Here is a 72,089-nt window from a genome sequence, read left to right on the forward strand (position 1 = left end):
ATAGTTCTGCAGCTCATAGTTCGATTCCCACTGTACGTGAGACCTGCCAATTTTCTCAATTTCAACTATGATATCTTTAACCTTGGTTCGTTTCTTGATTCACCCTGCTTTCCTCTCTAAAGGTTACACATATCATTTTCCTTTCCATCACTCACTGCGTCGTCCTCAGCTGATGGTGAACCTTCTTTGTAAGCCTCCAGATTTCCGCTGTGTAGTTAAGTGTCGGCAAGGTGCTGCTGTTATATAACTTGCACTTGAGGACTAGTGGCAGATCACCATTGATTTTTTGAGAATGCTAGCCGAGTGTGATCCAACCACTTCTAATTCTTCTCGTTATTTTGCTCCACGGTTACTACCTCTTCGAAGTAAGCGTATTATTTTACAACTTTCAGCATCTCACCACCTATTGCAAAGTGCTGTTTTCAGCCGAGACTGGTTCATATAACTCAAGTTTCGTGCATAGTATTTTAAGACCTTCTCTTCTGCTTTTCGCATTCAGTTCAGTAATCATAAACTGTATTTCGTCCCCTGAGTTACTCACAAGGTAATAACATCGGCAATTCGCAGGTTACTAAGATGCTTTCTACGAATTGCTAATCCCAACTCTTCCCGATCTAGGGCCCTGAGAACATATAATAAACACGTGGGGAATGGCATTACAGAGATTTTGTCTCCCTGCCTCATGCCGTTCTTTATTCGGATCCTGTCGTTTTCTTTATGGAGAGCTGTAGTGCCTGTGGACCCACTGCATATTTCTTCCAGTATGTTTATGTATGGCTCGTCCACACGCTGATTCTGTGGTGCCTACATTATAGCTGATACCTGACTGAGTCGAATACGTTCTCGTAATGTATGAAAGCTTTAGAGTGCATTATAGTGCATATGTACATTTAAATGCGGAAGCTTTCATCATCGCCGCCCTTTGTCATTTTGGTGAGTGACACTCTCTCTTCTCTGTTGGCGTCTTGCATCACGTTCTCTTATACGAGCTGCCAGCTGACCAACAATCTCTAGCATACTACCTGAAGGTATCAAGCCTTCTATTCACATCACGTGATACTAAATTCAGTCAATGTGGAGCTAGCGAAACAGCTGCGACAACGCTATAAACGTGGTATGTAGTCATGTTCAACATGACAGCGTGTCAGGATTATCATGTTTGCACCAGTCAAATATTTCTTCATACATTGAAGTCACGTAACGCCCAATTTGGTATATGTGGAGCTAAAAAACCGGACGCGAGCGCATCATAAAGGGCCCAATATACTCCAATGTAGCGTTGACGCGCGCGCACGCTGGGCACAACGGCGCTGCGTTAGCAAAACGCGAGCACTCTACAGTCCGAAGGCAGGCGTGAACAGCGCCCGTCGGCGCGCCCCAATGGCAACCGGCGTGAAAAGCGACATGCTGCATTTTGCACCGATGCCTTACCCAGACAACACTGCGTCTCCCTCTTTTCATGACGGAGTGACGCCGGACGTGCGGAAACGCTCAAGCAACGCAGCACGGCGAGCACTGCAAGTATATGACAGGACCGGCACCTGGCGTGGCGACGCCAGGTGCCCGTCTTTGTGAAAAAACGTTTTTGCGAAGAAGCTTGCGAAGAAACTTTTTTTGTGCTTCATCGTCACTAATGTTATTACTATATAGCACATACGTCCGTCCTCAAATGGAATACGCTTCATCTGTTCGGGATTCCGGTCAGGTAACAGTATCACACATTTTGGAATCCATTCAAAATCGTGCAGCTCGTTTCATTTTGGCAAACTACCATCGTTCAGATAGTGTCACTCAAATGAAGGCATCTGTTAACCTCATCCCACTAGTTCCCCGCCGAAAGCGCACTCGCATTTGCCTGTTTCATAAAATATTTTATCATAATTCAAAACTCCGTTCCCGTTTAATCCAAGCTGCTCCCTTCATTTCTCTTCGCCGTAATCACCAACAAAGAGTCACAGTCCCCCACTGCAACACAGTAACATATGCCCAATCATATCTCCCAAGAACTTGTAATGAATGCGATTCCCTGCCTGCATCAATAACAAGCATCAATGAACCCATTCAATTTAAGAATATCCTTAAAACAATGACTACCTAATTACCCCCTGTATCTTTGTTGAACAGTTTATATGTATTGCTTTGTGCCTTCACCATGTAATAAAAATAAAATTAGTGTTATCATTTGCTTTATTATGATGTGAGTTGTTAGGAGTAATGGTCTTTGTACCCCAATTAGTGACAACATTTTTATGCCATTTGCTTTGTACTCCTTGTTTTTTTTTCATTGTTGTGCATGCGCCTCCCCTCTGAAATGTACTGTGTACCCTGAGGGTGAAATAAAAAAATAAACGCTGGCGTGACGCGACGAAATGAACCCCGGCGGTCACGTGCACCGCGTCACGTCGAAATGTATTGGCGCCTTGACTGTGGCATGTTGTCATGTTCTCACATGACACGCATCTCAAGATTATCATGTTTGCACCAGTATCATACCTTCGTCATCCATTTACGTCACGTAATACCGAATTCGGCATATGAGAAGCTGGTGAAACGGCCGCGATCGCATCATCAGTGAGGCATGTAGTCATGTTGTTACATGGCACGCATGTCGTGATTATCTTGTGTGGATGTGTGATTTACTTATGTCATCCGTTCGCGTCGCGTAATACCGAGTCTGGTAGGTGTAAAACTTGCGAAATGGTGGCGAGCACATCATGAGCGTATCATGTAGACATGTTGGTACATGACACGCATCTCATGTTCATCATGTTCGCACTTGAATCATACCTTCGTCATTCATTGACGTTGCATAATACAAAATTTGGTAAAACTGAAGCTAGCGAAACGGCCACTAGCGCATCATGAGCGTGGCATGTAGTCATGTTGTTACACGACACGCATGTCACAATTTTCATGTTAGGGTCTGTCACTTGCGTTCACCATGCAATCATGTGATACCATACTAGTTTTGCAACATGCCATGTGAACAAAACCACCGCAAGAGCTGCAGGACCATAAAAAGTAAAGCATGACGTTCATCACATACGTGTCATGATTTTTCTGTTATGACTAGTCTTTCTTCATACTGTTATGTTTTGCCGTACTAAGTTTGGTATTGATACCATTATCAAAACGGCCAGGAGAGCTAAAAATCATAGGTGGCTAGATAGATAGATAGATAGATAGATAGATAGATAGATAGATAGATAGATAGATAGATAGATAGATAGATAGATAGATAGATAGATAGATAGATAGATATGTGGGGTTTAATGTCCCAAAACCACCATATGATTATGAGAGACGCAGATAGATAGATAGATAGATAGATAGATAGATAGATAGATAGATAGATAGATAGATAGATAGATAGATAGATAGATAGATAGATAGATAGATAGATAGGCTTAAAATCGCTGAAATTTGCCAAGAAATGCTTGGCGTTACTGGTAAAAGTTTGCAACGTCATACGCTAACTTCTCTGGTGGTTCTAAACTTGCGCGAGCAAGATGTGAGCTTGTCTTTAATATAGTTACTACTTGTCGAGAATAAGTTGCATGCCCTGTTGACTTCCAGAAGTTTCCGTTTCGGCCACGACGCAAAAATGCCAAGAAATGTAGAGCTACGTTCTTGTGTTTGAAAAGCATGATTCAGTTGAGAAGTGGCAGTTGTTTGCCACGCTCATCCTGTGTATGCTCATTTTGTTGATACTTTCTGTTTGTACTGCCTGCCGTTCTTCGCCTTACAGTACAATTTCCTTCTGCAGCATTCATTCCTTCGCCCTTCTTGTGAAACAATGCACAATAAACACGCAACTACTTCAGCGAAAACTCGTTTCTTTTTTGGGCTATACCGAACTCTGGTCTGAGGGATGAGGCTCATTTTTTTATTACCGTTTGCATGCGACACTTTCTTTGTGAATATGGAACCTATGTGACTGCGTGTTTTATTTTGCGTTGATGGTGTTATTGATAAGCTAATCACGAGTTATTATTTGCTCAAAAAAAGAATGTCCTTGCGGGTAGATGTTAATTTGATTTTTTAACAGGTTTCTCTAATGATGCAGTGAAGGATGTGGTAGCATGTTTTTGAGTTTTCCCTGTTGTTTCACCTGATGGTTTTGTTTTGAATTGCTCTAAAGAGAAAAACGGGCCGTTGATCCAGTCTTTTTTTTTTCTGTAAGTAGTAACTGTAAGGAGTGTTATTTTTACAAAACAGTAAGGTTACCATTACAATCAAGAGTTTCTTCTGTAAATAAGCATCGATGTTGTTACAAACATTTACTACCTCAAAACGTTTAAGATTTAGAGAGGCAGACAAACAAAAAAACTGGAGAAATATTTCATCCTCTTTATTTTAGAACAGTCAATGTTCATTGAACCTTCTACTTCTTTCATGGTTTGGGTTTTCGCATGTATCTTACTTGTACCACTCCCGCAAATTTACGTGACCTGTTTTTTAGAGCAGACAGCTACTGATTTCGTATGTTCAGTATCGCCTGGATCCTTGCGCCTTTATGTACCTATCGCTGTAGAGTATTTTCGCTTCAGGCCTTCCTCGACTGCCTGCTCCAGGACTTAAATAAGACAACAGGCGACGTCAGGAGGTGTGGGCAGCTCGTAAAAACAATTCGGCTCGTGTCAGCGTGGGTGAGCTGACAATAAAGCCTTCGAGGTTCTCACAGCTCTCCTGGGCACTGACCGTTTCTCGATGGAAGGAGAGGTAAATTAAAGGGAGTATGACACGTAGAGAAAAAGGAAATAAAAAGTTAGTAGTTTGTTCGATGTAGGTCGCACATACATCGGAACATAAACACTTCTCAGCAACGATGAAGGAAAGCGATTTGTCACCGTGATGTGTAGGTAGAAGCTATCGATCGTAAGCTACTAAGCTACAGTGCTTGGAGTCAGGCTAAATGTTTATTTAGGAAGGCGCTCTAGATGGTCAACAGCTTCAGGTCGTGGCGTATGTGATGTGTGGGCTACTTTGTGGAGAGTTGTTGAAATATAGTCAACGCATTTATTTGTGTATGTAGTGGGGAAAGAAATTGACTTCTAGTATATTTGTGGAAAATGCCATCTCAGATTAGAAGCCAGGAAGCAAGAGCGACTAAATCTCACTACTAACACTTTTCGATTTGTATTCAAACCCCTCTTCAGCGTAGCTTTTTTGATGTAAAATCGTTCCATGACTTCTTGAAGGCATGGCTCTAGGAAAATATATTATTCATTGTCGTTAATTAACAGTGATCAATTCATCCAAGAGCAAAAATACCAATAATTCTCTCTTACAACAAACAATCCCACGTGAGTGGAATTGTTTGCTGCCTGCCTCAGGAAATGAAATTTGGTAACAAAAAACATAGCTCAGTCATTGGAAGCTCCCGTTGTTAGTAGGTATTATGGTTGTATCAGTGCCGTGCACATTAATGTTATGATGCCCTAGAATAATTTTGCACCAAATAGCACCACCTTTATTTGTCCCTACATATGAAAACATTTTGCACCTTAACTCGTTCAAGATTGCTGCAGTTATGGCAATCGACTAATAATGGACCGTAACGTTAAACAATGGAAAATAAATCAGCACCTAGTTAGAGTGTGTAAAAAAGCAGTTATATAAAGGTACATAATGTTCAAGCTCGAACTGTCAGCATTATATATTGGCACCATACCTGAAAGTCAGTACGCGTTTAGGCAACAGATAATTAGGCTTCCAAAGTTTAGGAGAAATTACGGGAAATAATTTTTATCCTATCAAGCTATACCTGCTTTGAACGACCAGAAAGACATAATAAATTGGACAGATAAACTTGGTAAGATAAAAAGAATGTATAAAACATTACTCGTGACGTGACGACAGCATGCATGTTGTGAAAATGTCATTTTTTGTTTCACCTTGCTTTTAAAGGTTATCTTCCTGCCATAGTGCTGCATGCTTCACATTCATTCAGGGTCCTTCGTGTGTCTCCGTGTCCCTCAGCTGGCGGAGAAACATGAGATTGCGACACTGATAGAGTAACACGAGACTGTTAGACGAGGAATAAAATTGCTAATAGCATTGTATGAGCAAAATAACTGCGTAAGACGGGTCAGCCAAAGTTTAGTCGCACTGTTTGCAAAATACTCGCTCTTATACGTATTGTAAACATCATACGATTCCGTTGGGGTAATACTTCCCCGGATCACTGTGAATATCTCTGTTGTAGCAGCATGAATTATGCCTGAGTGAACGACGATGTGCCGCTTCATGTGACGCTATAACTGGCGTTAAGATTCTTCGATAACAAGCGTGACGCACATTCATTATTTTATATATCACGACGAGCACAAGAATTTTTTCGTGTGGGCTGCACAACTTTTTTGTCTGCTGATGTAGCGAAACCACCTGCTTACAGTTTTAAAACTCAGGTGCCCTTCGCGGCCTTTGCAGCACGGGCTAGCACGTCTATCATTGCGTGTCGCACGAGAATCACGAAAATGTGCCCTTGCTATATTTCACAATTCAAACGAAAAATATGCCAAGTTTTTTTGTCAAGTCTTTATTATTTTGCAAATTCATTTACTATAAAGTCTAGTAACCCTCGTATTCACAAACGCTCCTCTACTCGACTTTCACCCTTCATATGACTGAGTTAAGCACTGCACTGCTGCTCGGCTGAAAATGGCGATGTATGACTCAAGAATGGCCGCGGAATATCGCTAAATGCAGTGATTTGCTCTGCCTAAAGACAGCGCTCGCATCAGCTTTCTCGAGTTAATGTGAAGAGTTGAGTGAAGGAACGTTCTAGAATACTTTGGTGAGCCCTCCAACGCTTGACTTTTCAGTAGCTTGAATCCACCTAAACAATAATTTATAACAATCAAGCCCTGTAATGCACACAAGCAACTATATCTCAGATAAACTGCGAAAAAGTAGTTACCATTTCACTTTACACTCTTCCTGTATAGTCATTTAAGCAAAATTGTGAGCGAAATTTTATTTGAGGTACAAAAAAAAATGGCAGCATATCCACGGAGTGAATAATGGGGAGTGGGGCGAAGCATTCGTTCGTCCATTCGTTCTTGCTTCCATCCGTCTATGCGTACGTCTGTGTAACCGTCCATGCATCCATCCACCCGTCCGTGCGTGCGTCTGTTCGTGCATCCGTCCCTGCGTTCGTCCATGCATCCGCGCCTGCGTCCGTTCATGCGTCCAACCATGCATCTGTCTGTGTGTCCGTTCGTCCATCTATTCAGCACTCCAAGTACCACCATCTCGCATATTTTCATCATATATTCTCCATATAGAAGCACCGCCATCCAGCGGACATTTCAAGGACTAAACGAGAGGTGGCACATGCACACTTTCTTACGGCTTGCGCTTCGGGTTTACTTCCCACCTTTAACCACCTCGAGTTCATGGTATATACTAGTTCACTCTATTCATGGCTATGCGGCCCAACGCTCGCTAAACCTATCTAAAACCAAGGAGGTTACAACCAGCGAGTATAACGTAGCAACCCTTTCTTGTCAGATCGTGCTCAATGGACATGCCAATAGCTGCTAATGGGGATCGAAGCGTGCGTGTTACCTAAAGGCCGAATGCTCCTGTCTCTCATTCCCCCTTAGCAGCCATTAACATGTGCATTGAGCACTATCTTTTATTGTTCAACAACGCACAGAAGAAATCTCTCACCGGAACCACCTTGGAGGTCAAAATCGTAAGGAGCGCTATTCGGGTAAATGCCACTGGTGGTTACGTACTACGAGGGACGCACAAGCCACGCCATAAGGAGCTTCGCCCCTAAAAGATATATTTACATTAATTCATTCCGTAATTTAGTATGACTCCACTATGACATACGCCGTAACTGCTTTTTCATGAAGCCTGGACTCGTTTATTATGTTGGCGGAGGCATTATATTCACTGAAACCAATGTGATGCAGCTTGCAATGCATACGTTATTGTTCCTCATCATATGCACTTGATCTAATATTGTTAAATATATTTTGAGTTAGACTTTTTTTCTACCTTTCGTACACAACAGCACTAAGCTCATGTTTTTTTTTTTAATTCTTCATCTATTGGGTCGTAAAAGAGCAATAAAATTTTGGTTAGGCAGCAGTTCTCACTCTTGCCAGTGAAGGTTTCTAGAATAAAAGTTTTCAACACTGGTTGGAGGGCTTTATAAAAAATGGCCCCCATGCTTTTATAGGCTTTGAATAACAAGGGTTATGTGAGAAGTTTGAATCAATTCATTCAATCATTTCCTTTTTTGTACTGTCTTTTGTCAAAATTTTGGGTGAGAAGCTTAGGCAATATCGAGACCTTGCAGTGAATGTTTTCTTATGTTTTTGTGTATTTGTGCTCTAATGAGGAGGCTGTTGCCCTTGATATACTTTTTTGCACTTTTTTATAGGCAACCAGTAAGCTGCAGTTCTTTTTTTGTGTGTGTCAGTGCAAGAACAGAAGTGCAGCCTTAGGGTGTACTATGAACTACCTTTTGTCCCGCTGCCTGAGCTACAGTTCTCATGTGGTCAAGGGGACCTTGTACTAAAAAAAAAAAAACTCCTAAGCGCTATGTCTCATGATGTATAAACTGCCTAGAAATTTAAACATCATGGAGATGTTCTTGTTGACTTCTTGTTTCGCTTGCAGACCTTCAGCACATGAACAACAGCGCTGAAAGAACACTACCGAGAAATACTTTCACGCTGTTCTCGTATTTAAAACGTAAGCGCTTAAAGTTTCTTTTGTTTAACTGCGAGCTCTTAATTTTGTCATCAGCAATACCTTTGACCTTGGGACAGATTAGTAGATTGGGTTTGGGAAAAAGCTTTATTGAAATAATTGCTTACTATAACCGCATCCACGTTTATTTTTCACTGCACAAATGCCTATACTTTTTTTTAAATTACTCATCTTCTATAGACGCACGCAGAGTGGTCGAAAGAAACGTGTGCAGGCTTACCCGTGAGCGTCCTGTCACATAAAAGATGCAAAGAGTCTGCTAGCAGAGGTGTAACTCTACCTGTGTTTGTCACGGCTTTTCAATTGTTGATACAAATTCATATAAAGAAACCTGCTCAACGCTGCATGAATATTAGAATAAAACTGTAGAACATTCTTCATGAGTTGAGCACAAAATAACTGGATTTTAATAGCGCTGTAGGTTTTGTACGCACTTCAAGTAATATCGTAATCACTAAGCATGTGCATGAGATAGCTTTCAAAATACTGGTTGTTTCGCATGTGCCATTTGATGACGTAGTTATAAAAGTTTTATCAGTCATGTATACGTCACTTTTTTAACTCTTGAAGCTACGAATATTGATTTTTCTGCTCATACTTTGTGTTAATGCACAGCACATTTCTTGTGGCTACATTTATACACAAAACTTTCATGATTTTGACCAATAATACAAATGTTTTTCATGACGATGCTGTTGTGGACCTCATAAACGGCACCATGGTGAGAAGACGATGATAAAACTCGAATAGGTTCGCCTGTCTCTGAGGAGACCACACAAGCCTCTCATCCGTAGTTTTATGTTCTTGCTACGCTATTTATTGCACCTGCAATTCACATTCCCGGCCAGCCTTCTCACACTACGTACCTGAAGTTCAATGCATAATTATGCAAACGAGGATTGCATTGAGCTTAAGCCTTGAAATGTTTTTTTTTTATAATTCTTCAGGATAAAAGGAATTTTCTATTACAGCGTTACAATACTGCAATGCTTAAATGCCCTAGCACTCCTTAGTCACAAACACAGGCTGGTTAGCGCTCGTCAATGTTTAGCACTAGGAGAATAATGTAGTCCTTCGTTCCATTTCTTTCACGCGTTATAGGTGACATAGCGCTGCACTCTGCAAGTGAAAAGAGAAAGTGTCTCCGCAGGTAAAGAAACCAAGCTGATGGCAGAGTGCAAACGGAACCGACACGGGGATGTCTGTTATGAGACTTTGGTGAAAACAAATCACGAAGCTTACCTCCGCGTCCTACATCTCCTACGCTGCTACTGTTTCTTGCCGTTCTGTCCCGGAGAACGCCGCAAATTGTCCCATTAGTTGCAGATGGTGGGACCATGGGCGATCAAAATCTGAAGCCCAACCGAGGAGTGTCACAAGAGTCTTCGTATCGCCGCTACAGATATGATTGGGCAGCTTCTGTTGAACCCACTTGACGTGCCTCTAACCGCAAAAGTAATGGCAGTGGCTTACACTGCCCCTCTTCTAATGTACGCGACATAGACTTCCAGATTATCTTTCCTAAACTAAGGCTATGATACATACAACGTCTGAGAATGTTATATGGACATGCCAAGCGTTACAGTCGGAATGCTCCCGTCACCTCCTGCAAGATGACCTTCGCAACAGCGACACAACCAGTTACGACCACTGGATACATGACAACACATTACACAAGACGCTACTTCATTTCATACACAACACTGACCTAACGGCGCACGTTTGATAAACATATATAGACACAAGTTATTATTCCTTAAGGGCAAGTTTATCTCACAATAAGAAAGAGAACACATTTGGGGAAAGTTTCAGACTATTCTTTAGAGGGTTGCGATTTGTCTATGTCAGAAGGATTAACGCATTGGAACATTTTATTTAACACAGTAATCTCGGGTTGAATGAGCGTTTACTGGAGTTTCGGTACAGATGCTCTTTCTAGGTGCTGTGTGTGTGTGTGTGTGTGTGTGTGTGTGTGTGTGCGCGCGTGTGCGTGTGTGTGTGCGTGCGTGCGTGTGTGTGTGTGTGTGTGTGTGTGTGTTTGTGTGTGTGTGTGCCCGCCAATCTGCCGCTTGCCCGTGTACTTGTGGGCAAGGGTTGTTCACTACAATGACAAAGTGAGATGCGGCTTCCATTGTTACGATTATGGAATAACTCATGGGTATTGCTTGTCAGCCTAAAAAGATTATGACACCCTCGCTAAAAAATCTTATCAGTATCAGCCATTCCTACTGCGAAAGCGTCCACTTTCATGGTGTTTGCTTTGCAAGCCGATGATCTAACCTCTCTTTGCGTGATTGTCGACAAGGTTAATTGTCTTGCAGGTGTTTCTTTTACTATTATTTTATGTGATATTGCATCTTCTTGTGAAATTTGAACAATTGTGGTGGTTTACATGCTCCTCGTAGTGCCTGCAATCTGACTCGTAATGTTTATAGCGCAGGTTTCTGAATGAATAGATCGATGGATGGAAAGTGCTTTATTGAAAAAGAGGGAGGTGCTTGTCCTCTGTGGCGAAAAGTGGGACTGTCAAACTGTGTCAATATATTACAGTGTCATAGGGTTGGCACACTAGTCGCATTCACCTCTACTGAGGTGGTATGTGGCCAGTACAGTGGTTTGTCGGGCCCCTAAACAACTCTGATCTGGTCACGCCCACTTCAATATTGCGTAAGTAATAACTGCGTGTCCCCATCCGCAAACATCGCAACACAACTTGTTCACTGCAAAGTGTGTGTGCCCATTTGCCCTTTTTTTCTTCAGTTCTGTTTTCTTTTTTTTCGCGGTGGTAGTACCTGCATGAAGCTACATTCAACTAGCAGGGCATAGTTTATTGCAAAAAAAAAATTGTTTTAACACAGTGAGGCACACATAAAACGATCTTTGTAATTGAGTGGGTAACTGAAAGAAGTGCCCCTCCGGGTCAATATGTCACCGGCGCAAATTTACTAAAACCTAAAGGAGCATTCAAATGGGACGCTTTATTGCTGTTTTCGATCAGTTTCTCTGAATAACCGAAAAAAGCCGAGCTTGCGGCTGAAGTGGCAGTGCAATATTCAAGAGTTTCTGACACAAGGAGATAATCTCTTGTAACTAGAGATGTTAACCATACCTCTTGGAACTCTGAAAGTAAGCCAAGATCAGCACCACAAAAAAAAAAACAAACGGCAAACAAAAACGCTGCCAGTGAAAGCAAAATGTCGAAGCCCGACTGTTCGTTCAGCAACTGCAATCAACTACGGCACTCGGCTGCTGACCAGCCGGTCGCGGAATCGAATTCAGGCTGCGGCGGTTGCATTATCGATAGAGGCGCTAATCGTCTACGCTCGTTTGCTCAGATTTGGGTACACGTCAAAGAACCCCAGGTGGTCGAAATTTCCGAAGCCCTCCACTACGGCGTCCTTCATAAACATATATTGGTTTTGGGACGTTAAACTCCACATATCAACTGCAGTCATGCTCTCATATTTCGCAATCATTCCTTAATAAACGTGAGTACATTTGTTTCTCCCAGTTAAGGGTAAAGAAAATGCAATGCTCTAAAATAACAGAGGTACCTCTTTACTGTTGGCATTCTTGAATCCGACAACAGAAGTCAAATTAGGAAAAGAAAAAAATGCTGACTATAAAGCCTTGTCTTCACTGAGACATGGCTTAACGCTGACATCATTGACAATGAGATTTTTACGCGTGCTAACAGATACAACGTCTATCGAAGCAATCGTCCAGACAGAAGGGGTGGTGGTGTTCTTATAGCTGTTAAAAAAACCATCACGTCCTATGTCGTCGCTTCCCATTATAAGATTGAAATTTTATGGGTAGTTTGCTCAATTCATTCCACAAGGATGTTGCTCGGCAGCTGTTATCGTCCTCCCAATTGTCATCATTCTTTCTTAGAAGAGTTGCGCAGCAGCATTAATTCTGCCATCGAAATCTGTGAGGCTCGCATCGTTTATCTATTCGGTACTTTAATGTACCATTTATTGACTGGGAGCAGCTGTCATCTTCTTGTAAGTACTCAACTGATTTTATTAACTTAACTTCAGACTTTGATTTGGCTCAGGTTGTCACTCACCATCTCGCGGTTCAAATACACTTGACCTCATTCTTACAACTGCACCTGAAACTATAGACCACATAAACTACTTGAATGGCTTTTGTGACCACAAACTGCTGCAAGTTGATTTTTTTATCTTGCCATCTTTTGCAGGAACCGAATCAAAGAAAATTAGAGATTATAATAGAGCCGATTATGAAGCCATTAACAGGAAACTTGAGTCTTTCGTTGACAATGTGCTGCTGCCTCCTTTTTACAGTCGCTCGGTTGAGGAAAACTGGGTTCTTTTCAAGAATGAGACTTCAGCCCTAATAGAAAAACAAGTGCCGTTGATAACGATTACGAATGATAAAACTAATCCATGGTTCACCATGTCTTTGCGCAGACTTAGAAACAAAAAGAAGCGGCTTTATCGGTCTGCGAAAAATTCGCGTTCACACACGTCTTGGGATAGATACGAGGAATGCCTAAAGAAATATTGCCACGAAATTACAACTGTGAAAACCAAATACTATTCCCAGGATTCGCCTTCACTCCGAAAATCTAATCCGAAAATATTCTGGAAAGAAATAAGTCCTGATCGGGACGATAACTTCAGTTCATTACACGATGCAAATAGCACTCCTTTTGCCGACACTGATTGTCCTCATGTCTTTAATTCATTCTTTTCATCCGTGTTTACTAGCGAGCATGCTCATCTTCCAGAAATTGTTGAACGCGATTACTCATTCATGTCACCTATAGATATCACAATTGAAGGCACAGTTAAAATTATTGAAAATCTGAAGTTGTCATCATCTTCTGGTATTGACGACATCAATTCAAAAATATTGAAAAACACTGTTTATGTGTATGGCACTATCCTGTTTCACTATTTTCAGCAGTCGCTCACTACAGGAATGTTGCCTTCGGACTGCAAGATAGCGAAGGTAGTGCCAGTCCATAAAAGTGGTAGTAAAAGTTCACCTGGAAATAATCGCCCCATTTACTTCACGTGCATATGTTGCAAGATGCTTGAGCATATCACTGCTCCTAGCATTTATGCGCATATAGAATCTAACAATTTCTTTTTCTCTAATCAGCACGGGTTTTGAAAGGGTTGTTCTTGCGAGACTCAAGTCTTTGAGTTCACCACCGACCTACATTCTAACATGAACAGTAATTTACAGACAGATTGTTTATTTCTTGATTTTGCAAAGGCATTCGATCGTGTTGCTCATTGTCGCTTGATATTAAAACTGTCATCACTAAAACTTGATTCACTCACGCTAACATGGCTGAGAAACTTTCTAACTAACCGCCAACAATTCACTATCGCCAACAATCACTCTTCATCACTTTGTTACGTTTCCTCTGGTGTACCACAGGGCAGTGTTCTTGGTTCCTTACTTTTCCTAATCTACATTAACGACCTTTCTGACAACTTATCCTCATGTATGCGTATATTTGCCGATGACAGCAATATCTATCGTCCCATCCGCAACAATAGCGATCATCTAACTTTTCAAAAAGATCTCGAGCATATAATTGAGTGGTGCAAAACATGGCCGATGACACTTAATGTTTCCAAATGCAAACTAATCACCTTTAGTCGAAAACGTGATAACTTTATTAGCCAATACATAATTGATAATAGCATTGTAGAATGCATTGATCATTACAAATACATCGGCATAAACTTAACTTCTACACTTTCGTGGTCCACACATATCACTTCCATCTCTGCCAACACATCAAGATTATTAGGTTTCCTGCGCCGGAATCTAAAAGTGCTCCCTCTGATGTGCGCAAACTGGCTCATCTTGCTCTGATCCGTCCAAAACTGGAGTTCGCATCCTCCATTTGGTCACCATATCAACAATCACTCATAGATAAGTTAGAATGTATACAGAACAGAGCTAGTCGATTCATAGCGCGTAATAACAGCTACCCGTCCAACGTAACACAGATTAAACATAGCCTTGCACTCGAGCCACTGAAAATTCGCCGCGACATCTCCCTTTTATCACTATTTCACAAACTCATCCACACCAGCATGATGCCATTTGTTCACCCTAATCTAGCCCATAGAACTTCGAGCAGACTACATAACACCTTTAGCTTATCACGCATGTACGGCAATATTAACGCTTTCAACCAGTCGGCTCTTCCACAAGCTATTCGTTTGTGGAATGATTTGCCAGATGATCTTGCGTCAGAACAAGACCACACAAAGTTCTATCATACTATTAAAAAATACTTATGCACCAAAAACTGCTCTACCGCATCTTCGTAATCATCCGTGTTTATAGGACTGTTGCCGATGTTTTTGCACTATTGCTAGGTTGTAGTTACTGTCATAATATTTTTTTGTATTTCACTTTCACATACTGTAACTCACTTTTCTAGTATATATTTTGCTTACATGTTCATAAGTTGAACTGCAATTTCTATTATATTCAATATTTGCCTATGTATGTGCAGATATATATGCATATATATATATACATATATATATATATATATATATATATATATATATATATATATATTTATATATGTATATATATATATATATATATATATATATATATATATATATATATATATATATATATATATATATATATATATATATATATATATATATATTTCTAACACATTATCTGTACCGCCCCCCTTACCCAATGCCCCTCGAGGGCTCTGTAAAATACTGTAAATAAATAAAAAACAAATACAAAAAATAAATAAAATAATCAAAATAAGGAGAACAAGGCATGTACCATCAGCGGAGAAGCTCATGTACTTTCCTATTTTACGATTTTCTCTCGTTCCTAAGTTTTGTTGGACGCTGCTCACATTGAAACTAATGAAGAAAGATAGACGTGCCGTGTTTACGTGCTGGCACAACATGCAAGAATCAGAGAGACAAGTATTCGTGCTGTGTTTTGGAAACCGCTTGGCCCCATTGGCAATATATTTTACAACAAGCGTTTCTCTTCTGACTCACATCCGGGTTTCATTTGGCTTTCCTGTCATTTGAAATGAAAGACGAAGGATGTGTCAATTCAACAGCGTTTCCTTCTCTATACATTTCCTTCTGTGTGCAAGTGAGTACGCGCTATAAAAATGCGGAAACTTTATGTCGCATTCTCATCTGACGCCGGCTTGCCGTTTGTTGCGAAGAGACAAAGCGGCCATACAGGCTGAACATAGATTGGAAAATATCACACAAAACTGATGACAATCAAACAGCGGGGATCCTGCAACGTATTTGAAAAAAAAGCAAAAGAAGGATATCTGAAAAAACAGTCACATTATACACACGTAAAACTCAGAAGGCATCTTGAGACCACGCTTTTTAAGGGGACACGTTCGATTCCCAGCCGCAGCACAAGAGCAGGAAATGAAATCTTTTATTTTCGGCACTGGGATTACTTTTTTATTTTGAAAGTGATTTAATAAAATTTATTACACTTTAAAGATGCAAAAATGCAACCTCTTCATACACAGGTTTTGAAAGAGTACAATAATTGTTATTAATAACAGTTCGAAGAAAAGAAAGAACAAAAAAATATAGCTAGGGTGCACAATTATTACTCAACACATTATAGTAGGCGCCTATTGTTAGGTGAAATTGCAGGTTATGTCGTCGCGAAACTTCTTACCGTGTGATTAGGAAAGAATTGTGTTAGGCAGAATGATCCACAAGGTCACTGCATGTGGAAAAAAGAAATTAATCACCACTACTGCGCGACCTCTCATGTGTGCTATGGAACTTCTGTAAGCTAACCTCGATGATGTTTTTACAGTTGTAATAAGTTTATTGCAAGCAATTATCAAACCTTTCTCTTTTGTCTTATTGAGAGAAGTCATCCCACACTCACTTCGATCTTTTTTTAACGTCTTAGTTATTTTCGGTTTTATCTTTTATAATTTCGATGACGAGGTCACAAACGACACGAGAAATATTGCGTGAAATTATGTCCGCAGATTTCATGTTATGTTAATCTTTGCGCTTCTTTGGAGCAATAATTAATTGCTGAAATGGTTTCCGAGTTATATACAGATAATTGATTGATATGCAAGGTTCAACTCTTCAAACCCATGACATGATTGTGAGGGACTCAGTAGTGGAGGGTTATGGAAATTATTTTTAACGTGCACTCAAATCTGAGAAGACGACCTGCAACACCTTCGTCTCCACCAAAAATGCAGCCGCCGCAGCCAGGATTCAATCCCGCGACCGCCGGGTCTATAGCCGAGTACCACAGTTAAACTGTAAAATGCCGCGGTGGGGCGTGTTTCATATAGTAGACACACGCAATGGTGCGTCGCAGTGTTTGCTAGTTACAGAAAGCAGTAAAAAATATTGCCATTCTCGAAATGCGTGGGCGCTTTTGTACAATTGCAGTAATAAAAGCACTAAGACAAGCGGCTTTTACTTATCTAGAGTAACGTCGCAGTCGCACTCCCAATAATTTGTGGAATGTATTATGCGCTAAGTATTCTGTATTTGCACTATTTACGGTCATTTCATTTTTTTTCAATATGAAGGTTTGCCCTAAATAATATGGTATGCTGGTGGAGGTAATAAAAAGACAGACGTTCTAGAAAAGATGGAAGCTACAAGGGATGAAACATACTTCAAAAAAATTGTTGTGGCTGGAACCATTACCTTGGCAAGTTGTCTTCGAGAGGCCAAGGCTATTGTGAATTTCTTCTGGGTTTGTTAAATAACTAGAAGTTGAATTACGCAACTATTATTACCAGGAGCAGAGCTCACACAAAGCATTCCAACACAATAACATGATGTTCATACCAGAATGCTGTTTTCAAGGATCATGGTGCGATGATTCTAGTTTCTTACACGTCCCGTGAAATAAATCACTACAGTGCTAATGACAGCTGTGCATCAATGTTGTGGAACGCGCGTTGCTGTATTACCCTAAATCGCAGTACATTAGCCTCGCGTGAGGTACAATGCAAGCCCGGTCCCCTATCGCAAAAGCCAGTGTCACTGGCCCAGCGCCATACCTGATTACTGGGCCAGTGTGGCGCTGACACTGGAACGTGCCACGCTGCACGAGGCACGCTGGCGTTCGACACTGGGACACCCACTATCAGCTGAAATCTGGTTTTTAAATTGTTTTTGAAAGTTTTGGTCATGCGCACATTGTTCTTAAAGCTGAAACACGTGCGCAGTAAAAAAGAAAAAAAAATAAAGTCACTGAGCCGGAGTCGAACCTACTACCGTAACACATTACACATTCTGAGTTTGACGCGCTGCCCACTACTCCACATCTGAAAGACGAGATTGAGTATATTTTTCTTCTTGTTAAAAGAAATTCAGCTATCCAATAATTTGATTTTGTCGTTTACATACGCAGTGTTTCGTCTCTTCGTACTGGCTCTAAACAGGGGATTCTAAGCTTATTTTTGCGGGTTGCCTTCGATCACATTCCTCTAGCACGTTCTGCCGCAAAGCTTGTTAGCGTAGCTGCAAATGTGTGCCCCCGCAGGGGTGCCTGCGCAAGTAGGCGTTTGGTGTGTAGCGACACCACGGACCCGAGCTAACGGGGTAGTTTCGGCTCCCTCCCACGCCTAGACGTGTGTGGCTTTGCCGTGGCCGGGGAAAACGGGATCCTGGGGGTTGAGCCAATGCTGGGTGATTGGACCTTTAAGGCCCCCCGGCAGAGGCAACACACCCCTTTGGCCCTGGCTTCACGTAGACGGCACCCCTGGGCTGACCCACCCAGGGAAAATCGGTAGTCGCCTTTTCCCATTTCTCTCTCTCTCTACATCTTAGTCTTTTCTCGTCTTGAAATTTATCCTGTCTTCTTCTCTCTTCCATTTACTTCCGATTTTTCCTGGCGGCAAGGGTTAACCTTGTGTATGTGCTCTGTTTTGGGCACAATATATTTGGTTATAGCGGCTGTGTACAGCTGACGTTGATATGCCTTATATAAATTTAGGACTTGTCACGTCCCCGTGTTGGGCTCCATGATGGGCGGCTGGCATGGCTGCCGAACTCATATTTAGTTTATGGCTTTTTCATCTCTCCCTTCATTGCACGATCGTCCTCTCTCGAAGAGAGGGCGCACCGAAGACTTTTGCAATTATTTCAGCAAACCGAAAGAAACCTTTCCCCGCTACCATGTAGTCCATTGTGAAACCACTGAAAAGAACGCCAGAACTAATGCGCCTTTTGTTGTTTCCAAACGCCTCACCACTACACTTGGACCAGGTTACCAGGCTACAAGAATGGCCATTGGGGATCTCCTCCTCGAGGTAAAATGTCAGAGCCAGTATGAAAACCTCTCAAAACTAGAATCGTTTGGAAACATACCTATCTCAATTACACCACACCGCTCACTCAACACTTCCCGAGGCGTTGTATCTGATCAAGACTTGCTCGACCTGACTGAAGGTGAGCTCCTCGAGGGCTGGAAAGACCAGCAGGTGACACAAGTACAAAGAATCAAAATTAGGCGTGATAAGAAGGAAATCCCAACAAAACACATAAGTGTGACATTTTGCACCAGCACCCTGCCTGAACATCTCGAAACAGGATACTTGAAGTTGAATGTGAGACCCTACATTTCCAACCCACGACGTTGCTTCAAATGCCAGCGTTTTGGTCACGGCTCTCAGAGTTGCCGCGGCCAACTCACCTGCGGAAAGTGTGCCACCACAGGACACGCTACGGACGAGTGTAAGGTGGAGGATGGGGCCCACTGCGCAAACTGCGATGGTGCCCATCCCGCATACTCCCGAACCTGTCCAACATGGAAAAAGGAAAAAGAAATTGTTACAATCAAAATCACACAAAACATTACTTTCCGAGAAGCCCGTCAACAAGTATCTGGTCTTTTCACAAACAAACCATCGTTCGCCGATGTAGTGCAACAGGGGGCAGCACTACAACGGCCTGCGGCAACTGCCCATGCCAGGCACAGTGTGCCCAGGTGGTCGCCAATGCCCCCACCCACGGCGGGAACAGCCAAGGCTGCCCTGCCACTCGTCCCCACGGCGACAACCACGGCCGCTGCAAGCTCTTGCAGCGGCCAGGGTATCCAAGCAACAAAGGAGGTTCCTTCGACCTCTAGCCCAAGAGGACCGAAGGTTTTGCCCCCCTAGGTGAAGGAGAACCCAGGGTCGGCCGATATGAAGGCCTCGTCTCACCAGGCGAGGTCCCAAGCCCAAAACATCAGCTCGCAAATGCGGGCACGCAGTGCCTCTGAGGAGGCAATGGACACCATGGCACCCCTGGTGCAGGAAGATCGGCGTAGCTCCCTGGAGCGCGCCAAAAGAAATGAAAAGCCAATAATGGGGCCCGGCGACGGCCCTGTTCTTTGAGTCTTAACGCTTAGCTTAAGAAGCAGACACACCCATTGTTCCTTACACACAGCACTACGTTACCTCCAATATGGCAACACAAATAATACATTGGAACGTCAGAGGACTCCTTAGAAACCTCGATGATGTTCAAGAGCTCTTTTGCAAACATTCGCCGAAAATGCTGTGTGTACAGGAAACTCATTTAAAATCTAAAAACACGAATTTTTGGCGTCGGTATGTTCTCTTCTGAAAGGACAGAGATGATGCTGCGGCATCATCCGGTGGTGTAGCCATTATTGTTAATCAAAAAGTAGCATGCACACATTTACCACTGCAAACAACAGTAGAGGCAGTGGCTGTTCGAGCAGTTCTTTTCAACAAGCTCGTCACCATCTGCTGACTGTACATACCCCAACACCACCGTGTTGGAAAACTAGAATTCGAGTCCTTAATAGACCAACTACCTGAACCTTATCTGGTCCTTGGTGACCTGAATGCTCATAGCAGTCTATGGGGTGATTCTCGCTGCGATGCACGAGGCCGTCTCATTGAACAGTTCCTTTTTTCCTCCGGCGCCTCTCTGTTGAATAGGAAAGAGGCAGCATATTATAACCTTGCCAACAAAACCTACTTTTCCATAGATCTCAGCATCGCATCTCCTTCACTTGTACCATTACTTCAATGGAAAGTTCTAAATAATCCCTACGGAAGTGACCATTTTCCTGTTGCTTTGAGTACACAAACATCATACGAATGTCCTCCACGAGTTCCCAAATGGCTTATACACAAAGCCGACTGGGAACAGTTTCATAACAATGCTCAGTTATGTTGGACTGACATATGTGGACTAAGCATAGATGAAGCTGTGCAGTACTTCACAGCTCTCCTTATTAACGCAACAGCCAAATGCATCCCACAAACATCTGGACAGCCCGGCAAGCGACACGTCCCATTGTGGAACACAGAGTGTCGTAATGCGCGAAAGGAAGAGAACAGGGCATGGAGGTTGCTGCGCAACTCGCCGACAGCGGAAAACCTTGAGAGCTTTAGGAAAATAAAGTCTCAAGGCAGCAGAACGCGTCGGCAGGCCAGAAGAGAAAGCTGGCAGAAGTTTTTGTCAGGGATCAATTCATACACACAGGAGGCTAAAGTCTGGAACATGGTCGGTAGGATAGCAGGAAAACAAGTACACACACTTCCACTCGTAAACACTCAGGGTGATACCTTGGAAGATCAGGCAAACTTCCTAGGTGCACACTTTGAACGGCTATCCAGCTCGTCCCACTATACTGACACTTTCCAAAAATACAGAACAAGAATAGAAAAGCAGAAACTAGAACATAAATCCACTAGATACAAGGCATATAACCAGGGTTTCTGTCTAGCTGAGCTCCGAACATCTCTAAACTCCTGCAGTACTTCTGCCCCAGGTTCTGACCGTGTGGTGTATGAAATGTTAAAAAACCTACCAGCCGAAACACAAAAAACCTTACTTTATTTATACAATGCTATCTGGTTTTCTGGCACTATTCCTACCTCCTGGAAAGAGGCTATTATTATTCCCATTTTGAAAGAGGGCAAGGACCCTTCTTTAGCTTCAAGCTATAGACCTATTGCACTTACAAGCTGCTTGTGCAAAGTCTTCGAAAAAATGATAAACTGCCGACTTCTACATATCCTTGACACAAACAATTTGCTCGACTCATTTCAGTGCGGGTTTCGAGAAAGTATATCACCACAGACCACCTCGTTCGTATCGAGGCACAGATCAGAGACGCCTTCGTTCATAAACAATATTTTCTCCCTGTGTTCCTCGATATCGAAAAGGCTTATGATACAAATGGCGTTTTGGAATTCTAAGAGACCTGTCCCACCTTGGCGTGCGCGGAAGAATGTTTCAAATAATTGAAAGTTACCTGTCAAACCGGACATTCCGTGTCCGAGTGGGCACGGTTCTTTCCCAATTATTTGTCCAGAAAACAGGCGTGTCACAAGGTGGTGTACTTAGCTGCACACTTTTTCTCATCAAAATGAATTCCTTGCACTTGTCCATCCCCCGCAATATGTTCTATTGTACATATGTCGACGATGTCCAGCTTGGCTTCAAGTCGTGCAACTTGGCAATGTGTGAGCGGCAGGTTCAGCTGGGTTTAAACAAGGTCTCCAAATGGGCAGATGAAAACGGATTTCAACTTAACCCACAAAAAAGCACGTGTGTCTTGTTCTCTCGAAAGAGAGGCATGCACTTGGAACCTGACATTCGACTGAACGGGCAACGTCTGTCCGTCAAAGCCGAGCATAAATTCTTAGGCTTAATCTTGGACAACAAGTTGACCTTGGTGCCACACATAAAGTATAAAAAACAAAATGTTTAAAAGCCATGAATGTTATAAAAGTATTGTCACGAACTACTTGGGGTAGTGACACGCAATGCCTCATGAATCTGCATCGAAGCCTCGTTCGCACCCGCTTAGATTATGGGGCCGTTGTTTATCAGTCTGCAACTCAAAGTGCTTTTAAGATGCTGGACCCCATGCACCATTTGGGCATCCGCCTTTCCACGGGTGCTTTTCGCACCAGCCCCATAGAAAGCCTTTATGTTGAGTCAAATGAGTGGTCGCTTCATCTGGAGAGAACTTACATGTCCTTTGTTTATTTCCTTAAGGTGAAAGCGGATAAGAAGCACCCCTAATACTCTACTCTTAATGATTTGTCGAGCTCAATTCTGTTTCGAAACAGGCCTTCGATGAGGCAGCCCTTCTAAGTTCGCCTGAAAAGTCTAGCTGAGGAAACTGGAGTCTCACTTGAACACAGCTTAATGGCTCCTGTAGCATATCCGCCACCGTGGCAATGGCAGACTATAGACTGTGATGTGTCCTTTCTGGAAGTTACAAAACATGCGCCTATTGGCCATATCCGAACATACTTTCTGGAACTTCAACACAAATACACACGTCCTGAGTTCTTTACAGATGCCTCCAAATCCAACTCCTCTGTGTCCTACGCTGCTTTCGGCCCATTCTTTTCGGATGCTGGCCCTCTACATCCAGGCACAAGTATCTTCACAGCAGAAGCTTACGCGATACTTGTGGCAGCTAAACACATCAAACAATTACAAATACCAAAAACAGTAATTTACACAGACTCCCTCAGCGTGGTAACGGCTCTGCACAGTCTTAAAAAACAAAAAAAACTCGGTCCTTGTCTCACTTTACTCCATTTTGTGCACACTATACACACTCAAACAACATGATGTAGTGTGCTGGGTGCCAGGGCACCGTGAGATTCAAGGCAACGTGAGGGCGGATCAACTCGCTGCGTCCGTCCACAAAAGCACTGCCCCTACACCCTTATCAATCCCGGCCCTTGATCTTAAGCCGTCTCTCAAACGAAACCTCAGGGTATACTGGCAGAGCAAGTGGGATACACACACACAAAACAAACTACACGTTATTAAGCCACACCTTGGTCATTGGCTGCCCGTAGCGAAATCGCGTCATACAGATATAATACTAACGAGACTCAGGATAGGACACACATACGCGACACACACTTATCTTTTGTCTGGTGACGATCCACCCTTGTGTGACAAATGTGGTGAAACATTAACAGTCCTTCACATACTAATCCAGTGAAAACACTTAGAAACTCTCAGAAAACAACATTTTCCTTAACCCTACCGACAACATATACCTTTACACCCTACAATGTTCGTTCGTAGGGAACCGCTTTTTAGTCATAAATCATTGTGAGTGAGCGTTTTTAAAAGAACTTCATAATTTTCATATCATATACCCGGGCATCCCGTAGCATGACCTCTCCAGGGAGGTTTTTGCTGCGGTGGCTACACAGGAAAGCACTTGCCTCACGGCCCTTGGACGCAAGGGTATGAACCAGTGAGGTACTTGTGCTAATGCCATACATGTCCACCATCGTTTTACAAGATCACCAACTTTTGTCATCTATTCACACCACACACACATTTCACGGCATGGTCATGACTTTATTACTTGTATGTTTTTACCGGCCTTACCGCGAGGAATTTTATGGCCCTTATACAGCCGCTAATCACAATCATTGTCCACATTCGTTGTTCCATGAACTGGCGCTCTTTGGCCATCAAATGGCCCTTGCGCCAAAAAACACCATATATCATCATCATTAGCTGCAGATGTGTCACGGCAATCGTAGTGACTCGCTATGCGGCTAGTAATACGTACGTAGAAAACAGCGTTCATCTTTACTGCTCACTGGACACTGTAGATTTTGTCCCTGGATAGTTTGGAAGTATTTTCTGTCCTCCTCGTTTACGTTACGCGTACGACAGGCCCAGAACTTCATTCTAACCTAAACGATCTTTAGGCTTAGGGCCGTACTTCTTGTGCCACGGTTGCTGTGAAGATTGTAGATATTCAGTTAAAAAAAGTCTAATAATCATTAAATCATAGTTTCAATCAAAACTGAACCATGAGTGGTCACATTTTCACCTTCGACTACACAAATAAAAAGCTAAAGACACCGAGATTGGGCATTGCAGCAGATAACTGCTGCCGTGTATGTGCGGCTTCCTACGGTACGAGCCGCAACGACTCACTGCTGGAGCAAATTGGTCTCGATTATCAGGCTGATACTGCTGTCATACTGTGTTACCATCATCAGTTCTATTGATGCCGTTTATGAAATACGTTGACGAAATTCGATCAAACTTCAAGGAAAGCGCACCCGGCCAGGGGGGGGGGGGGCTTCGTGGGTGAGCTGGAGCCTTTTTTCCCGAAATTCTCGCATGCCCTCTTCAACCCTCCCCCCCCCCCCCGGAGCAAGCATAGTTAAAACACGACGCATCCGTTCTGTGCCTTCCTGCCCCCCTGCAGTAACACAATTGTCGTTGGTCCCCCCAGAAAAATCCTGGTGGTGCCCCTCACCCATGCACTCGACATATGACTGCTCCGGCGTACTCGCATCCATTGCCTAACTAAAACAAAGCTATATATGTGTAGCACATAGATGAGAGAACCATCATATTCGGTAAGTTTTACGCTCCACATTTCGCGATTCAATAAGAAGTCTTATAGAAAGTACGCTGATCGCGCCTACTATAGTTTCTTCTAAAGTGCCGCTAACGTTTCAGTGTGCGGTAGAGACTGTGCAGCGTGACCAATTTCTCCCACCGCGCTATATGACGCTGGGCTACGCTGTACAGCGTGGCCTTGTGCGTTTCAGTGCACTGGGCGACGCTGGCCTCGCTGCACACTTTGTTCCAGTGCCTCGCAGCGTGCTATAGTACACTGGGACACACTGAACGGCGTTTTCAGTGTCACCCAGCGCGCTGAAACGCACTGGGGGATACTGAAAACGCTGTTTTTTCGATAGGGTCAGCTTCCTGATAGAATTCCTATTGCTTTTGTGGTCAGCTAGACCACTGATGAAACTCGGAAACTTCGGAGTAACTGCTAAGAATACGATTCTTATAAAAATACCGACGCACAAGTCGACAAACATGGGCTGCGCATTCTGATGCCATGCTCTCTCATTTAAAACACTTTAAGCTTTGTCAGACATCAGTAGCATGATAAGCCGGCAATAGTAAAAATAAGATGAATTTTAACGTTGCCTAAACACTAGAGGTAATATTTTCCCAATTTACTTACGTTATTGGGTGCGTTATTCAGCATTCACAAGACTGCAACGACACAGAAAAGAACGCCGTTTAAAACATGGAAGGTATATTGCTATTTTGACAATCAACAAGGCTTTCTCGCATATATTTCTGACTTTCAATTGTGGAACGTATTTTATTTAATCTAAAAAGAGGCATCTATGATAGTCTGGTTCCAACAGCATGAATGGAAAATGTCATAGAGTTTTTTTGACGTCGTTTACAGCTTTTCTCACGCCTCTATTGGTTTGTTTTCAACCTGCAAATACCCGATCATTGGCATATTGTAGTTATGCTGATTTGCCTCCACTAATAAACATTTTTGTTCATACAGAATTTATTTTTTCTCGTAAATGCTAGCTTCTTTCAAAACACACCATTTCCACGACAGTATGCATGACATCCTAAACACTTTACTTTATTCGATTTTCTGTGTTGGCCACCAGGTTATTTGTGTTGTTCTATTTAGTCTGCAGCCTTACATGCGGTGTTCTAACAGCTTCTTTGAAACCAGTTTCAGTAAGGAAAGTACAATTTATAATAAAAAACCACCTATTACGATGTCTACACTGACTCCTTGAATATTTTCTTGCCAGTTGGACTTCTTGAACAGCTAAAAGAGACTCTTAGTGCTCCCGCCTTCAATAATGATTCGGAAGTAACGCTATAATGTTCTTTCTAGTTGCTAAGCAGCCGGTCATTCACTTTGTCCCACGCACTCATTCAGCGTTTACTCGCATGGTCCTTAATTACCTAATGCTTTTTGTGAATTGTTGCTATTTTTTATGCCGTCATTGCTGTGATTCTCGACAAATCCGTTTCTAGAAGCGCACTCAAAAACGTTCCACAGATTTCATCTAGGGACAAAACTAATTATGAGGCAAATTTTATGTTCACTTTTCGCCCTCTTGCTCCATTTCTTGATAAGAAAATTGGTAACTAGATCAGGAGGAGGTTCGTTCCGAGCAAACAACTTAATAGACAGCGTCTGCGTTACCCTGGGTGGCCCTGTAATTATGTTGGAAGACCAATCATTACTTCTCCGCATCAAATCCATGTTTGACGAGGTTTCTCGCTGCTCATTTAGTCATGTTCTCTTTTTTTTCGTTTTTCCTTTGTACAACCTCGTGAATCACCCGCTATTCGCTTCACTGTTTTCTTCTTCTTTGTGCAATTGGAAGCAACCTTCTTAAACTTCCAGTCCAAAGGCCGGAAGAGAAAGAATCTTCTCATAAAGTTGCTCGCATTAGCTGGAAACGTTCAACATTTGGTGACATATTGAGCAACATTTGTATATGAACGGTGGTAATGTTTTCGTAATGTACTTAAACTGTACCATTTATAACTCATACTTTGGCACTCAATCAACACACACATTCTCGTAAACACAAAAGTTCGAACAGGAACTCCGCACATTGATTTAAAATGTATGTATTAAACCATGCCAGTGGTGATATACATATATATATATATATATATATATATATATATAGGCCACACTAACTGGGAAACCATACTTCTATTCATGAACCTTGCGTACAATAGCGCTACGCAACGCACCACGGGCTAGTTCCCATTGTTTATCGTCTATGACAGTCAATCGTCATCTCCACTTGACGTCTCCTTTTTTGGTGTCCCTGCGAACTCTTCAGTGTCATAGAGCAAGCACCTAATCTCTCGCGCAGCCACTTGTCGTCAACGCGCCCGCCTCTCTGCGATGAGATTCACCGCGTCATTGACTTGGATACCGAAGGCAAGGTAGGGTTGTGGACACCAAGACGAGTTCCTAGCCTGTGTGATACGTTTCAGTCAGGTTTTATCAGCCCATACGATATAGTTGAGCACATGTCTCCTGTGCACTATCGGGTAACTCCAGTTTTCATGTCTTCCGACAGTCGTTTTTGTGGCACGGACGTTGTCCACGTGTCACCCTTAAGACCATTCGCAGGACGTACGCCAGCGCCAGAAACAGCGTCCAGGTTGGCCGCTTCCACGCGAGGAAGAAATTAGTATAGGCACAGTATTCACCGAATTTGAGCTTCATCTTCTTCACCTGCATGTATTCATCTACACTGTGAGCGTAATCTTCGTTCGAAGGGTTGGTCGGGTGACTCTGCATAATAAACGTCGTCATGACCCCAGTGCTCCTACTGTCTCAAATATAGTGCTATGAGTTAGGAAATATCTGCTACGGTAATTTTGGTTGCCTATATGCTATATACAGAACATGCCAGTGAGGGAAACGGCGACTACAAAATCAGCCAATATTATTCATATATTTGTTATCGCAATAGAAAATGCGCACGCGTGAAAGATATCTTTCGCTGTTTCGGAAGTTTGGGCTTTTTCTTAAAGACGATGTGCTCTAATCTTATGATTGGCGCCTCTTTGCACAGTACAAAAAAAACCTTTACTTTTACGAATGTCTCTGCAGCCAATTTATTGTCCACTACTTTCCTGCTTGTGTAATATTGCCCCCAAGCGAGGAACTCAATAAACTATCGAAATTTCGGTAGCCGCAAAAATAAAACCATTTTTCTTAACTGTAAGCAAAGAAATAAATGATGCACGATGTTCAGATCAATAGAATCTCCGCGATCATTTTAGTCCCGTTTTAGCGAACACCTTAAGCACCCCCGTAGTTCCTCTTTCCGAATGGTTCGATACAGCATTTAGCTTTCATTTCTAGCTCTCTTACTTCACCCAATTGAGCCCTGGAGACCGAGTGGAAATCTCCGCGATCTTTGTGCTAACGGCCGTCTTTCGAAAGAACTGCGCTGCGCTCTACTCAAACCATCACCAGCAGTGGTGGTGCTTTGGCAAGGCGTTTCCTGTGTGTATCTAATTTTCTCATTCAGTTGCTTCACACGTGGCATTGTTGTTCTCATATATAGCCCTCCTTATTCGAAAGTTTTTTTTATCATAAATGCACTTTTCTATCTCAGAGCGGCAGACTTAATTGTCGAAAGGTGTTTGTTGTAGGCAGCTACGATCAGCAGCACTTGAACATATTTTTTCAAAATTCGGCCATAAAAACTATTGACATTCGTGAACTGTAACATGTTTCGTTCTGACAAACTATTTAATTTCTAAATTTCGCGTGATATTTTTATTGTGTTTTTTCTTCAATGTGATGGCCATAACCAGAAGAGCATTTGTTTGATGAACCCGTGTCTTCATAATTGTGGCCTTGTTTGCCGTGCTTAGAATACGGTCTATGTTTCAATAGTACAACATTCACGACACTCATGTCCTCATTACCCCCATAACTAATTTTCACCATGAACACCGATCAGGTTGCAGGTTTGTAGCACCAGTATGGTTTCGCTCAGGAATGCTAATGTCTCCGAAGGGTAAGTGTAGCAATACATCGCACTTATAGCTTTTGCATTCGTTTTTGATGAAGTAGTGCGCTCTCCCTCTTACACCCATCCTCCTCACTTACCTCCACGCCACCCTCACGTCATGCCTACCGGCATTCCCTTTTCTTTGCTTGCTACTCTATACCATACACAGCAGTACTATGCTTTATTCTTCTCTTGACCTTCCCCTCTTTCGCACCCTCACATTTCTCTACATCACCGTCACTTCACTTCTGCACCTTCTGCTATCCAATACTGCAGATGGGCGCGTCATACTTAGTTCTTTTTATCCATGCTCTTTAACCGCATCTTCATTTTCCTACCTCTTGTTGTGTTACTCTACACGTGGCTATGCTATACATTGGGTTGCCTCAAAGGTATTCGGCACATATCAGATCAGAGTAATAGAAACTCAGGTTATTTTAAAATACCCGATGCAACAATCACTCACAGGCTTCTTCTTCAAACGTTAGAATGTCGGGGGTTCACGGATACACATTTTTCACGTGCGTATGTGGTTTGCGCAGACTTGTCCAAAGTCTTGACAGTCGATAAATGACAGTGTTTCTATGGTACGCTTGATGTTTCCTGCTGTCCACTTTGAGTGAGGGTCCCCGGACGAGCAGCCCGTCATATGTTTCTTTTATTTCTTACAAAAACACAACACCACAGAGAATAATCGAACGATCAAACTGCACAGTGTTAAACTGCACAGTGTTTTGCCGCTGCGCTCCGTTCAGTTTTTTTTATTCACGGACAACGCCCCTGTGCTATGCCGATTTCCGCATGTTCTTTAGCACTGCCATCTTCGACTGATGATGTTACAGCTTTGTATACATTGTGAGCGGATGAGATGGGCCGGAAGGCAGGAAAAGTTTTTAAGCGTTAGAAAGAAGTCTGCATACAAGCTAACAGCTCGTTCGATGCTATCTGTTCTTCACCGGGAAGAACAGAGCAAATCCCATGGTTGCTTGTCCTCCTTCTTAAAACCACTATCTCTGGATCTGGAGCTCACATCCCACCCCACCTAGAAATTCAATCTCACTTGAAAAAAGAAAAAAAAACTACTGTGGCATCCCACCTCCCTTTAGAAGTCCAAGTCCACTTGGAAACAAAAAAACTAATCTTGAGTCGATAGGTTGCAGTTCTGCAGATGTCAAGGTTGCGTATGTAATAATGCTGGAGTTGTCAATTCGGAGGTTAGGCTGAGGCTTAACCTGCGCATGAAGTTAAGGTGTATGCGTCTACAAGATCAGTGGGGTCATGAGCTGGGACGTGGTCCTCTGAAGGCGACTCATCCGAGTTGGGAGTAGAAATTTCTTCTCCCACTATAGACTAGGCCACTATTGGGCCAAATTATGGCGTACAGTATCTCTTCATCTGGCTGATGTGGACAATTCTGTGTCTGGTCTACAGGTAGTGGAGTTTGTAACCTGTTGATCTTCATGGGTGACTGGAGTTCCCTGCTTGTGACTTGGTATAATCCTTTGAACTTTCATGCAATCTTTTCAGATCCCTGTAGAATGGGCTCTTGTCGTAGCCATACAAAGTCGCTAATGTCAATCGATGCATACCGGTGTGTCCGGTCATATATTGTTTTGCGAGATTTCGCGCTTGTTCCGAATTACTGGCTGATTCAATTATCTGGTCTGCCAGTGTCAGGAGCCGTTCGCTGATGTCAGAGGCTTTATGTGGGTAGATTGTTTCGTGTGGCAGCTCTGGTGAGAAACCAAACAAAAGTTCGAAGAGCGAAAAGCCAGTGCTTTAGTGGCGGGTGGTATTGACAGCGAAAACGAATTCTTCCGGTTTTGTGACCCAAAGTGCATGATTGGCATTGCATAATTTTCGAAGCACTGTCCGAAGTATTCCGTTGGCACGCTCAACAAGTCCGTTTCGAGTGGCAGGGTATGCGACTGAAAAATGCATGTTGACCCCATGCATTCGCATGAAATTATTAAACTGGTTAAATTCAAATGGCTTGGCGTTATCGAAGAGGCAGTATTCAGGGGCTCCAAATCTGCAGAACAATGAATGCAGTTGCTTGAGCACATCTTTGGCGGTAATCGTGGGTAATGCCACTGGTAAAATGTATCTGGTGGTGAAGCCAGTTACATTGAGGATGTACCTTTCTTTCGTTCCTGGCATTGTAATGTGGTCAAGGGCTATGGCACTGAAAGGAATCGGCCAGCAAATGCGAGCTCTCTCACGTTTCTAGAGTCGTGGCTGCTCTACAGTTGTCCGTAGTATACCCATGTGGAAGGTTTCATAAAAAGCTGATGTGTGCAAGTTCGGTGCCACGGGTGCCGTGAGATGAACGACGTCCCTCACAACAGAGCCAATGGCGCTCGTGCTTGTGTATGACGCTCAGAATGACGTAACTGACAGGACAGCCAAAGGAGACCGGTCGTGACACCACTATGGGACAAATTTTTTTTTCTCTAAGTTATATACAGTTCTCTCTATAAAAACAAAACAAACACGCCGGAAGGTTGCATGGTTGCGACAAGATCTTTTTTGTAACCAGTCGAAGTAGGCAAACAAACACGGCGGCAAGTGCTGCATTTTAGTGACAATGTACTAGACTCTAGTTGTCTACACATTTTAATTATGCGGTCAAGATATTTGTCGATTTAGGCATGGCGTGATGTAGCTTATTCATGTTGAGATGGGTGAATGGATGAAGTATGTAAGAGGCATGGGGTTGGCATTACTTAGCTAGAGAAGAGGTGGTATTGTTGTGAGCCTGGAAGAATAGTTGTCGTATTGTTGTGAGCCTGCAAGAATAGTTGAGTTGAGTGCAAAGAGTGATAAAGCCTAAATTTTTTGAAGTTTACGTGCACGTTAAATTGCCCCACGTGGTTGGAAATGCAACGGCCTTTCGCTACATATCCCCTCGTTATTATATACGTGTTTTAAAAACAACAACCCAATCATTTATTAAAAAATTTCTTTTGTTCTTTCTTTCCTTTCGAAGATTTCCGGTGACATTACATTTTATTATAAATGTCCAGAAGCCAAGTTTGCTCATTATAACCTATAATGTGGCATGGAATGTAGGATGCGGGTTATTTCACCGTTAGGACAGCACAAAAGTTGTTGTTGTTGAGGCACTTCGTACCTATCGCGGAATTTCTCATCTCTCTAAAGATGGATTTTGCGCGTAGTTATTTGTATACAAATATTTTCGAAGTATTGAAATTCCAGTGTTAGTGAGAATATTTTTATAGGTTGTCAGCCCGCATTTCAGAGGCATCTACCAAAAATTATTACTTACTGGGACAAAAAAGTGTGTTGAAACTTATCGTAGTTGTAAACTATCTTTCATTCGCAGTAGATAAGAAACAATAGCCACATTAAGCGAAAATGTGACAGGACATGAGGTTAACCCCGGGCCATAAAGTGCTGTGTACTAACAAATTCGAGGAGTAGGTTCAACTCTATGACGACACGACATGCTTCAACTCATCTGCGTTTAGAGGTGCATATACATATGCATTAGCATGCATATGTATGTAATGCATAGCTTCTTTGTAATATTACTGGCACGATATCAAGTTCCACGCTAATGATCTATCTTTTAAACTTTTGCGAACGGTATTGACTTCAAATGTACTTGCACAATACCATCGTAACCATGCGCGAAGATCACATGCTTTGGGGGCGAAAATGCATCGGTGGTCGCCGTTCACTCTTCTTTGGTGGACATATTTAAACGGCTCTTCACTCCTTTATATTTACAGGAAAACTCGAGATTTTAAAAATCTGCGTTGTTAGCATCAATAACGGTGTACCATACTTGAACCACGCGTTTGTATTTCTAAAATTTGTTTGAAGAAAGAGTGCGTGCAACCTTAGCTATGCGAAAAAAAACGCTATTGTATTTAGTATGCACGACAATGAGATTCATTGATTATTTAAAGCTTTATTGCACATTGTGGTAATAAAGTTCTTCACTCCTCTAATTACTTATCTCATCATCTCATAAGGAACTTCAATCCAGACAACAGCAGATGAAACCTGTCTGTTAGCACACTGTTATCTCACTTCATTCACTAACATTGCCAATAAGCTACATCATGCAAGTGTTTCCCATCTAACGGCATCCTATTCATCTAGAGTAGTCACCATATAGTTGTCGTTTCTGACATTGGAATATTTTCGCAACTTAACTTCATTTGCGACGCCAAGTAATGGTGATCTTCACTGTGTATCTTCTCGCCACTTCCTTTCATTAACAAGGCAGACATTATAAGACAACTTAATCACTTAACTTAAACTTTTGTTCCTTAGAGTTCCAAGAAACCACAAAACCAAAAGAAAAACATCGCGCATACAGAACGTTAAAACAAATTAGCGTAACAAGTTTCGCGCTATGATGTCCGGCATAGATTGCACAGGTAAGACTAACAAAAGATTCAACAGCTCGTGCAGCCGGGAAAGATGAGAATTCTTCTGGTCGTAGTGTTTGCGCAATAATGGGCACGTTGTCACCTCACGGCGTGACAATTTGTGCCGACACTTTCCAACAATCTCGAAAGAAAGGGTTCCGATGTAACAATAAGAAAAGTTGAAGGCGAAAACTACACCATTCTTTTTGATTAATGCAAAGGTGTCAGCGCAGCGGTTCTATGTACATGGAGACGCGGCCAAATGGTTTCAGAATCATTAGGATGAAAGTGATAGATCATTGAGAAATGAAACGAGGATGGTTTGGGGCTGGAAGATTGGTGGGGTAAAGGCGCGGGGTATAGAAAAATAACGTCTCCAGGATAGTCGTCAAACCTATAGGATCAACGACGCAACAAAGTTGTCAGACGACTTCCTGGCCACACCGTGATGAATCATCTACAAACAATCCTAGCAACGCCTGTTGGCGCACTTGACTTGTCTTTTTTTTTGCTGCTTCTGTTTGCCACATTTGTTTCCCATTCTGCACTCTCCACTTCATTGTTCCATTTCTTCACAATTGGCTGCAGCTCCTTGCACCTGCGACAAAAGAAATGAGGGATCTTTAAGGAAGCTGATGCACTTTTCTATAAATGTACTTAGGAGCGTGTAGGGATACTTTCATCCCTGCTGAATTAGAAAAGCGATATGAGAGTTCTCGTAAGGGGATGCCAATAGCGTGTTTTGGTTACAAAACAGTGGCTGTGGCCGCCGGGTTCCTTGAGATGCTGAGCGAACAGGGTGACGTGATTCTCGATATGGCGCGTCATCTGCAACAGCAGCACTGCTCAAGTGTGGCCTCTTCGATTAGTTCCGGCAAAGTCCCGTCATGAGATAGTCGCGGAGGCCATCGTTGAAGATAAAAATACACACCTCCTCAGGACCAGACGAAATGAAGCTGGCGTACGTGTCCACGCCCACACTTTCAGCGCGCTCGCGGGGGCGGAGCAAGACAAGCTTGTATTTCGCCTGTTCTAAAGCTCCTGCTGCTGCAACCGCGAAAGTAATTATGAAATAGTCATCAATTGTGTCGGTTCTTTCTAAACACAAAATTTGATTGAATTATAAAATCTCTTCTGCTTCCCTTTAAACTTCGCCTTTATATTTGAACGCGATATCCTGTGCCTAGTGTGTACTTCGACCACTCAGTGCATTCCTTATATTGAACGATGTGACACGACAAGTTTAAATAGTGCATTGCTACACTGTAATTGATAAAGTTGAAATTGCTCTAAACTAGGAGTAATTTGGCACATGGAAGATTTTTGCACTTGCTATGCACCCACTACGTGGCCTTTTGAGGATAGGCTCAGTAGCGTGCATGCCTTTTGTAATAGGTGACCAGCTCTCAAGCACGAAGCCATTATGATAATCACACGTCCAATCACAATCCCTCGATGGATATGTACGCTTGCACTACGCAATGTTACTGCGATTTCGCAATTAGTAGTGTGAAGCTCGTATACAAGATGGCTGTGTTTGTAATGCATTAACTTTATTTTCACTACATTTGCAAGAAGAGAAAATTATTTTGACGGAAATTCCAAGAGGAGGCGTGACTGTGGGGCATAACACCTGCTTGCCATACAAACGGCCCAAGTTCAATCTTCACTCGTACCCGGAAATTTTGATTATTTTTTCTTTTTTCGCATCTCACTCGATCGTTCGGTCACGCATAAGATGAAAATTTTAGCTCACAATCAACGACGCGGGTGGCGGAATTTTCGCAAAACAAGCTCTTTAATCTTATTGCGTTAAAATATAGACATTCAGTCTGATCGGTTCGTTGTCATTAATGAACGTTATCGCGTTAAGATGTGAGCATTCAGTATGATCGGTTTATTGTCATTAGTGAACCGAGTTTTATTCAATTCGAATCAGCGCCACTTGCATATGCTCAAGTCAAGGCATGGCAGAATTATCTTTGCTGTTGCCTCAACAATTTTTTCATTTAAGGACAGCAAACAAAAACAGTCTAAAATCCCAGAATCCCTACTCTTATTTCTATTTAAATAAGCAAAACATATAAAGTTGCTTTTTAAGAAACAAAACGCATCACCACCTATTAGAAGAATCTTCTATATAACGCTGCTTACAAGTGGAGTGCACGAGGGAAGTATGCATAATAACACAAAATTCGTGATACTGCTACGCATTTTGAGAGGCCACGTGTTTGCTATCCTACGCTGAAAGTGACAAATGAATAGGTGAAAATATATTAAAACGGGTGACCCTTTGTGAAATCAGCCTGACGTCAGACAGTCATGCTTCCTTTTGTGAACATCTGTAAAAAAATTGGCAGATCCCACGTACAGTCCCCGATAGGTGTTTCCGCGAAAGCTCCTCAGGATCACATAAAGTTCATTGTCTGTCTGTCTGTCTGTCTGTCTGTCTCTCTGTCTGTCCCACGTACAGTGGGAATCGATTTTATGCGAAGCACGAATAAGAAAGGTTGATATGTCACTTTCAAATCGGCACAACGTTACGAGGTGAAGGTAAATTATGCCGTACAATTACTTCCATGTCATGATTATCATGTTTAGATGTGTAGTTCACCTTCGTCATCTATTCACGGCACTTGATACCGAATTTCGTATATGTGGAGCTTGCGAAACGGCTGTGAGCACGCTATTGGCGTGTTATGTTGTCGTGTTTTTGCATGACATGCGTGTCGGGATTATCATGTTTGCACCGGTCATATAATTCATCATCCATTGACGTCACCAAATTTGATATATGCGGAACTAGCCAAACGACCGCTAAGGCATCACGAAGGGCCCAATTCTATACTCCAATATAGCGTTGACGCACGCGCACGCTGGGCTCAGCGACACTACGTTAGCAAAATGCGAACACTCTACAGTCTGACGCCAGGCGCGACCGGCGCGACCAGCGTCCGTCGGCGCGACCCGATGGCAACTGGTGCGAAATTCGCGCCGATGCGTACCAAAAAAACACTGCGTCTCCCTTTTTTTGTGACGGACGTACACTGGACGCACTGAACGCACATGCGTCAAAGCAACGCAGCGCGGCACGCACTTGCGAGTATATGGCAGGACTGGTGCTTGTCGTGGCAACGCCGGCGTGACGGCACGAAATGAAAGCCGGCGAGCACGCGCAATGCATCACGTCGAAATGTATTGGCGCCTTGACTGTGGCACGTAGTCACGTTTTCACATGACACGCATCTCAGGATTATCATGCTTGCACCAGTCACATACCTTCGTTATCCATTCACGTGCTGTAATACCAAATTTGGTATATGTGACTCCAGCGAAATGGCCACGAGAGCATCATGAGTGTGGCATGTAGTCATGTCGTTACATGACACGCATGTCATGATTTTCATGTTAGGGTCTCTCTCTTGTGTTCGCCATGCACTCATACCATACCGTACAAGTTTTGCAGCATGCTATGTGAACGAAAACACCGCAAGAGCTGCAGGACCATGAATTGTAAATCATGACATTCATGACATACATATTATCATTTTCATGTCACGACTGTTCAAATATGTTCTCCATACAGTCATGTTATGCCATACCAAGTTGTGTATCGATACCATTATCGAAACGGCAGGAGAGCTAAAAGTCCTAGGTGGCTAGATAGATAGATAGGTACGCGTAAAGTCACTGTAGTTCACTAAGCAATGCTTCGCAATTAAAATTTGTTTGTGCCCTTTTAGTTTGCTAAGGGTTTCTATGTTAGACTTGCGAATTAAAAGTACGGAAATATGCTTTATATCTGCATACTAAGAAAATAGTAAAACGTGGCATGAAGATGCTTATTGCATATCCGAGTTCATTGAGAACGAGTAAAATTGGCCGCATTATGGGATAAAAAATTAGAGCCACTGTCTTCACACTACAATTGTTTCGAGCCAAAATTCAATGGTCAGCAACTAAGAGTAAATACCTGTAAAGCACACATGATTGTAAAACGTGATACCATTGCGTTATACATTTTTTTATATCGTACACGTGTCTTAGACATCCTGTAGTATATTGTATGTTGTCCTATGTGATGTTTATTTTTATTTTTTAAAGCGTTGAAGTTTTAAATAGTACTTAGTAAGCTCACTGAACTTGTTCAGCTAATAAACCCTGCTCTATAATGCAAGAAACAGTGGAAGTGGTAAGGTATAAAACAACCTGACACAATAAATATCGTGGTTGAAGACTTACACGGGGCTTTGAGCCGCTTTACGTTGGCACGTCCTCCTTACTCGCCATCGGTTGTTGAGCTTGAGGTCACGGGACTGATGAGTATAGACGAAGTCGCTAAAATGGTCGCTTTCACATTCATCATAGTCAATAAATGTCCATTCATGTACACAGCTTCCTCATCGCATACCGCAATTAGCACATCCATGTCTTGGAGCTTCTGAGATGAACAAGGCAAATCAATTTGTTCGTGGTGGCCAAAAAACAACGATGCACATGAACACACACACGCACCTGAAGCTTTACCTGTGCGCGACCAAACAACTGCAATATGCCGCATGTCATTTCATTACACCCGGACTTCATGGGTGCTCCTTCCATCGCTTCCAGATAACAGCTCCTTGTCATAACACTAGTTCTAGTTCCTCACATTTGCTCTCCACATAACAACGAGACTATAGAATAGATCTTACTCAATAGCCTCCATGTTGCTATTCCAATAAATGCTCAGTCATTTTTACAAGCAAGAATGCTTTCATTCACCATTAAACTTTGCGTATTTCTTTCCCTGTTTGCTATCACAGTATTAAGAGACAAGGTAAGGATTGAAAAATTGGGTCTAAATAAAATTGTTTAAGTAGACATTGTTTGTCTGAAATAAATCTACCAGTGTAACTACTGCGAGCTCTTTCTGTTAGCCGTCTTCGTGAAGACTGTCGGCTTTCTTACTCCAATAATCTCGCAGTTGATTGTGGATTAGGCCGCCTGCAATTAGACCCTAGATGAGGTGGAACGTGTCACTGTTGGCTTCAGCACCAAGCTGACGCAGTCATGAGCGGCAACGGCTTGGTCGCGGGGTAAAGAACACCGGCTGTAGATGCTCATAGGCCCGTGCTCTTTTTCACAATCCACACTTGGTTGTCCTCTTTAGGATAGATGGAGGCTATCTGAAGTTGCGTGGCCTCCTCAGGAGTGGCAACTGTGGTTGAAGGGCAGGCATCTTCGTCTGTCGCATCCTTCTTCGACTCCAGGCTTTTGAAGAAAACATACGAAGATATAAAATATTCACTTCTTGATTGCGTACGAATGAGTAATGTTTCAAGCACTAAAATACAACTGGCTTGACCACAGCGCCAAATAAACGCAAACCAAGCACTCACTCTTGTTGAAGAAGCGTCGCCCTCTCAGTTTAACGGCTCCCAGCACGATGAGAGGCAGAATGCACAGAAGTGCCACAGCGGCAATCACCGTCACTAGGAGTGCACTCGAGTAAATCTTGGCTGCACTTCCTGTGTTCCCAAAGAATATAATGTCAGCATTATTTTTGGTAATATGCGAACGTGTATACAATAGTTTTGGTTGTTTTCGCTCATTGCAACTGCAGGATCGACCTATACCCGAGTGCGGAAAAACTTGTTATTGCTTCCATTCACCCATTCCGAGCACGAATATGAAATTCGCTTGCCAAAGTTTGTGTATTATTCTTTATGACGCTGGTTTTGTGCTTGAATTGGTGATATTAATAGCGCGGAACCGGTAAAGTTTCATGGGACACGAAATAAACCAAAATAAGAGCCAAGGAACCGCACGGATGCATGAAACGTTCTAAGGTAAGTATTGGTGACGGTGAGCAGGCGAGCAACCCTTCGATTTCTAGTCTATACCAGAACAGGCCAAATAACCTAATTAAACATAAAGTGATGACGCGTCACACTTCGCTCACAATATGACAAATAAATGATCAGTTATGCTGCTCAATACAATTGTCGCTTTATCACAACGTGAGCTTAAGTTCATTATTTCAGAACCCCAGTTTCATTGTGCGTAAGGTAAGCCATAAAAAGTCGCACATTCAAAACTACTTATTCATACCGCCCGAATATTTCTGTATAACAAAGTGCACAACACTAAGAAAAGAATTCAACATTTCACCCTACACATGAATATGGTGACATAATTTATTCGTTCTTACCCTATCCCAAACCAAATACTATCAAGAAAGCAAATATTTTTTCTACAGATTTCACTTATCGTTTGCTCATCTCATACTATTAATTTAGCTTTTTTCAGCCGACGCACAAAAGTAGATTTTACAGTTGTCCTGATAATTGTAGCTTCGCCTGTCTCAATATACCAGTATGATGTGTGCTCTGAGTTGCTGGGTAAGATATTATGTAGTTTCTATTCCCGTTGGAGGACCCATATTATAAACGGATCAATATATATGTCACTAGACTTACGTTGAAAGTGTGGTTAAACTAGATATATTTAGGTTATTATACAAAAAATAAGAACTTATCTTTTTCAAGCCATATTCCTTGTGAAGATTATGCATCTGCTGCATAATCTTCCTAAACATACACACAAAAAATGATGTAGTGGCTAAACAATATAAAATTTGAAGAAAAAAAACAGACGTGTTTCGCTCCTTCTCTAAGTACACACCGGACTTTGTCAGCTTTCCCACGAGAGGCATGATTGGAGGCAGGATTGTGAGCTCCGGACTTCGGCCGCGCTCGTGGACGGTGGAGACCACAAGAAAGTATTCCACACCAGGAAGCAGATCGTGGACCTGAGAACAGTGACGTAAGCAGTGCGAATATACATGTATTACACGACACTGCTACAATATCAAGCACAACGTGTTTTTCGACTCATCATTATTGCCAAGACACATTTGCTAAAACTTACTGGGAAGCATTATGTGTTACTGGCACACAAGTACCGGTAAATCGTTATGTTACATAAAACATAGCACTTATCGACGCAATCTGTAGAAAAACATAGAATTTGTTTCATTATGTTTTCTAAGGCTCTTTATTACTTCTGATGCAATTAGCATAAGTGAAAGTATTCTTTCAAAGTTGCGCTTTTAATTTCGGCCTGAGTAATACTGTTTCCACCTAATGAAGTTAGTTTTTTTCGGCTGTGTCTAGCTATATAGAGGCTCTCAAAAAATCTATTCTTGGCAAAAAATAGTTCTCGTTGAATTGAAGTTTGACACATAGTTTAGGCAGAAAACAGAAAGGGAGATTATATGTTACCCTATGGAAATGTTCCTTCAGTACTTCAAAGCACGCCTAGAAGAGTGAGCAAAATCTTAAGCATGAAATCTGCGAGCATTGTACACGCTTACGCCTCTATGCGACAAAATAGCGAACCCCAGTTTTTTCTTCGGGGTACTAAATCTGCTTATACGCGAATTCAATTTTCCCCGGTGCATGGGTGTTTATAAGCAGTCACCCTTTTACCACTGCGCGTTGGAACGCGTGGATCATGCTCAACGCAGCTTAAACACCTTTCTCGATTTTCTAAGCAAGACAGCTTTACATGCCCGTCTTTAGACCACGTGCTAAAGTTTACCTAATGTAGATACTTTTGTGTGTGTCCTACCCCGAACTGGACAGTGTGAGCAGTGACTCTTTGTGCTATATATCACAATAACCCCTCATCATGTGCTCCTCTTTCTCTTTCTTTTCCCTTTACCCTTTTAAAGAGTATCAGGCTAAAAACCCGCTTTCCAGGCCGAGGTTTTCTTCTCATTAAACACGTTCATATTCTTCAGAATTCTTACAATTTTGTCCATACAAACTACGTATCGAACATCTGGTCAAGAATAAAAACCTGTCAGATAATAATACGTTCATTTATGTATTACGTAATGTTGTTTTTTTTATTTACCTATCTATCTATTTATTAGAACAAAAGGATGGTCGGCAATAACACGGAATAGTAAGTTTCCATTATTTATCAGTTCAATAACATTTCATGCGGCGAATTGAAAGTTCGGACCGCTACCAGTCCAGTTGGATTTTTGAGGTAACACGGTTATTCGACCATAGATACGTTAAAGAAAGCGCGTGGAGTGTTCAACCATTCAGATACTATTGTAGGCATAGACGGTAGCCAGTCCTTCTTACTCCACCAATGAACAATGCGTTTTACCTGAGAGTGATATGCTGTCACAATGAAGCTGCAACTATTTTAATTTCATTTTTTATAAAACATTAGTTGTATGGGGCTCCTCGGCGCTCAAAGGTGGTGTAAGAAAGTGCGAGTTGTCTTCACGGTAATCTAACGCAACTCATTTGCTCAGATATAAACGCGGGGAGACATTCAGGAAAGCAGAAAAAAAAGGCGTCCGCATTCGTGATTGTCTCTAGAATTGCTGTTGCACGTGTTCGCGGTTGCGGTTACGATGTTGCAGTGAAGATGTCCTAAACAAACGCTTTGCATTAGCTCTGCCTGGTGAGGACTCCATTCCACGGTATACTCTCACCCAGAAATCTGGCTTGTCAGCGGTGAAGTTTGCCGACACGGTGGCTGTAAGTGCGTCGTGCACGCGCCGGAAGGTGGCCGTCTGATCCCGCCTGGCACTCGAGGTGCAGTGATCCCTCAGTTTGGTTGGTGATGGAACAGTTCTCCGCAGGGCCCGGGGGTCTTACTTTCAAATGAACCGCCGACACATAAAGCAAAGAAATACCGAAAAAAACGTGAGAAGGTTGGAAAGCACAGAAGTGAGGAACGACGAGTTAGATCACATTTCGTGAATAAGAAAATACAAACCTACATCAATGCATTTCATTTGCATTACCTTTAGGTAAATTAGAAGTCATTAGTGGCTCGTTCACACTCCTCTGAAAAGAAAACTGATTTGGGATGACCGAAAGCTAGTTTATTTTCTTGAAAAAATTATTTTTGCTGGCGTAGTTTTTAATGCTCCAGATGGTAAGCACACATTCCACTGCATTTTACAAGCAGCAATAAAATAATGGTGAATCAATGTCATACCTCTTCATTCCACTACTGTTATTTCTATAAAGAACAGATAACATCGTCACCGTGATAGCGCATAGTGTTGGCAGTTTCAAATATTTACCATCGGTTCAGTCACGCTGTCCCATCAAACACTTTCTAAAGGGGCCCTGGAACACTTTTTCAACTAACCATGTAATAAATTCACCGAAAAAGATTAATGCCTAACAAATTCAACGCTTCAACAATTTTAAGAATCCGTGCAATGCGAGTGGAGTTACATAAGTTTGTCGCATGCTGCAATTACATACTCTCTTCTCTCGTCCTGACGAAAGCAATGGAAGCTAAGCAGGGAGAGATTTCAGGGCTACACAAAAACGTCACGTGCGCTTCGCGACCTTGAGCACTTTTTTTTTCTTCGAGTGCGTGGCTTTTCTTAGTGTGATCGCTCGTACACGCGTGGACAAGTACCGGCCTTTCGCGGCGGTCTCTGTTACGAGCAAGCGCGCCGTGTTCAAATCAGCCAATTGCTGTTAGATGGGTCGTGGACGAGTGATTTTCGGGCATATAACATGATTTCCCTAGAGAAGAGAAAGCAATTTTTAGCTGATTTTGGTAATCTATTGTGAGTTCCAGGCCGTGTGCTGTGCCCTAATATTCGGCTCGCGTCTTGTCTAGAGCATCTACTACCGATCGGCAGCGTTTTCTGACAATGCTAAAAAAGTGTTGCAGGGCCCCTTTAAAAAGTACTGTGCTGTACTGTGATGCACGGTAAAAAGCGTTCAACATGATTCGTCAGTGAATATATATTTAAATCGATAATCAAAAGTGCATCTTATTGAGCTGATTGATATACAAAGGGAATCAGAAAGGTAAAGGGACGCGTGATACACGAGACATTGGCACGGGGTAGCACCCTGTCTGCAGTTATGTCATCGCCGCGTATCTGGAGCTCTTTATTTCTGTTGAACAACGAAAGGCAATATTAATATAAGTATTTGTGCTATGTGAGTTTACAATGGCGTCAGCTTACTTCCGGACGTGATTGCAAGATTGGGGGGAGTTGTCTATTTGACAACAAAACACGTTCTAATATAGAGCAGTTTGGCTATCATCATGGATGATGGACGGCCGGATCATTCACTTGACTTTGTGCCTTCTTAAGTAGAAAACTTCCATGATTTCTCACGATAGCTGATCCCTCCCTATCGGAAAAATTGCCATGGTGGATACTGGAAAACATGATGGGCGTAGTGGAAATAATAGTGGGCATGGTGGAAATAATAGTGGGCATGGTGGAAATTATGATGGCTATGGTGGGAGGTAGTGGAAAGTATGGTGGTTAAGCCGGGACATACTGGGTGGTATGGTGTACAGATGATGGGTAAAGTGGAAATGATGGTGGAAAGTAGAGGCTAGATAGTGGGCAATAATGGGACACTCTGCCCACCATTGCGATGATGCTGGGAAGCCCTAAGCATATGGTGGGTGGTGCTTATTATGGTGGGCTAGATGGTGTACCAAGCTGAGAAACTCTTCCCACCATTGCGATAATGCTGGGAAGCACTAAGCAGATGATGGGTGCTGCTTTTTATGGTGGGCCACATGGTGTACCAAGCTGAGAATCTCTGCCCACCTTCGCGATAATGCTAAGAAGCAGTAAGCAGATGATGGGTGGGCTTAAAATGGCGGGCAATAGTTTTATTGACAGTATTTATTTACAGTACCTCAAAGGCCCCAATTAAGGGGTTTTACATGAGGGGTGTACCAAGCTAGGATTTAGTACACTACATGTTCTACTACCATGATTTCCACCAAAGGTTAGGCTTACTGACCGAGCCCGGGTTTCAGAATACACGATTACGACGATTAAGTATGACAATACAGCGCAGCCATATGGCATCAATTAATTTAAATGAAGCATTTTTCATTGTGTATGGTGTCCGCTCAAGAAGCAACAAACATCGATGCGACGCGATTAAAGCACTCCCAGAGAACGTAATTAAGTGTCTTCTCACCGACAGCCGCCGGTCGCACTCGCCGGCACTTCTCTAGCTTTTGTACGAGAACTCAGACGTGGCAATTCGTGTGCTTGGTGAACCAATATGATAGCGTAATGTTTCCGGCACACTGCATTCGTTTTGGCCAAGCCGTTATGTAGTTGTTGCTTTAGCGAAAGAGCTACAGCATTGCGCTGGCGCGACCGCCCTCTACATTGCGCGAAAAGCATTCCAATACTCAATCAAATAAATTAGGCGGGCGTATCTATGGAATGAGCCTAGAAGCGTCATAAAGCGTGAGCAGATGTCGCCCTTTAGAACGAGCACGAAACGGATATTAAACTTGGCAGACCCCACTGGTAAACTGTTGCTGCTCCCCAGTCCACTTGTTTTTTTTTTCTTGAAGTTGTGAATTGTAAAAAAACAAATGGCACTAGTGCCATTAACATAGTGGCAATCGTTGCAGGCCGCAGTTGCTTGTGTTTAATAAATGTGCATATTTTGTAGCAGGTGTAGATCTTGTCTATGATGTGTACACGACAAACATAACTTAAGTTGAACCTTAAATTTGTATGCCAACTAAGTATTTAACACACACTCAACGTCATGTTGGTGTGGCGCAGTGGTTAGCATCTTCGCCTTGGAATCCGCTGGTTGCATGTTTGATCCTCAGTGGCGCCTTGTTTTTTTATGGGACGGGTGTTTTTTATGTCGTTTTTATAGAATTGTTTTTATTTTTTGTGGCAGCTCGTTACGGTGATTCTGACGTCATTTCGCGCTCAAGTGTTGCCGGCGCTTCAGCACCCACCATACCCACCATGCGCCATGGTGGGCGTTTCCCACCATTCACCCACTACATTAATCCACTATAATGGTGGGTGGTGGTTTCCACCATGCCCACCATTCGTTTTTTTCCAATAGGGCTGTGTTTATATATAACAATGGTTCGCTCAAACACGGTATCACACGTGCCGTACCCGAAGCTTTTCATACAAATAGAAACTTTATACATCAAAAGAATGAAGATAAGTGCAACAGCCAGCGGTCTGCGTCCTTCTTTCCCAACGAAATAGCTGATTTGCACTATGGAAGCAGAAGAACTGACTCGTTGGAACCATTTTTAATTAATTACCTTTGCAATTTTTGCATCCATTCATGTCATGGTTAACTCTGTGCGGACACGCAAGTTCTGGCCTACCCAAATAAACCCAATTCTTGAAGATAAAATTGTGGTAATAGTCTGTGCTCTGTGCTGTTACGTGTGCCTTAGTATTTTTCCCTCATACTTCCAGCGCTGTTAATAGTGAATTAACCGCTAAAGGCCTAGAGGAAAAGAAGTAGCCCTACGTTTTTGTTATTGTGTACCTGGTCTCTATACTGCACTCCCAACCATTATTGAAGCCAAGGTCTAACTAACCGAGGTCAAACTCGCTTGAATCACTTTACTCTGATACCTATTACGCCTGAAAAATTTCTACGTATGCTGCTTCACCCTCTATTTTCTTTTACGCAGATTTATTTGTATTAGGTTCACTTTGAATTCCTCTTAAACTGAAATGAGTTTGTAATGCGAATCCTTGGGCACAGCTACACAAATATTCGATCGTAGTTATCTTTCAGACGTGGCAAAAGGACTTCGTAATGCGTGCTATACTGAAAATAGTTACGTCAGCCGTTCATTATTCTACGCAACTCTGCCTACACGATTTCGTTGTCCAGTGACAAACAAAAGCTTAGCCATTCAATGCGTTAGAGTAGTAAATAAATTGCCTGAGTGATCATAGACCAGCAGTGCTAAAAGCACATTTTTACGCGATTCGCTTCTGGCGCGCCTTTTTCACATCAAGTTCTTGCCACAAATAACATGGGTAAATTAGCCTAGGCATTTAGGTTCACCATAATTCTGATTCTATTCTCCTTGATGACGCTTGGTGACGCCGTGACATGACGGATTTGTCGACAGATGAATTATATAGGTTCTTTCCTGAAGCTTTCGTCTTGATAACAATGTCGTTTATAGCAGCACACTCACTAAATTATTCTTTTACTTCTCGGTCATCTTGTCTGCACTCCAAATACTTCGCTTATAGTCTCAACGTCTGTACCAGCAGTAGATGTCTCATACAGAGAACATCCACGCTATTCATGTCGTATGTTCTCTGTCCTCATTGGCCCCGCTAAAACAACTCAACGCGAAATCTGACTGCATGGATACAACTTTACTGACCTGCCTGAACGACGTGAAACAGACATGGTTGCCGTTGCTTCCCGATGCGATTAGAGGCTATGCAGAGAAGGGTCCCGTACTCAGTGTGGCTGTGGGGGATGTACCGGGTGACACTGCTCGTGCCCTGCGCCGTGAAGCTTTTTAGGGGCCGTTGCTGAAGTGTGCTGTTGAAACGCCACTCGAAGGTGACATTGCTAGGATCCGCTTCCACTTCGCAATGCACCTCGACCTCCTGATGCCGTGACGCAGCGTACACAACGTGTTGGTTTGCCTTGCACAGTGGCGCGTCTGTACGGAGAACAAAAAAACAACATGCGAAACATCAATTGTTCTTTTATATTTTCAGATGACTGAAATTTTAATCCTAAGATCACACAGGGAGCTACAACAGGCTTTCCTTTGCCAGTTTCAAAACCTGGCTTCAGGGAGACACTGATACACGAAGACGAGCATACAATTTACTTCAAGACTTATGAATGTGACCTGCATGGCCTTAGCCGAACTCGCGAAGTTGAAAACACCTTTTCTTTGAATGTGTCTGCAGCCGAGCTGAATTCCACCGAGGAAACCATGGAATACATTACAAGCAACCTATATATGCCACCACAGAGACTGTTAAATTTGTGGATGAGGTACAATTCACGAGCCTCCCGGTCATACTGTGTTTTGAAATTGGACTGACCAACCAACACAAAAATGTGTCAAGGGATTGGCCAAAATTATTAACATGTTTGTTAATTGCCGCAACCACCTGCGACGCCCCCGAAGACAGCGGCCGACTTCAATAAACGAACCGAACTCCATCACCCCAGGCACATGGGAAAGCAGGCACATAATGACTTTTCGCGCTTCTAGAAGATACCATGCTGAACGAAGAGATACGCACTCTGGGTTGACATCCGGTGTACGTGACCACTTCCCCTTTCATACCCTAGCGAAAGGATATTGTCTTTTAGCGGCGTAATCGTTGTGTCTTTAACATATGATGCTTGTTCACTTTTGTGTAGTGCCTTTCTTTTTCAATCGCATGTATAGCCCCATCTCCTTTTTCGTTTATATTACTTACTTATTGATTGCTTGTTTGCTTGTACTGGCAACGCCTCTTGTTACACTTCAACAAATATCGACTCTGTACGCATTTATCTCTCTCTTGCCCTGAACTGTTTTGATGTTGTACTCGAGTTGCTTTCGCCCCGTTCTAACAAACCACAACGTTAAGTGTAGTTGTGCATGTAGCACTGCAATCTGTACTTAATCTCCAACTCAATGTACTCATCGCATCTTTGTCAAAGACTGGCCAAAAGCACAGAATTAATATTTTTTACGTTTTTCACTGTGATTCCAGGAGCAGGCAAAACGAGATGTGCCTTCACGTGCAACTGCCAATCACCGTCTCCATCTTTTATGCTCAAGGCCGCGCTGTTCGGTTTCATTCGTCATACACAGAAGGGTGTTACAACTCTGTTTAGTGTTACATCACAAGATATACCGACATTATAGGGTTATCATAATAATATAATTTGTGGCATCCTGATGCCACCACCTGATTACGTTCTGACGTTAGAATAGTTTTTTCATCACTTACTTCAATGTCGCAGAACGGTTGCAGCGTACAGTCTAATTTACATTGAGTTTGATTAGGCAACGACTGCTTTCTTTTAGATGACATTCCAGTATTCATGCTGTGTAGTTAAAGAGTTCATGTCACAGAAATTCCCGTGTTGGTGGCTTTCGCAGCGCCCTTGGTTGTGAGTGAAAAAAAGAGCGTTGGCTGTGGCTGAAGATTAGAGGTAGATGCAAATACATATAAGAGCCGGAAAGCGTTTGCACTTCGGCTTTGCTTGCGACTCAGTTTAGGTCTCCACCGAGAAGCGAAGATAGGCTAGCAAACGGGAAGGCTTGAAGAGGAGTGTGTGCGTGTGTGTGTGTGTGTGTGTGCGTGTGTGTGTGTGTGTGTGTGTGTGTGTGTGTAAGTGTGTGTGTGTGTGTGTGTGTGTGTGTGTGTGTTTATACGTGTGCATGGGTGTGCACAGATACGCTTCATATTCATCTCCCAAAAAGCAATACTTTCGGGTCTGCCGATTGGCCGTTACATTCACAGGTCATGTCGAAATATAAAGAATACAGGACAGTAAAAATGATTCTTGAGTCGTTTCCCAAATTTTAAAGCCTCTATCTGCTGGATATAATTGAACAGTCTGGCCAGTTGTTGATGCTTTAAAGTTAACACGTAGTCATGAATTTTTCTAGAAAACTATGACATAAACATTGCGTTTATAAACTGATTCATGTTAACGAGAAACTTACGTTGCACACGAAGTTGTAGTGTCTCGCCCTGAGTCCTTCCTTCTGAGTTCTCAGCACTGGAAGAGTACAGGCCCGAGTGGTATGTCTGCACCCGCTGAATCACCAGAAAGTTCTTTGAGACGATAACATTTTCAGATGCCTGTAACTCGTCAACGTCGAACTGCCAGGCAACTTCTTCAACTGGAGGATTGGCGTCAGCGCGGCATTCCAGGTACACGTCGTTATTTTCCTGAATGTTCTCAAGACTTAGCTTGGTGCCTAACTGCAATGAAATCCTGGGCTTGTCTGCAAAGGAAAACATTGTGCGGAAAATTCAACGTGCAAAATATTTCCTCGATGATGCGGGTGATTTAGGTGTGTGGCTATGCGCCGCAAGGCAATTAATGCAGAAAATCACGAGTTTTTTTCGGCTTACCATTATTAACGTGAGTGAAATTATCAAAGAAACAACCCCTCTTTCCCAATAGCAAAGCTTTGATATGTTCAAGTTCCTTTGGTTCACATAGCAAAAGTTCAATAATCGCCTGTTTAGGGATAGAATCATTCATTGCAGAGCCACATTTATTAATATCAAGGGCATTCAACTGAACCCCACTCCCGATGTTTTGCGTCCGTGATTGTTCCTTCCGATTGCTAGATAGGCTGCAGACCTTAATGTTATGCGGCATCGGCGACTTGCGAAATCTAAAGTACGTCAAATTCTTTGTTAACACTTTCACGCATATGCTCAAAATAGTTTTCTTGAATAAATCAACTGTAGCTTTGTGCAACGATATTCGACGCAACAAATATACATAGTCCAACACAACGTATATGCTTGTAACAATAGAGCGTATAACATATTCATTCCGTCCCACAAATTTTTCTTTCTGCCAAAACCTAGAACAAATATCATTATTATTACCAACTTTTTTCTTATGAATAGGCTTCAAAGAGCAATAAGTGAAAAAAATTGAAAGGCACTGCTGATGGTATCTTCACAAAGGGGTAGCCTAGAACATTACATGTATAAGTGCGTGCGCGTATGTATGCGAGAGTGCATCATGCGTATGTGCTCACATGAATAGGGAGTGTCCACTTACACTGCACGTCCATGGTCCACGTGTCCTCTTCAACACTGTCCACCATTGCTGGGTTTTTGGCTCGACAAGCGAGACTGGAGCCGTGGTCATCACTTGAAGGTGTGAACGAGACCACGCGGGTGGTCATGTTGCCGTCCGTTGACACGTACACAAAATTGTGGTTCAGTTGACGCAGGCCTTTCCACCAAGTCACTACAGGCGGTGGCCGCAAACCCCACACTTCGCATACGATTTCAGCAGGCAGGCCCGCCGAGACGGGAATGTCGCCCCGCCTGATCTTCACCGACGTTGGACGCACTGCGTACGTTGTGAGGAGTTGCAGCGAGGTTTACAAACTCCTGTCAGTAAATCCACGAACACTTCACAGCAACTCGAAAACACATACTTGGCCCCGCCATTGTAGTTTAGCAGCTAAGGTACTCGGCTGTTGATCCGCAAATTGCGGAATCGAACCCCGGCTGCGGTTGCTACAATTCCGATGGAGGCAGAAATGCTGTAGGATAGTGTGCTCAGATTTGGGTGCAGGTTAAAGAACCCCAGGTGGTCTAAATTTCCCGAGCAATTCACTACAGCATCTCTCATAATTATACGGTGGTTTGGGGACGTTAAACCCCACACATAAATCAATCAATCAATCAATCGAAAGCACGTACTTGAGCACACACACTCGAACGCGCATGCACGCACGCAACTTTGGAGATATACGCACCGTTGATCAGAACAACCAGCATTGAATAAATGTGGTGTGCGAAGAGTGAAAGCTACTTTTGCGCCAAAACTAGTATAATGCTTTTGATTACTTTGTGCAGTCTATAATGCTATCGGCTAAGCAACAATAGTTTGTGGGAGTATGCGCTATTCCATATATAATATTTATAATGACCCTTGGAGTATTCAGCTCATGACATGAAAGTAAACACATGTCGTAAACATATAGTAACTGTGCTGTACACTAAACGAAAACATTTTGACTTTTCGTGATTGCCTTGCTCATTACTTTGATTGCGCCTACGAATAACTTGTACGTAGAGGTCGTGTGCGCGGTCGCACTTTCGCGATTGTGTTTGAACCAGTAAGCAGTTTTGCAAATTGAACATTAACTGCACTGAATGTCACGAGGCAAGGGCGTTAAGTGAATGTCAGGAAGTGTGCTTGTAGCAGTTACCCAAAGAGTCTTTACAAAGATTTATGAAAGATCACTCTTCAGCATTCTCTGTGACTGTGCTGCGTGTTGCGCGCAAACATGGTGCTTTTTGTGTTTGTATGTGTGATATTGACGACATACACGGGACGACGCTTTCGGTATGAAACAGAAATGCAACAAAACGTGTTCTGTACGCCATAGTTTTTTTACAACTAAAATTACTGCACTACATCAATTGCCTTCTGTATAGAAACTATTTTCTAACATCTCTATACATGAAATGTTTCGCTTTTACTTCTTACAAGCGCGTTATACAAGCAGAATTTTAGCGTTCAATTGCAGAGATATGCCGCACGTTTCAAGCCCTTTGTGTTTTCGTCGCAACGAGGACGCTCAAATCTACAAATTGTTGGGCCACAAATCGGCAAGGCATAACCGCCATTTTGTTGGATTCTCTCTATTCTACTTTTCTTTGCATCCATGCCCTCACTTTCGTTGTTTTCATGAACGTGTTATGGTGCACAAAAATGCATGTAAATCTGGCATTAGGGCAGTTCTAGCAATAGTAGTAGTGGTAAAATGGGAATGGAAGTGAAAGAAGTGTGAATACACAGTGGTGTTACAGATTGGAAAAACAGAGCTCGGCCCGAACACGCGGAGGCACTCACTGAGGGCACAGGTTCGCCAAATGCTGATGTTATTCAATGTTGTCTTTAGCATATTGTGTAGCCAAGCAATCTTCCTCGCCTAAACGAGCAAAATTTAGCTGAGTTTAAAGGAAGTGGTGAACTTTCTCTTACACGCGGCGTCATATAATATGGCTAACATGATTACTGGACCGATAGGCTTCGTTCTCTGACCATGTTCAAAAAAGCCCTCTGTTACTGTCTTATACTGCAAACTGTTGGCTGCTATTAAAGCAAAATCTGCAGAATTCAACGAACGTCAAATACTCATTCTGATATGATTGATATGTGGGGTTTTAACGTCCGAAAACCACCATATGATTATGAGACACGCCGTAGGGGAGGGCTCCGGAAATTTAGACCACCTGGGGTTCTTTAACATGCACCCAAATCTGAGCACACGGACCTACGACATTTCCGCCTGTCAAATACTCATCCTGTATACATATGTACATGCATACATAAATCACAGAAACGCACACGTATACATAAAATCAACCTGAATTCATTTTAGCCTAAATTTGTATTTAGACTTTGTAGCGCTAAATATGATGCCCATCTTGATAGATTGTGAACCAGATGATAATTGGCAGATCATGCATTGTATTCGGCATTCCAAGTGATCCATAATGCGGAGGGTATCGTGTCTATCTCGCATATAAAAAGCGTAACAAATTTATTTTAAACCTTCTCATATTTTTGCCAGTCCTTTCGTGTGCTGCTTTTCGTGTACTGAAATAATAGCTCACTCTAACAAAAGAACCATGCGACAAAATGAACAAAATATACGGCGTGATAGTTCAATTCATTCATTTCCAAGTATTGAGACAACACTACACGTATATAGCGTGTGTCAGCGACGAGTCTGGCCTTATTAAATGCACACGTGTGATGCTTTAGCAACATATATTTAACGAACGCAGTGCAGTTTGTGTTTTTCATAACTTTTAACTTGTCAATATCACGGAGGCAAGAAGTAGGTTTATGTTGGCAGGATTCGGAAAAACTGATGAATTTGGCAACAGACTTACTAAAAAGCGCCCAGAACTGTATAAACAATAAAACAACACTTTGTGAATTCGAAAGTCTCTTCGGCGAATTCAGGTGGTCATTGAGATGGGGTCGGTGCAAGGAAGTTTAAAACATATTTGGGTCCGTCGGAATGGAACGTGATGCGCGTGTCTCTCTTCTTTCATGCGTAGGCACAAACACAGCGATGGTACGCTAGCAGAGCATGCGAGGCGTGTCTGACACGACCAGCGTCCGTTGGCGTGACCAGGAGCCCACCTTTCATTGTTCCAGGCCATGGATGAATGGATGAACAAACGTGAGAATGAGACATTAAAGGCGTTCTCTTTTAAGCCAAAACACGGAGACGCAACGGCCGAGTCAGCAAGCACACCGGAAAAACACGCTGCGTGTAAATGCTTCGGTGACACTGCTCACGAATTACTTCACTCTAAAAGAATAAGCCGGAATACCTGTGAAGATTTTTTCACATTACTGAGAACAAAAAACTATATGGGTGCATGACCTTTGACTTCCAGGGTGGAATGCGATAGCCTAATGGGGGCCCGTCAACATCGCCTTCCCAATAACTGGCCTTTCTTTACTTCTGAACCTCAATCATGGAGCAAAATAACGAGCGTCTGAGTGCGTATCAATAGATGTGTCTAGCTATCATAAATGCCAACCACCGCTACATTTTAGAGTTGCGCCCAACAGTGTAAGTCTTGCTTTTCGGGATTTTCAAAGTAGCAACTGTAAGTCCGCAAGACAAAACGCACACCTGGGCAGCTGTACACCTTGTTGATGCTGTTTCTTCTTATGATAATGCTTTACTGAGCCTCGCCGCTTTCTAATTAATAGGTTTTTCAATCTCAAACTCTTATGTGCAATGTGCCTTCCTCGACGCATGCTGTTATTCTACGCCACCGTCCCGCAATATTACATTTTAAGGAGACACCTTGCACTACGTGACTTTCTTGCCACTTTCTTTCCAGACAGTTTGGAGCACTTGCACGGCTCAGTTGTAGAATTGCTGTTGCCACGCAACTGGGTTTGGTTATTCACCAGACGGAATACTTGCAATTTCTTTCACCCATATCAAATCTTCGCTCACGGAAAACGCTAGTTTCTCGCTCATAAACAACACCATCTTTGACACAGGAATTTCGGCAAAACGAGTTTTCTGGCCTTGTCAGGCTAAATTGGGCTGTAGTACTTTGCACGCAACTATGGGCATAAAAGTGACCGCATCTTACGGTTGAGGTCGAGCGTGGCGGATGTGTCGGCAGGCGAGGATATGTTGTTTGATGCCGTGCAGGAGAGGATCGCTCGAAGGTCCTCTCTTCTCAGAGAGTGAATGAGTAGAGTCGAAGTGGTGAGTTGCGCCTCCGATGATGGACGCGCCTCGGCCATCATTCCTTCAGGCATGCCGCTCCACACCAGCGTAGGCTTGGGCTTACCTGCAAAGGAGTCAGCAATTGACGAAGGATTGAGTGAATGAGTGAGTGAAAAAGAAGTGAGCGAGTCTTTGTGCTCCTCAGTCACTCACCCAAGATATCACTGCTGTAGACCCCTGCAGAAACTCTGCCACTGTAAATGAATGATAAATTTGTGTGCTAACAGTGCTTAAGCAAACTTGAGACCAGCTAATATTACATAATTATAAATATACATGCAATTGGAACCAGTCAGCTAATTCAAAGTAACTCTTGAAATAAAAGCACAGTGCAAACTTTCTCCACTCTTAGCAACACTCGGCTTTTTATATCTTTTGAGTGATAGCTTCGCAATCACGTCCACAGCAGTGCCCCAAAAAATTCCATTCTAGAACAACCAAAAGTACCCACTCTATAGCCCTGTCAATCGCGAGGATCTAATGAGGAGGCTGAACAAATATTGAAACGAACTTTTAATCAGATAACTACAAGTGTACAATTCTCAAGTGTTCTTTAGAACGAGCTGCCGAAAAATTTTCCAACAAACCACAAAGGGTGATGATGGATCGAAGGAACGCTTGTCGCGCAGCCAATTTTTCGTCAGGGCTGCCTAATCAAAAGTACAGTGACCAAGAGAACAAAAGGTGCGCTTTCTTCTGGCACAGCTCCCTTTTGTTTCCTCAAATGGGTGACAAAATAGAGTGTGAGCGTTGCGTTGATAGCTACCCAAAATAAAAAAATCTGCTTTCTTTTGAACAGCCACTTATTCCTCCCATTATCGCCTTGCCCAACCAAGAAAATATATTGGCGGAGTTTCAGAAACGATAACATACATAGAGTTTCAATTAATGAAGACTCCCAGTAGAAAGGGTCCACTTAATTGTTCTTGGCCGTACATCGCTGGAGTGCGGAAACGTCTGGACTAGCTTCGTTCCGTGACAAGTTTGACAGGATAAGTTTAGTCCACGCTTCATGAGTCAGAAGAGAGCGAACGGTATGAGAATCATAAGAGGCGCTAAAAACCAAACTTAGGTTCGTTTCGTGGGTAATGTATGAGACTTCCCAATTAGTAATCAAATTATAACTTCACTCTATTCCCCTGACGCACAAGCCCACTAAAATTAATTTGGGCAAAAATGTCTACTCTCCTCATAGTGTATTCTTGCACTCCGCGTGTTTTGCCGCTAGCAGAAGATGTTGTGTGTTTCCCGCAAACAAAGAAGGTGCTGCGTGTTTAAAAAAAAAACTAACTAAAGGATGCTGGAGTTTGAAACTTGCTTATTGTAGAGAACAAGAATAATAAATCTCGTAAAATGAAGGTCTTTACTCGTGCTTGATACTTGCGCGTGTGTTTTATGTGAGCCTTAGTGAATATAAATTTCATCCAACGAATTTCGCGTGCCTGGCTGACGATAGTCCATAGCAGGTAAAACGTTCTGGCAAGGTTCTCCTCTCCAAAGCTTCCTCAGGAAAGTGCGACAGCAATGTCGATTCAGTGCACCAACCTGCTTTTGCCTCAAAGTATGGCAGCCATAGCAACACACAAGTAGGCATTTTTTCTGCTACCGATTGTGCTTCAAGACATGATGTCACAAGCACATTTCTTCTTTGATAACGCAGCGGTAGCACGTTTCTAGACATAGTAAAATCACAGAGTTCGTTCGTCGTCCACGACCCGAGTGAGTGGAAAATATCAAGTCATATTTGTAAAGGCAAAGTCAGAATTTTAGAAAACACAAGAGATAACAAATAAGCCGCATATTCCCGCTTCTCCTTGCTAGTAGCTTCAAATTGACCTATCTTGCCTTCTTTAAAACACGCTAAGAACAGTTACTACGTTGTTCGAATGAGCACTGTCTTAACTTGACCATACATTGCAAGTTTTCTCGTACTTATTGGTTTGTAAACTGTTTACAGCAATTCTACAGGTGCATATTGTAGGTATCTATTATGCTCTTCACCCTCATCTGGACAGCACTCAATCATCATCACCTGTTCTGGCTGACAGTCATCATCGCCTTTGAACGTGCGCTTCATCTTCGGGTCCGTTGCGCTTGTTCGTTCCCGAGTTCACGGACAATAAACCTCGTTACAACCGAGTCGTCATGATATTATTGATTTTACTTGAGTACTACAAACTTCGGTTAAGAGGTTTTGCGTTCCTATCAAAATTCTGCATTAGAGAACGCAACATCCGTATGTGTGGTTGAAAAAATTGGTAGACGCTTGAGCGTCGCCTTTAGGAGCGGATCGTGACAGCCTAATCGAAACTCGTGCACATTGCTTCCGGGACTGCTAGCCTGCTTCAGTTCTCGGTGTATATTTTAACCAGACCCCAAGAAAACAAACAACTTTGCGGATAATATGAACCGTTTTAAAGTATCATTGAGTCCCTATCGCAATCACAGTTACTATTGAGGTGGCGATTGTATTGACCCTCTCAGCTGGATTTTGTCACTGCCGTCACCATCACTTCATATATATATATATATATATAGATATATATTTATATATATATATATATATATATATATATATATATATATATGTATGTATATATATTATATATATATATATATATATATACATACATATAACTATATATATATATATATATATATATATATATATATATATATATATATGGGAAACAAGTGTATACTTAAGGGCTCGTTTTTCGTGTTTACACAATAATAATGAGATCTAACAGACAATAATGTGAAGCAAGGTATAGGGGAAGTTATTAGGCCAATGGTAATATAAATGAGAAGAAAGAAAAGTGGGTGAAAAGATAACTTGCCTCGGGCAGGATCCGAACCTGCGACCTTCGAATAACGCGTTCGATGCTCTACCACTGAGCTACCACGACAGCTATTCCCCCAGCTCCTTTATTGGTTATCTATGTCAATTTAAACGTGGGAGTGTCAGTCGGCGCCCCTAGGAGCCACGGCGGCGAATGTGGCACACTCTCTATGAGCCTGTTTGGCGTCACATAGAACGTGAACTTATTACTCACTGGCACCTGACCAAATAGTCCTTCGCATACAACCTAAACGCACCAAGTCTGCCAGTACAAGACCCTTGTTAATGAATGAGGGAAACAATTGTATACTTATGGGCTCGTTTTTCGTGTCTACACATTATAATGAGATCTGCGACCTTCAATGGTTCGGATCCTGACCATGGCAAGTTATCTCTTCGCCCACTTTTCTTTCTTCTCATTTACATTAAAATTGGCCTAATAACTTCCCCTATACATTCTTTGGCATTATTGTCTGTTAGATCTCATTATTACTGTGTAAACACAAAAACGAGCCCTTACTTATACACTTGTTTCCCTTATTCATTAACGAGGGTCTCGTACTGGCATACTTGGTGCCTTTAGGTTGTATACGAGGAACTATTTGGCCAGGTGCCAGTTAGTAATAAGTTCACGTTCTACGTGACGCCAAACAGGCTCATAAAAGGTGGGCCACACTCGTCGCCGTGGCTACTAGTGGCGCTGACTGACACTCCCACGTTTAAATTGACATAGATACCCGATAAAGTGGCTGGGGAGATAGCTGTCGTGGTAGCTCAGTGGTAGAGCATCGAACGCGTTATTCGAAGGTCACAGGTTCGGATCCTGCCCACGGCAAGTTATCTTTTCACCAATTTTTCTTTCTTCTCAATTACATTACAATTGGCCTAATAACTTCCCCTATACCTTCCTTGGCATTATTGTCTGTTAGATCTCATATATATATATATATATATATATATATATATATATATATATATATGGGAAAGAAGTGTATACCTAAGGACTCGTTTTTTTGTGTTTTAACACAATAATATTGAGATCTAACAGACAGTAATGCCAAGGAATGTACAGGGGAAGTTATTAGAACCAATGGAATGTAAACAAGAAGAAAGAAAAGTGGATGAAAAAATAACCAGCCGTGAGCAGGAATCGAACCTACGACCTTCGAACAGCGCGTTCGATGCTGTAACCACTGAGCTACCACAGCGGCCCTCCCTCCATCCACTTTTTTGGGTTTATATGTGAATATAGAAGTAGGAGTGACAGTCAGCGTCATCTATAAGCCAAGCGAGGAGTGTGAAAACATCCTTTTGTGCGCATGTTTGACGTCACGTGGCACGTGAACATATTATGAGCGGGCAGCTGAATAATAGTCCCTCCTATATAACTTAAAGACACCAAGTCTGCCAGTACGAGACCCTCGTTCAATGAAATAACGGAAAGAAGTGTATACCTAAGGGCTCGTTTTTCCGTGTTTTAACACAATAATAATGAGATCTAACAGACAGTAATGCCAAGGAATGTACAGGGGAAGATATTAGAACCAATGCAATGCACATAAGAAGAAAGAAAGGTGGATGAAAAATAACCAATCGTTAGCAGGAATCGAACCTACGACCTTCGAATAACGCGTTCGATGCTCTAACCACTGAGCTACCACAGCGGCCTTCCCTCCATCCAATTTTTTGGGTATATATGTGAATTTAGAAGTAGGAGTGACAGTCAGCGCCATCTATAAGTTCACGTGCTACGTGACGCCAAACATGCGCATAAGAGTGTTTTCACACTCGTCGTTTGGCTTATAGATGGCGCTGACTGTCACTCCTACTTCTAAATTCATATATAAACCCAAAAAAGTGTATGGAGGGAAGGCCGCTGTGGTAGCTCAGTGGTTAGAGCATCGAACGCGTTATTCGAAGGTCGTAGGTTCGATTCCTGCTCACGGCTGGTTATTTTTCATCCACTTTTCTTTCTTCTTATTTGCATTCCATTGGTTCTAATAACTTCCTCTGCACATTCCTTGGCATTACTGTCTGTTAGATCTCATATATATATATATATATATATATATATATATATATATATATATATATATGAACCTAAACCTCTGCAGAGTTGGCACAAACGGCAAGCTGTTAGCTATTTTATATCTACCACTTACGGCTGGTAATGGGCATCTCGGTGACTAGGGGAGAAACTATCGTGTTTTCAGTTACGAGCAAGATGGCCCTATGAGTGCGCGGCGGCACGTTTCCTTATCTCCCCCGCGTACTTCGCCTCGCGAAGATGAGTGGGTGGGTGCAAAAACCTGTGAACGCACACTCGCACGCCCTTAGGAGCGTCTTATGTCTTGGCTGTCCGTAAGCTTTCATCGCAACAATTTTGTTGTAATTACCGGGCATACAAATGTCACTGCAATTGTTGCGCAGGTCACAGTCTCCGGCAAGCAGATAAAAACGTGGGGCAGGTTTCGATGTGCTTGCCATTCAGCGCGTGACCTTCCGAATTGTTCTATCACGTTCAATGCTTCGCCTTTGCGGCAAAGCTGTTATTTGCACACTATGCCATATTTATTCTTTTTACGAATCAGCGAAGCACCCGCTAGCCGTCAGTATAGGGCAACATGTGAACCTACGCAGCTGTTCAATTTGTTAGCGCTTCTGTTGCTGATGAATAAATATATCAGCGCGCTTTGTAATAGGTGGGCCTTTGAAACACCCACTCGTTGCTCAATTCACGTCTTTTGAAGCTTGGCGCCATTCTATGCTTCGGCCACGCAATATATGCTGCATTAGAGAGACTCTATCAACTACATCACATTCCAATACGGATTTTGACATTGGTATAACATTTTTTCAAAGAGTCATACGTGTTAGAACATCTTCTTGCCAGACAGACGGCCTGTGTCCGCTCCTCACTCTGACCCTGAATTTTTTTCTTATTTGTATCATTTGAAACTTTCACACTTTTTCATGACTGACAAAGTGATTTATCGCTCACAACCAACCAACGATGCCCACTCAGACACTGACGGCTGACCTTTGACACCTAATCACTGGACTACTTTGTTTGCTTTGGTATTTATCCGTTTGAAACATGCTTGCAGAACGGGGTTCCCTAAGTAAACTAGAAAGCAAGTAGGCACTGTCTAAGCCCCTATATAGGCACAGTTTACACAAATTGCGAATAAATGCGGGATGTAAAGCCAAATTACAGAGAATATTTTGTTACTGCGAGGTGTCTGGGCAAAAAGTCAATGCATGCAAGTATAGTCATCACTTGAAATTTCGCGGGCAATACATCGTCCGTGGACTACTCCGAATTCCATGTGGACTGTACCTACTTCGGGACTTTTGTTGCTCCCGTGTGCATAAAGTTATGAGTGTACAGCAATACAAAAGCCTACTAGATGACTTATCACTACAAAGACTGACCAAAATTCATAAACACTTTTGCCGTGTATATCCCTGCTTCATATCATTTACCTGCAATGACATTGTAGCGTCTACGTGTCTCAAGAGTCACATTACAAATATACATTACACATTGACATCAAAATATCTCCACAGTTTAACGGATTAACCACGCTCCTCAAGGACGGCAAATCAATCATATTCTAATCAACACAAATAAAAGTTAAGTTCTTTTTATGGCCCTTGAATGTTTATTACGTCCTATTGGCATTTCAATGCAGAATGATTACCGTTATTCAGAAGACATAGTGTCAAACGAGAGCACTTTCATGGTGACTTGGAAGCTAGTATTCACATCTACGACCTTCAGCAGAATAAGTTGTAATTTAGGTCCTTAGAAATTTTGAGCGCGCACTGATTCCTGAACACGAACACCTGAAATAGTTCTCCGTATTTTAGCAAAGTCAATCTTGATCGATAAATCTGCCTTTTTAGAAAACTAAACCGTTTGGTTGGTATAACAATTGTTCATTTGATTTAAAACATAAGATTTTAAATATTGCCTGTAAATGTTCGATGAGCAAAAGCGTGATTACAAGTCACGCTAGATATCTAACAAAAATATTCTTCAGCCCATGGCAAAGCCTGATTCAACAATGCCCACTTCTAACTATGCGTAAACCTGCAGCGCGGCTATTATCCTTGCTGAAACTTGGGGGAAACGCCATTCATCGAGCGGCTGCAATGCACGTCGATATGTTGGTAACAGTTGGTTCACTCGCTCCTCATATCGTTATTTCGTACAGCGTGGCCTTGCTCCTGGGTGCTCCTCGGCTAATATTTTTCTTTTCTGCCTCAGCGCATCTCAATTCCTTTTCGCCATTCCTTGTTCGAATCCAGATTTGAATAATCAAGGACGTCACCTGCCGCGAATGTGTATTGGAAGACGAAGAAATTAGGATTTGACGTCTTAATTTTATATTTTTAGGCACTACATCAATAAAAACCCTAGAAGAGCATTGGTCTATTTGTGGTAAACATAGTATAAATCTGGAAAGTAAAGAGAACGTAAAGAGAACTTGCCACCGACAGTAACTAAACTTGTAACCTTGAAATAAGCCACCCGATGCTCAACCAGTTAAGCTACCATGGCTGGTATCTTACCATATACTTTTGAACAACGGAGTGGCTAGTCACTGGTGCTCGTAGCCACGACAGAGATAGATCACTATTCTTTATAGAGCACTCACTGGAAATCCGAATCTACGAGCATTCACTCTTTGGTACACTAAATTAACCAACTGACCACGCCAATAATGCTCTCCATCGCAATAACGGTGCGCTATGTATATACAACATATGCCACTGGTTTACTAGCAATGAGCTTAAAAAAACATTCTTGAAAAAGGCCCGTCCTTTGATTGAACAAGCGATACATGTTTTCTCTAAACACAGGCGTGTCCGATGGCTTGATCATTGAAAAGGTGGGTTTCTGTCTCTGGCTCCATTTTCACTTCCGCTCTCCACTTTCACTCTGAAATCGCTGGCATCAATTTTAGGACTATTCCGGAAGTTGATGGTCTTGTCATGCCTGTGGATTCAGTTGCCATCGAAATGCGCCTAGCCACTTTCACTTTAGGCAAACTCGACTCACAGCCTCAGATGAGTCGTGGTGATGCTTTCGTCGTTAAAACTTCGCATAACTTTGTCGTTGCAACAGTGTACATCTGACCAGCAACCTTGTGGAGTGACGTCATGAACTTCTTACTGCACAGCTCCCGTGTGGCGTGCCTACAGGTTGTGCCAGCTGTATTCACTGGAGATTTCAACGTTATTGCGCTTCGAGGTTAAAACCAGTGAATTTATTTATTGTCACTTTTCTCGATGCAGAACTTGAAAACATCGCTACTTGCCAGACTTCACGCAGTCAACTACTCACAACAACACCTGTATTACTGCTATGGTTACAGCCCTACTGTCAACTAAAGCACAATCGATCTAGTTCAATAAACTTTTGTATGGTTCCTAAAAATCCTATTAGCATTTTGATAACAGCCCAACGTATTGCTATCACATTCATCACTCATGACTTGTGCCGAAACAACGTATTGCTATCACATTCATTACTCAAGACTTGTGCCGAAACTGTCACTTTTATACGGGAGGTAACTTATGGCTTATAGCTGGTCGAGGTAAACAGCGCAAAAAACGAAGACGGAGTGAAAAAAAAAGGCCACAACACGAGTATTGACTCTGTGTTCGTTTTTTGCGCTGTTTACCTCTACCAGCTATGAATCGTTACCAACTTGACCAGTTTTCAATACTACTCAATATCTCATGGTTTAGATCAATCTGGTTGGTGTAACCACCCCTACTTAGCATGCGCGTTCTCTTCCCCCCTCTCTATCCTCTTCTACGCTTCCCTCTTTCTCCTCTAGCCCCACCGCGGTGGTCTAGTGGCTGAGGTACTCGGCAGCTAACCCGCAGGCCACGGGTTCAGATCTCGGCGGCAGCGGCTGCATTTCCGATGGAGGCGGAAATGTTGTAGACTCGTGTGCTCAGATTTGGGTGCACGTGAAAGAAACCCAGGTGGTCTAAATTTTCGGAGCCCTCCACTACGGCGTCTCTCATAATTATACGGTGGTTTTGGGATGTTAAACCCCGCATATCAATCAATCTATTTCTTCTCTAGGCCTCGCTTCCCAATGCGTTTGAGCACCTATTGCGCAGGTCCGACCCGTTCTCTCATAAGCCATTCTCTCGCATTCCAACGCTGATGGAGATAGCATCTGCTAGCGAGTTGATTGAAAAAGGCGGACTGCTCTAAGCTGCACAACCGTTAACTGGTCATCCGATATATATAGGAACCCGACAGTGGACCAGAGGGCGCGACGATGCTCTTTGGGCTACCTTAGCATTGTTGGTACCGACCGCCAGAGATACTAAGAAAATGGAACGCTCGCTGAACACACACGCTGAAGTGTCGGTGCCATTTTTGGCACGTTTTCAAACAACGCTTCCTGGTTGCCTACATAATCAGCCATGACCCTCTTGCTCACAACTGAAAAAGAAAAAGATATGCAGGTGCAAGTTCGCTTTTGCTGCGTCACTCACCACGTCGGCACTCTCTAGTAGACTTTTTCTGAAATAAATGTTTTTTACTACCACTACCACTCGCTAGGCTGTGTGTTCTGGCGCTACCATCAGATCTCGTAAACTGCATTGCCGGGTGCCTATAGATCTTGATCTCGAAGGTAGTGCCAGTAGGTGATTTTGGGTGTGCATTGTTAAACGAAAAATACTTGCAATGTGTGCATTAACTAAACGCGGACTGCAGGTGTCTGACTCCTCTCGAGTCTCCTCTTTCTCGTAGTCCTTTAGCAGCGTTTGTCATGTTTCAGTGGAAAACACCGATCCATTGCTGTGTGCTTTACGCCTCCCCAGGTTCCCTTTTGCAAAACGCCGCAAAGGAGGAAAAAGTGGGGAGGCGCGTTTAAAGTGCGTTCCACAGTGAGTATCATGGCGGCTAGCAGCACTGACTAACACTCAGTGGAATAAATGCAGTGTCACCGTTGATAAAGCGCACGGTAGGCTGGCCTTCCCTACAGAACAACTGGCACCACGTCGGATGTGTTATTCAAAGGTTACAGGCTCGGTATCTGCCAGAAACAAGTTTTCTTGTCGTGCACTTCAATATCGGGGAATTTGTATGCTAATACTACTGATAATGTCTCTTCTACCTTCACAGAATTGTTGTCTGTTGAATTGCATTTTTTATAGATGCAGTAGCTAACGAATGTTACTTCTATGAATGCGTAACTTCTAGGCACCCTATCTTGAACTAGACGCCCCCGGAGTGAATAACGGTCAACAAAGGCGCGGCTATTTGCTGACTGAGCCTAAACGAGCATACTTTTTTCTTAGTAAATAAAATATATGCTGAGTTGTTTGGCTCAAACAATGAATGCAATGCAATAGCAAGAAATTAGAATATCACATCAAAAAATTGGCTCCGTATCTGCATGTTACACCGCGAATGTCGTCGAAAGACGATAGTCTTGCGTCTCGAAAGAGTGAACAAAACGTTTATTTATTGTTTTGCGCAAGAAAATCGGTGAATAGTATTCTTGAGGCACTACGTTATAGTGCCTCGAACATGCAGCAGTGGCGAACGAGCGCATCAAGTCACGTTACACGTGAGACATGAGCGCTATCTGGCAGTTACCTCGGAAAACAAAGCGGAAGGCGTGCGCGCCCGTCTCTGAGATGATAAGGTGTAGAACACAAGGCGACGAGTAGGTGCCACCACCATGTCGTCTTACCAAAGCATCGGAAACACTTGCCTTTTTGTGCGAACGTTGCATGGTCAGCAAAGCGTGATGCATGCTATGGTCCTCAGGATTATACATTTATTTATTTATTTATTTATTTACATTTCACCTACATCGCCGTGAGGCATTACGTAGGGGTGGTACACATAATAATTTAACTACATAGTTTTCAATCAAAACAATAGATTCAACAAATAAAACAGCACTCAAAATATTTTAAGAGAAAACAAAAACACTCGAATATTGGTGAGTGAAAACAACCTCACAGACATGCATTTGAAAACACGCACACGCTTCGAGACAGCAAACCATTCTTAGTGGCAGTGATATTGTAGGAGTTGTTACAATGAAATGGCATATATGTATGCCATTTCAAGTAAAAATAGACATACATAATATTGACGTGTTGTTATGGTGTCTCAGATATGCGCAATAATTGCTTTTAATAGACAATGGCACTAGTATGAACGCTGAACCTTGAGCAATATTGCTGGGTGCTGCGGATGGGGTCGGCCTTTTGGAGGATTGTTTGGCCACTTTGGTTCGTTTAGGGTACCGTTAAAGGTGGGCAAACAGAAAAATGTACAGAGAGACAGACCAAAGTTTTTGCGTCGAAGGTTAAAGTTTTGCGTCGATAGTTTTATTGTCTTTAAAACCACACGCAGCTCGATGCTTCCAGCACGCAGCGACAGCGCATAGAAGGACACTCGAGGACTCGCTAGGTGGATACCGTTCTGAGCAGTTGTGCCGTCTGCCGTCACCGTCGCCAGCGTAGCTCTAGCAGACTGGCACGCCATCCACGATTTCTCGACGCCATGTAGCTCTAGCTGATCGGGGCCCCGTCTGAGTCTCAACCGTGTTCGAATCTTTGCCTTTTCTGAATCTTCACTTGTCACTTCATCCCCGTTATGCCGTTCCCTCGCAAGCTGAGGTGTCTCACTTATTTGCAGACAGTTGGGAGGCTCACCTATCTCTTCTTTTCATCTCTTGCAAATCACTACCCCCTTCACACGAAAAAAAACGCACAGATATGCTCAAGACAAGTGTGAACTAACAACCTTCATGATAACTACGTGTTTGTATTTGAAAAACTCACTGCAAATGTCAAAAATGCAGAAGCCAACACTCTGTATTTTTTAATGCGATCATTGCAGCATTTTTAACAAACTTCGGTGACTTTGAGCGTATCTATCTATCTATCTATCTATCTATCTATCTATCTATCTATCTATCTATCTATCTATCTATCTATCTATCTATCTATCTATCTATCTATCTATCTATCTATCTATCTATCTATCTATCTATTTATCTATCTAGCTGCTTACAACTTCAAGATCTCTTGGCCGTTTAAATGATGTTAGCGATACCAAACATGGTATGTCATAACGTGACTGTATGACGAGCATAAGTGACTATTCATAACAATAAAATCGTGACATGTATGTCATGAAAGTCATTATTTACATTTCATAGTCTTGCAGCAATTACGCTTGTTTCGTTCACATGACATGTAGCAAAAATGGTATGGTATGACATGACTACATGGCGAACACAAGCGACAGACACTAACATGAAAATCATGACGTGCGTGTACTGTGACAACATGACTACATGTTACGCTCATGTTGCTCTGGCGGCCGTTTCACTAGCTTCACTTACACCAAACTTTATATTACGAGACGTGAATGGCTGACGAAGGTATTTGACTGTTGCAAACATAAAAATGGGCACATCCCACGTACAGTGGAAATCGAAGATATGCGAAGCACGAATGAGAAATGTTTATATGTCACTTTAAAATCAGCAGAACGTCACTAGGTGGAGGTAAATGATGGCGTACATGACTTCCGTGTCATGATTATCATGCTTGGATGTGTCGTTTACTGTTTTCATCCATTCACCTCACGTTTTACTAAACTTAGTATATGTGGAGGCAGTGAAACTGCTGCTAGTACGCTATGAGCGTGCTATGTTGTCATGTTATTACATGACACGGGTGTCAGGATTATCATATTTGCACCAGTCATATATTTTCATCATCCATTTACATCACATAACGCAAAATTTTGTATATGAGGATCTAGCAAAACACCCGCGAGCGCATCATGAAGGGGCAATATACTCCAATGTAGCGTTGGCGCACGCGCAAGCTGTGTATAGTGAACCTACGTTAGCAAAACGCCAGCGCTCTGCAGTCTCAGGCGCGACAGGCACGACCAGCGTCCGTCGGCGCGACTCGACAACAACCAGTGCGAAATGCGACATGCTGCATTTCGCGCCGATGCGTTACCCAGACAACACTGCGTCTCCCTCTTTTCGTGGCGGAGGGACGCCAAACGCGCTCAAACGCGCATGCGTCAAAGCAACGCAGCACGGTGCGCGCCCGCGAGTATTTTGCAGGACCGGTGCCTGGCATGGCAACGCCGGCATGACGCGACGAAATGAACGCTGGCGAGCACACGCACCGCGTCACGTCGGAACGTATTGGCGCCTTGACAGTGGTATGTAGTCATGTTCTCACATGGCACGCATCTCATGGTTATCTTGTTTGCACCAGTATCATCCCTTCGTCAACCATTCACATTCTGTAATACCAAATTTGGTATAGTTGAAGCTAGCGAAACGGCCGCCAGCGCATCATGAGCCTGGCATGTAGTCATGTTGTTACATGCGACGCATTTCATGATTATGTTAGGGTCTGTCGCTTGTGATTGCTATGCATTTAGGTAATACTACACCAGTTTTGCGAGACGCCGTGTGAACGAAACCACCGCAAGAGCTGCAGGATCATGAAGAGTAAATCATGACATTCATGACATACATGTCATGATTTTCATGTTCTGACAAGTCAGATACGTTCTTCTTACAGCCATGTTAAATCATAAAAAGTTTGGTATCGATATCATTATTGAAACGGCCAGGAGAGCTAAAAGTCGTAGGCGGCTAGATAGATAGATAGATAGATAGATAGATAGATAGATAGATAGATAGATAGATAGATAGATAGATAGATAAATAGATAGATAGATAAATAGATAGATAGATAGATAGATAGATAGATAGATAGATAGATAGATAGATAGATAGATAGATAGATAGATAGATAGATAGATAGATACGCTCAAAGTCGCTGAAGTTCGCTAAAGAATGCTTCGAATTTAATAATCATGAGATGCGTGGCATGTAACAACATGACCACATGCCACACTCATGATGCACTTGCGGCCGTTTCGCTAGCTTCACATATGTCAAATTTGGTATTAAGTCACGTGCACAGATGACAGGTATGTGGCTTGTAAACATGATAATTATGAGATGCGTGTCATGTAAGAACATGTCTACATGCCACACTCCAGGCACCAAAAAACGTAAGCGTGACCCAGCGCGCGTGTGCACCTGCATTCGTTTCGTCGCGTCACGCCGGTGATGCCACGCCAGGCGCCGATCTGCCTGCCCTACACTTGCAGGTGTGTGCCTCACTACGTTGCTTTGACGCATGCACGTTTGAGCACTCCTAGCGTCCCTTCATCGCGAAGAGAGGCAGACGCAGTGCTGTCTGGGTAGTGGGCGCGAAATGCAGCATATTGCATTTCGCACTGATTGCCACCGGGCCGCGCCGACGGACGCTGCTATAGAGTGCTCTATAAGTCTGACGGTGCTAGACTATGGAGTGTTCGCGTTTGGCTAGCGTAGCGTCGCAGCGCCCAGCGTGCGCGCGCGTCAGCGTTACTTATATTTACAGATAATAGGCCATTCATGATGCGCTCGTGGCCATTTCGCTAGCTCCACATACACCATATTCGGTGTTACATCACGTGACGGCAATGAATGAAGAAGGCTGGTGCAAGCATGATAATCATGACCCACGTGTGATGTAATAACATGACAACAAACGACGTTCAAGATTCCCTCGTGGCCGTTTCGCTAGTGCCGCATACACCAAGTTTAGTATTACACGACGTGAATGAATGACGAATGCAAATGGCAGATCCAAACATGATAATCATGATATTCATGACATGTAAAGCATGACTACAAGCTACGCTTATAGCGGATAGCGGCCGTGTTGCTTTCTCCGCATATGCCAAATTCGGTATCATGTCACGTGAATAGATGACGAAAGTAAATGACACGTGAAAACCGGATAATCAAGATAAGAAAGTCATATACGAGATAATTTACGTCCGCCTCCTAACGTTTTGCTGATCTTGAAGTGACATAACAACCTTCCTCATTTGTGCTTCGCATATTATCGATTTCCACAGTACACCGGATCTACTTTGCTTTTTCTTTTGAACGTCGGCACGTAGAATGAACCCTCTGCTTTTCGTGCCATGTCATAGCGTCTCACACCAAGTGTTCACTGTGTTCTCTTTTCCTTTTTTCTTCTACATCTTGAGTGGTACAGAAGAAGACCGCTTTTTGGTGCGCATCTTGAGGGAAATTTTCAATTGAAAGAAAATGTTAAAGCGACGGGGATAAATTATACTCTCAAGCTGTTCCGAGGTGTGCGTGCCGGAAATAATAAATGACAGGGAGTTTTAGAATCACATTTGCAGGTGTTGCAGGCGTTGCTGTAGTTGCGGGCGCCATACGAGGTTTAGAATAGCATTCGCTCCCCCTAGGAAAAGGTCTAGGGACTTTCACCCCGACCACGAACCAAAATGCACAGAAGCTACACACAGTACTTCACGGGCCGCATGCAGGCCGCACACGCCGCCCGCTTATTCGGATTTTCTGCGGGCGGGCAGCGAACGCGAACGGTGGCAAGCCTGCAGAAAATCGTAAGGTGACACACCGAGGAGCACCTCGGGCTGGGCATACAGATTACCATATAGGAGATTGTCTAGGCTCAGAAACGGGCTGATCTAACAGGGCTGTCTCCACATTGGCTGGTAGGCAGATTTTAGTGAAGATCGGATACCCCAACCAAGAATTTGACTACAGCAACACCCTGATTCCTAAGAAAATAAGACAGAAGGTTCCTGTGTCACCACAACCCCATAATGTGCATCTTGTAAACAACGCTCGAATATACTAAATAACATTACTGAGCATAAGATAGAGACAAGCTTCGTGGATATCTCCACGCACCATAACGGCTAGGCTTTTGCCCTTTCCTTCGTGGACTCACTGGGCCTTGTCGTCAACTGCGCCTCGATTGGGACGACAGATGCCGAGGTGACTGAGCAAGTGTCCATTGCACTTGCCATGCAAGACAGTCGTAAACAGACAGGGTGTATAGCGACTAAAAGGTGGCTGTTAGGGCATTCCAGAAAGACTGGCTAGGACGGCAGGTAGTTAAAATGCTGAAAGGCACCAAAAACAATCGCAGCACCACACACTCTGTGTTTTGGTTGCCTGCCCACGTCGGGGCAATAGAGAGGGTTTCTTTTAGGTTCAATGAGTCGGCCCATGAGGTTGCGCATGGCTTTACCGACTGCGCTATCTCGAATCAGACGACTTTCTCTCCGGACACAGGCACGCACCTAGCACTCACAATGAAAGTACTAAATTTTAGGGGCGAAGCTCCTTAAGCCATGGATCGTGCGTCCATGATGTATGTAGTAGTAGTAGTAGTAGTAGTAGTAGTAGTAGTAGTAGTGGTAGTAGTAGTATTAGGTAGCCACCTCCACAGCTGGATGAAAGGAGCGACATGCGTGCACTCATTCAGATTGAGGTGGAAAAACACGCACGTTAGTCATAAATAAAAAAATGTTTCTGATGAAATAACCTACAGAGACGAGTATCAGTGACTTAATTTTTCATAAACTTTGCCTTGAGTTTAATGCTTGCTAAAGAATCACAGCATATCCACAAAATGAATGATGATGAGTAGGGTGAAGCGTCTATCAATTCGTCCGTGCTTCTGTCCCTGTGTTCTTCCATCCGTACGTGTGCCCATTCGTCCGTCCGTGCGTACGTCAGTCCATCCGTAAGTGCTCCCGTTCATGCGTCCGTCCGTGCGTCTGTCTGTGCGTGTGTCCATCCGTTCGTCCGTCCCTCCATGTGTTTGTCTGTATGTCCGTCTGATTGCCTGTCTATCCGTCCATGCGTCCGTCCGTCCATATCATGAACACTTCAAGTACCGCCATCTCGCTTCTTTTTATCATATATTCATCATACACAAGTATCACCATCCAGCGGAGAATCCAAGCAATAAACTAGAGTATGCACCACATTTCTGCTGTCAGTGCTTTATTATTACCGAGAGCCTATAAGGACGCCATGCTACATTTTTAGTAACGTGTGGTCATGCGGATATATGCTTGAAAGCGCGTATGTACCTTTGAAAGGCTACCGACTACTACTACAACTACACAGTTCAGAGGATGTACAGACGCCTTAAGGAGCTTCGTACCAAAGGCGTCGGGAAGTGTCATGCTCATTTATTGTTTTTTAAACCAAAATGCCTCTCCTGCAGCTCTTTCCGACGCACCATGTTACAAATATTCACATCATTTTTTCTTCTCAAAGCTTCTTCCCAGCGTAAGCACATCCCGAAGATTGCCAATTAGGTAAGACTTCTTGTAAGTGATGCGGCTCTGTTCCGTTAGCAGAGGGCGCCAAGTGTTGCTTCCACAATAAACCTGTGTCAGTATTTTGTTATAGGATTTAGCGATGTCCGCAGCCTTCATTTCAACCAGTAGAAACAGAATCAAGCATGTCTTTCGGGGCAAAAGTTCTATCATAAAAAGTGACATGAAGAAATCGGTAAAACGATTTAAGTACGTAATAACTGATTACTACGTGGAAAGCCAGCGCGGCGCCTACGACACCGGGTGGCCGGTAATGAATCTGTCACCGCCATGTGCTCGCAAAACTACGTTAGTACGAAACTCTATGCGCAAGGAAAGCCTGCGTGGAGGAAGACCTAAAAGAATACCATTCGCGCGAGAGTCCAGAGCTTTGTCCTGTTCGTAAACTATAATATATCCACACGCTATGTTGTCTGAAGCCTCACTGAGCAATTATTGATGTCTGTTTCGGATAGTTGCCTCTTTCTCTTACACTTCCTGATTTGCCGTTCATTCAAGGTACAAAGGAGTGAGGGCGTGCCATACTAAGCGATAGCCAAGAAATGATCGGTGTAGCTTGTCTTTCGCTATACTAGGGGCATCCACGTGCGCGTGGCTCATATTGGCTATGTCTCATTGACA

The 72,089-nt window shown here is 42.9% G+C and overlaps 1 pseudogene; it reads right to left on the bottom strand.

The window, feature by feature from the left end:
• Window positions 1-32,953: 32,953 nt before the first annotated feature.
• LOC142799793 (contactin-3-like) lies at window positions 32,954-49,606 on the bottom strand (annotated as a pseudogene).
• Between the last annotated feature and the right edge of the window lie 22,483 nt (window positions 49,607-72,089).

This window comes from Rhipicephalus microplus, chromosome 1, assembly GCF_043290135.1.
Source record: "Rhipicephalus microplus isolate Deutch F79 chromosome 1, USDA_Rmic, whole genome shotgun sequence".
In the NCBI taxonomy this organism is placed as follows: Eukaryota; Metazoa; Arthropoda; class Arachnida; order Ixodida; family Ixodidae; genus Rhipicephalus; species Rhipicephalus microplus.